Here is a 70067-nt window from a genome sequence, read left to right on the forward strand (position 1 = left end):
CTTCCAGAGCAGGGTCACCCAGAGCAGGTTGCACAGGAACGTGTCCAGGGGGGGTTTGAATGTCTCCAGAGAAGGAGACTCCACCACCTCTCTGGGCAGCCTCTTCCAGGGCTCTGCCACCCTCAAAGAGAAGTTTTCCTTATTTTCTGCATCCCAGTTTGTGCCCGTTGCCTCTTGTCCTGTCCCCGGCCACCACTGAGAAGAGTCTGGCCCCATCCTCTTGCCCCCCACCCTTTAGCTCTTGCTCAGCATCCATGAGGTCCCCTCTCAGTCTGCTCTTCTCCAGCTGAACGGCCCCAGGTCCCTCAGCCTTTCCTCAGCAGAGAGATGCTCCAGTCCCTCAGCATCCTCGCAGCCTCCGCTGGACTCTCTCCAGCAGTTCCCTGTCCTTCTGGAGCCGAGGAGCACACTCAACCAAACTGTTGCTTCTCAAGTATCGCAGAGAGTTTTTGGGGCTGGGTGTGAGTGGGGAACGTGCTGTTCGTGTATCCCCGTGTAAAGAGGAGCAGCTCCCAGGGGACCCCACTGTCCAGAGTCTCCTCGTTTCTGCGGTTTGCTCTTGCTGCCGCCTCTCCTGGAGACACTCCTGAACTCAAGGGCTGTTGAAATCGGCGCTGCTGCCGGAGGTGGTCCCTGGGGGGAGAGTGAAGAGGGTTTGTGCTTCCTTCCAGACAGAGAGGAGGTGGTTAGAGCGGCTGGAGAGGAGGATGAGGGTCGCGCTGAATGCTGATGCTCCTTCAGGGGCCACCATCTCTCTCCCATCAGCAATTCATCCTTAACCGCTGCTTGCCTGGCCTTTGGGCTGCCTCCGTGTGCTGACAAACACTGTTATTTCCTTAAAGACCGACCAGATTTTCCTGTTGCTGTTCCCTTAAACTACTCTCCCTCACCAGGGAAACGCTCTGTCGTTGCTTGAGGGGGGGGGAAGGTGTGCCCCATTCCTTTTCTGACCCAAGTTTCTGTCGCCTCTGCTGTGGCCGGGCTAAAGCCACGCTAAACAGTTTCCCTCTCGAACATCTCCCCACTTGACAGCAAGGTGCTGCTGCTCTCCAGGAAATAGCTCTCAGCTACGGAGAGGGAAAAGAAAAAGCAGGAGGGAGAGAAGCAGGAGGAGAGAAAAAGCATGTTATAGACCCAGACTGGTGGTGACTTACAGAATCACAGAATCATAGAATGGTTTGGGTTGGAAGGGACCTTAAAGACCACTGAGTCCTGCCCCCTGCCCTGGGCAGGGACACCTCCCACCAGAGCAGGTTGCTCCAAGACCCCTCCAACCTGGCCTTGAACCCCTCCAGGGATGGGGCAGCCACAGCTTCTCTGGGCAACCTGGGCCATGCTCTCACCACCCTAAGGGTGAAGAATTTCCTCCTGATATCTCACCTAAATCTCCCCTTTTTCAGCTTAAAACCCTTCCCCCTCATCCCATCACTCCCCTCCCTGATCAAGAGTCCCCCCCATCTTTCCTGGAGCCCCTTTAGGGACTGGAAGGGGTTCCAAGGTCTCCCCGGAGCCTTCTCTTCTCCAGGCTGAACCCCCCCAACTCTCTCAGCCCCCCCTCACAGCAGAGGGGCTCCAGCCCTCCCAGCATCTCCGTGGCTTCCTCTGGCCCCGTTTCAACAGGCCCATGACTTTCCTGAGAGTGTCCTCTGGAGCAGGGGGAATGGAGGAAGTGACAGGCTTCATTGTGGTACTGTGCTGAGCATGGGCTGCCTGGTGGGGTCTGAGTGACATCCTGAGCAAAGTGACATCCTGAGACCCTTCCGTTTGGCCTCGTGAGCTCCATAGCCAGGGTCTTCTCCATCTACTCAGCGCTCGCTGCCCTTTTGTCAAAAGCTGAAGTGGAGGTGGTGAGACCCGCTGCACGTCTCCCTGGTGCCATGAGGCAAAATTCACCAGCTGCCTTGGCCCAAAGCCCTCCTGTGGAACCACTGTCCCTGTCTGCAGTCCACTCTGAGTGATGCCTGCAAGGTTGGGATGACTTTCTGCTCCCTCCTGAGAGAGGGGAAGGGAAGAAATTACTTTTGTGGTAGTTTTAGTGCAGCAAAAGTTTGTCAGGAGGGAGGAGATTGGAGGTGAGGAAGCAGAGTGGGGGCAGAGAAGCAGTCTATGCATGGGAGAATTGCTGGTTATTTGGAGACTCTTGGACTTGAAGAGCTGAGAGCGGAGAAGCGCGGCGTTGAAATTAAAAAATAATATAAAAAAGATTGCTCTCTCCAACTCCCTGAAAGGAGGGTGTAGTCGGGGGGGGTCGGTCTCTTCTCCCAGGGAACAGGGCACAGGACAAGAGGAAATGGCCTCAAGTTGCACCAGGGAAGGTTTAGGATGGAGATTGGGAACAATTTCTTCCTGGAAAGGGTTGTGAAGCCTTGGCAGAGGCTGCCCAGGGCAGTGGTGGAGTCCCCATCCCTGGAGGGATTTCAAAGCTGGGCAGAGGTGGTGCTGAGGGACATGGGTCAGTGGTGGGTTTGTCAGTGGTGGGGTGATGGTTGGACTCCACAATCTGGAAGGTCCCTTCCAACCTCTACCGTTCTATGATTGTCCCACAGCTCTTTGACTCCCGTCCCTGGGTGGGATTCTGCGCTGTGGGGTGTCAGCAGAGGAGCCACTCGGGCTGCCGGGTGATGGCCATCGCTTGCCCGTGGCCAGCAGTGTGTGCCGAGCCGTGGCAGGGCCCGTCCTCGCTGTTGAGGGCTGCAGGAATGTGTGCTCAGAGCCAGGACCCAGGTGGTTTGAGAGCAGCTCATTTAACCTGCTCCTCAGAGCCTTTTGGTGAGGAACGCTCCGTGGCTTCTGTGCTTCCAGCGTTTCATTTCTGTCACTCAGAGCTCCCCTAATTCCCGGCTGAATTAACGATGCTGCACACGAAGCTTCTCATCCTCCCTTTGGCAGGCGCGGAGAGAAACAAATCCCCGCCCTTTAGAACAGGGGTTTTTTACCTCCCGACAACAGCCGTGTGTTCACCCCTTCCTGCTCCCTGGTTAGTGGAGAAAGCAAACCCCGGCTCTCCTTTTCGCGCGTTATTATTTTCTCATTGATCCGGTTCCTATGGATTCTTCCCGTTTCCGTCTGCCCCAGACCATGGCGCTTGCCTGAGATCACCTCGGCATCACACAGAGCCAAATAACAACACCTGGGCCTGTGTGCGATGCTGCTGCCATCGAATTTCAGAATGAAATATTTTATTTCTCTGCTCCTGGGGGTGATGCTCTGCTCCCAGCCCGGCTCCCTCCTTCCCACCTTGCTGCTCGCCCGGGGAATTCTCGCTCTGGGAACCACGCTCGGGTTTTTCCCCGTGAAGTGTGGCGCTTCCCACGGGTTTTGGCTGTGTTTCACAGGGTGGACAAGAGGAAACGGGCACAAACTTGAATATAAGAAGTTCCACCTAAACATGAGGAGGCACTTCTTCACTTTGAGGGTGGCAGAGCCCTGGAAGAGGCTGCCCAGAGAGATGGTGGAGTCTCCTTCTCTGGAGACATTCAAACCCCCCCGGACACGTTCCTGTCCAACCTGCTCTGGGTGGACCTGCTCTGGCAGAGGGTTGGACTAGATGATCTCCAGAGGTCCCTTCCAACCCCATAGCATTCTGTGGTTCTGTGATTTGGGGCTCTGGCCTCTGGTCGAGGTCACTCCATGTCCCCTCCTGTCCCTGGGGCGAGTGGCACCCCTTCTTGGCCAGTTCTTTTCTCCATGGCTGGGGTTGGTTTGGGCTGGGGGAGGCTGTGAGAGCCCTGACCCTGACCCGCTGTGAGGGCTCCGACTTTTGCTTCCTTTTCTTTTCTCCCCTGTGTGTGTTTGAGCCGATGCCGCTTAATTTATGGCAGCAAAGCGGAACTGAGATCCTTAACTCTGCAGCCGCAATGCAGCAGGAAAACAAGGAGCTTGTCTCCCCCCGCCCCCTCCTCCCAAGGCTCTTTCCGATCTGTTTTCCTATTTAAAAAAAAAAAATTACAATTTTTAATATATTGTTTTCTTGCTGTAGAAAGTGTCCTCCCAACTTTCTATAGACGCTGTTGAGAAATAATCAGCTGGCAAATACCGGGGGTGCCCACAGCCTCCCCCTGGCTCTGCCCATGGCTCATTTGTGTTCCGTAAGAAAATAAGGCATTTTTGCTGGGGGGAAGGTGCTGATTCCCTGGAGTTCTTGCATTGCCTGGATAGTTTTTTTTCCGCTGGCATTGGAAGTCAAACTCGGCAATGAACATAAAATATTGCCGTGTGGCTATTTCTGTTTAATATTCATTTCGCAGCTCAGTCAGCTCCTGTTGCTTCCCGTCCAAGCCCTGGCCCCGCGGTGTAGCAAGGCCATGCAGGTGTGTAAACACCTGATTTCTCCTGAATTTCAGCCCCAATTTGGATGCCTGAGCAGGAATAAAATAGTTGAGGGTTGGTAATAGCTTTTCTGAGACTGGGATAGCTGGGGGAGAGAGGGGGAGACGCAGCAGCCGTGGGCACCATGGCCTTTCTTGGGGCTGTTCCTGGGCTTTTTGTGAATATAGAATCATAGAATTGTCTAGGTTGGAAGGGTTGGAAATAGGTTGGAAATATCTTGACAAACCTGGCTGCCGTGGAAATGAAATAATAGACATAAAAGGTGAATTGCTTTAACATCTGAGAGAGACGTTAAAGGTTTCACCCAAGCCTCTGGTGCATCCCAAATCTGGAGTCCAGTGGTGGAAGGGAGAGCACCTTGCTGGGGGTCACCCAAAGCTGTGCTGTGGTGGAAGGACACCATTGGGTGGGACTTGCCAGTTCTGAACCTGGGACTTGCAGAAAATAGGACAGGATGGAACCTGGAGGGACCAACTGGTCCATCCTCTCCCCAAGGCAGGATCGTCTCGCCACGAGCAGTGTCAGACGGGTGGTCATCTGACCTGATCTGAAACCCTCTGGTGATGTAGGTTCCCCCAGCACAGGACTCTGAGGCTCCTACTGCTGGAAAGCTTCTCCTAAAGCCTAAGCTAAACCTCCCTTGGCGGAGCCTGGTCTTCAAGGATCACAGAATCATAGAATGGTTTGGGTTGGAAGAGACCTTAAAACCCATCAAGTTGCAAGCCCCTGCCCTGGGCAGGGACACCTCCCACCAGAGCAGGTTGCTCCAAGCCCCCTCCAACCTGGCCTTGAACCCCTCCAGGGATGGGGCAGCCACAGCTTCTCTGGGCAACCGGGGCCAGGCTCTCACCACCCTCACAGCAAAGAATTTCTTCCCCACATCTCATCTCAATCTCCCATTTTTTTTTCCCCAAGATGGTTGTCCACACTGGACAGATGCCCTGTGGCCCTGGGGGTGTTTGGGGCCGTGTATTACCTAGTGACAGTTTAAAGGCAAACTTTATGTAACATTGAATTTTAATTTCTTTAGATTAAAATACCAAAGCTTTTTTTTTTTTTCTTTCCCACAAATAAAAACAGCGCACACCAGGAATTCAAAGGTGTTCAGATAGAAAGCTGTGTGTATCCATGGCTAGATCCCATGGCTGACTGAAAGGGAGGTTTAGGATGGAGATTGGGAACAACAACTTCCCGGAAAGGGTTGTGAAGCCTTGGCAGAGGCTGCCCAGGGCAGTGGTGGAGTCGCCATCCCTGGAGGGATTTCAAAGCCGGGCAGAGGTGGTGCTGAGGGACATGGGTCAGTGGTGGGTTTGTCAGTGGTTGGTTGATGGTTGGACTCCATGGTCTGGAAGGTCCCTTCCAACCTCCACCATTCCATGGGTCTATCCCTTGCCCTCGAGGCTGAGGTTGCTGGAGTGAGGTGGGACCCAGCCCCGGTAACTGCCGACTGTGATCCCACAGCAGTGTCCTGTCCGAGACTGTATCTTGGTGCCCCGTTATGTGTCACCCACGAGACCCATTGGGTCTGTCTGACCTCCCATGTGCTGCCGCCAATTATCTAATTGGGAAAAGGCGGGTTATTTTAATTGCAGTGCAGACTATTAACTAGTCCTGAGCATCGGGACGGAGAAAGGCTACAAGACGCAGCATCCGAAGCCCGTGGTTCCCTGGGGCTGTCATGTCTGTCAGGCTGATTCCAGGGGGCTTATTCCAGACCGTGTCCTCTTCTCCCTATGGTCTGGGAAGGGAACCACTGGTTTTCCACCCTTAAATCCAGCATCTTAAACTGGTCTGCTACGGGTAGTGATGACTCTTGGCTGCTCGTCGGAGGCAGTTTGGGTGTGGAAGGGAAATTCTGAGGCTTGACAGAGCGTGGCTGGTCCAGAGAAGCTGGAAATTGCTGCTTTGGGCACATACAGCCTCTTCTTAATGCTTTCCTGTTCCTTCAGCTTGCCCTGGTGATTAACTCCTGTCGCCTGTCGTCAAACTCTCTTCTCCTGCCTGACAGAGGGTGTTCAGGGCTGCATTTCCATGGTGATGCGCAGGATGTTGTGTGTCTGCACAGGGAGGTGTTGTCTCCACTGTCTGCCTTAAAGGGGATTGACATCAAACCTCTTTTATTCAGGAGTTTTAGGAGGTGCTCCCCGGTCCCTGGGCACCACTGAGGAGAGTCTGGCCCCATCCTCTTGCCCCCCACCCTTTAGCTCTTGCTCAGCATCCATGAGATCCCCTCTCAGTCTGCTCTTCTCCAGCTGAACGGCCCCAGGTCCCTCAGCCTTTCCTCAGCAGAGAGATGCTCCAGTCCCTCATCATCCTCACAGCCTCCTCTGGACTCTCTCCAGCAGTTCCCTGTCCTTCTGGAACTGGGGAGCCCAGAACTGGTCCCAGTGCTCCAGCTGTGGCCTCCCCAGGGCAGAGCAGAGGGGGAGGATGATCTCCCTCCACCTGCTGGCCATGCTCTTCTTGGTGCCCCCCCAATGCACCTTTGCCTTCAGATGCCGTGACTCGGGCATGTGTTTAGTTGAGGGTCAGGACACCAGCCCACAGCTACAGCAGTGCAAAATGAAATATTCCCAGCATGGTTTTTTTTGGCCTCACCCGAGCAAGGATGCTTTGGGAATCTTGATCAGTTTATGGAGGGGATTATCTGCTCAGGATGAGAGCTGAGACCCTGGCCCGGCCAGTCCTCTGTGTCCTGCCGCTCTCGGGAGTTACCGGTATGAAACACACACAGGTGTATTGTCCAGGGAGCGCACAGCGGGGAGCACTCACCCGTCTCCCTCCATCTTGATGAGGGAGGGGAGCCATAGGAGGAGGGGGAAGGGTTTGACACTGAAAGAGGGGAGATGGAGATGAGATGTGGGGAAGAAGTTCTTTGCTGTGAGGGTGGTGAGAGCCTGGCCCAGGTTGCCCAGAGAAGCTGTGGCTGCCCCATCCCTGGAGGGGTTCAAGGCTCCTCCGCCTGGCCCCTCCCCAGGTCCCTCCATGCACTGGCATCATCCCCATCCAGCAGCCCTGATGGAGGGGTGTTCGCAGGGATAGAGCTCTGCTACAGGGAGAGATCATAGAATCGTAGAATCACAGAATGGTTCGGGTTGGAAGGGACCTTAAAGCCCCCCCAGTGCCACCCCCTGCCCTGGGGCTGGGACACCTCCCATCAGACCAGGTTTCTCCAAGCCCCATCCAGGACAAGGGGCAACGGGCACAAACTGGGATGCAGAAAATAAGGAAAATTTTTCTGTGAGGGTGGCAGAGCCCTGGAAGAGGCTGCCCAGAGAGGTGGTGGAGTCTCCTTCTCTGGAGACATTCAAACCCCCCCTGGACACGTTCCTGTGCAACCTGCTGTGGGTGACCCTGCTCTGGAAGGGGGTTGGACTGGGTGGTCTCCAGAGGTCCCTGCCCACCCCTGCCAGGCTGGGACTCTGTGATCAGCCCCTGCGGTCTGTGAGGAGCTCTGTAGTGACAGCATCAGATGAGCCCCAGGATGCCACTCCTGAGCTCCCTGCGGCTGGTGTGTCTCTTGATGGTGCTGCCTGATGCCATTTCTCCTCATCCTTGCTCCTCTGCCAAGTCCTTGTTGTCACCATCTCCTTCTCCTGAGCTATCCTGGGGGCATCCACTGCTCTACCAGGGTCCTGGCCTGCTCCCATGGCCAGGAGGTCTCAGAGTCAAAGACTCCAATACCTCCTTCCCCTTTGGGAGGACCCTCGATGTGTTTTACCCCATTTCCGCTCAAATTCTTCTCTTCAAGCCAGCAGTCATTTACTGGGTGAGTCACAGAGGAGCACGACCTGGGCAAACATGAAATCCTGGGTTGGCAGGGGGTTTATAAGCCACCCCCTTCAGCCCTCTTCCCGTCTATTCCAGAACAGAGTGTAGTGCAGGAGTAATCAGTATAAATGCTAATTATGACACTAATAAACTTAGAAAAAGGCAAAGTCTTTAGGAAAGATTCCTGACTGCAGGGAGGAGGCTGAGGGAAAAAAAACAACCAAACAACAACCCAAACCAGATACACTGCGAAAATGCTGTAAAATGAAGATAAAGCAAAGCAAAAACCCTCACTAAGTGACGGACGCGGTGGAATCGCTGCTTGTGCCGCAGAGAGAAGGGAGGTGCTCAGTTGAGCGCTGTGTTGGAAGAGGAGCCAGCCGTTGCCCCAGCATCACAGCAGAGTGAGAATCATAGAGGCACGGAATGGTTTGGGTTGGGTGGGACCTTCAAGACCATCCAGTTCCATCCAGGGACACCTCCCACCACACCAGGTTGCTCCAAGCCCCCTCCAACCTGGCCTTGAACCCCTCCAGGGATGGGGCAGCCACAGCTTCTCTGGGCAACCTGGGCCAGGCTCTCACCACCCTCACAGCAAAGAAGTTCTTCCCCACATCTCATCTCCATCTCCCCTCTTTCAGTGTCAAACCCTTCCCCCTCCTCCTATGGCTCCCCTCCCTGATGGAGTAAGGATAAAGCTACTTCAGATTCTTTGGGGACAAGGTGTCTCATCACCCAATGCAGGTAACGGTTTTGAACCGACCGTCCAACTTTTTGCATTGGATGAGAGGGATCTGGCCCAAAAATCTGGACACTGGGACACGCTGGTGTTTTGCCAGTCCTGGGTGACTGGGTGTTCCTCCCTGGCAAGTGAATGCCACCAGGGCAAAGACCAGAAGGCCATCGATGCCAGTCGGTGTGGCTACCTGGTGACTGCCTTGTGTTAAACAAGCTCCAAAGTCAGGTAATTTGGGAAAGGCGCCTGTTGGGACATTGCTCAGCGCGGGGACGTGTCCTCACCCAGCTCCACATCCCATGGGCTGGGTCTGCAGCAGCAGCAGAAGGAGCATCCAGGTGGGATCTCAGGAGAAGACCAGCATCACGGGATCCCCACGGAGCGGTGCGAGCCAGGAGAGGGACAAAAATCATCAGGAGTGTAGAAAGGGTGGCCAGAAGGAAAGGCTGAGGGATCTGGTGGCATTTGGTAGAGAGCAGACCGAGGGAAGGCACATCCTCTGTGCACTGGCAGCACCCTCCAAAACCGCACCTTCTTGTGGGACTTTGACAGCGTCTCCCAATTTGGGTGCCTTCTATCCCCTGTTACCTCCACAATCCTCCTTTGTGGACTTTCCTCCACAATCTTCATCTCTTCCCCCTTTTGTGGGGACACCCCGCTCCCACCAGCTCCTCTGAGCAGGACTGGGCGATACCGTGTGGGTTTCTTTGCTCCCCCCACCTGATGTGGGTCCCTCTGTCACCTTCCGGGAATGGCTCTTGAAATCTCAGTCCCGGGAGCTGGCTCTGGGTTTCGGTGGAAGCCGGGGCTGTTCCTGCAGCCCCTTGGGCCGTTTGCCTGTAACAGCGGGTGCCACAGGGTCATCCCGGCAGTAGGGCAGGTGGGAGAAGCACAACATGAAGCACCTCAATCAGGTTTGTCCCTGGTGATGGGGTCCATTGTGATGCAATTGTCACTGGATGGTGGGAACATCTAACGCCCCAGTCAAAGGCAGGACCTCCTTTGTGGGCCAGACCCATAAAGACCTGGAGCTACCAAACAGCACCTGCCCTACAGGTCATTGGCTACTTGAATGCAATGAGCATCCCCCAAGGAGCTCCCAGCCGTGGGACCAGGGGTTGTTGCCACGGGCAGGTTAGACACCAGAGAAGTTGACCAGAGAAGCTGTGGCTGCCCCATCCCTGGAGGGGTTCAAGGCCAGGTTGGAGGGGGCTTGGAGCAACCTGCTCTGGTGGGAAGTGTCCCTGCCCAGGGCAGGGGGTGGCACTTGGTGGGGGGGGGGGGATTTAAGGTCCTTTCCCACCCAAACCCTTCCATGATTCTGTAATTCTATGACAGGTTGGTGCTGTCCTCTGCCACTGCCTGCCCTGTTTGTCCTTGGCCATGTCACCCAGCCTTCATGTCCCGCTGCTGTCCCAGCCCCTGCACCCAGACCAGGGCTGGAGGGACCAAGCCAAAGTGGCCACTGGAGTGTTTAAAAACTGCTGGTCAAACAGGACCCCAGTTCTCAGCTGCTCTCCCAAACCGGAGTGGGGGCCACATGTGCCCGGGGAGGGTGATACAGCCATCCTGCCTGCCCGGGCGGAGAGGGACGGGGTTGGCACTGGACATGCACAGCGTGGGCAGCCCCGGCACTGGGGAGGTGGCAGGGACTATGGATGGCAGGGGGGTGGCAAGGAGGTGACAGAGCTGGGAGGTGGCAGAGAGCTGGTGGCAGTGTAGGGAGCTGGCAGGGAGGAGGTGACAGTGCAGGGGGTGGCAGTGCAAGGGGTGGCAGTTCAGGAGGTGGCAGTGCAGGGGGTGGCAGTGCAGGGAGGTGACAGTGCAGGGAGGTGGCAGTGCAAGGGGTGGCAGTTCAGGAGGTGGCAGTGCAGGAAGGTGGCAGGGGGTGGCAGTGCAAGGAGGTGGTGGTACAGGGAGGTGGCAATGCAGGGGGTGGCAGTGCAGGAAGGTGGCAGTTCAGGAGGTGGCAGTGCAGGGGGTGGCAGTGCAGGGGGTGGCAGTGCAGGGAGGTGGCAGGAGGTGGCAGTGCAAGGGGCGGTAATGCAGGGAGGTGACAGTGCAGGGAGGTGGCAGTGCAAGGGGTGGCAGTGCAGGAGATGGGGCAATGCGGGGGGTGGCAGTGCGGGGAGCTGGCAGTGCAGGGGGGTGGCAGGAGGTGACAGTGCAAGGGGTAGCAGTGCAGGGGTTGGCAGTGCAGGGAAGTGGCAGGGGGTGGCAGTGCAAGGGGTGGCAGTTCAGAAGGTGGCAATGCAGGGATTGGCAGTGCAGGGAGGTGGCAGTGCAGGGAGGAGGTGGCAATGCAGGAGGTGACAGTGCAAGGGGTAGCAGTGCAGGGAGGTGGCAGTGCAGGGAGGTAGCAGTGCAGGGAGGAGGTGACAATGCAGGAGGTGACAGTGCAGGGGGTGGCAGTGCTTCCGTCTGGCCAGGAGGTGCCTCCCGCGCTCCACGCTGGCAGCCGTGCCCGGTGCCACTGCGATGTCCCCAGGGCCGCTGTTTGCTGCTCGCCCGGAGCCGAGGGAAGAGCTTTGCAGACGCATTCATTTATTTTGGTCGCCTCCCAGACCTCCTGGCAGAGCAGCAGCAGCAGCAGCAGCGGGGAAGGGCTGCCCTTCCTGGGCTTGTGGTCCCTGGCCAGCAGAGCCATTGCAGACGGGCCGGCAGCTTGGAAGGGCCACGTCTCACCAGGGAGGTGCTGGAGATGCGTGGGGGCATCATCCAGACGCACACACTGCCTCCAGCTCTGGGGGTCCCAACATCAGAAGGACACGGAGCTGTTGGAGCGGGGCCAGAGGAGGCCACGGAGATGCTGGGAGGGCTGGAGCCCCTCTGCTGGGAGGGGGGGCTGAGAGAGTTGGGGGGGTTCAGCCTGGAGAAGAGAAGGCTCCGGGGAGACCTTGGAGCCCCTTCCAGTCCCTCAAGGAAGGGGCTCCAGGAAAGCTGGGGAGGGACTCTTGATGAGGGAGGGGAGCCCTAGGAGGAGGGGGAAGGGTTTGACACTGAAAGAGGGGAGATGGAGCTGAGATGTGGGGAAGAAGTTCTTTGCTGTGAGGGTGGTGAGAGCCTGGGCCATCACATCAGCTCTTACACTGCCCATTGCCAAATGGGTCACCAGCAAATCCCCCGTTCCTGGCCGAGCATCACCTCCTGGGCTTGCACAGCTCTGGTGGGCTCAGCCAGGCGCAGAACGATGGGGCGGTTTGGGGAAGGTCACCTCAAAGTGCCCTGTGTGTGCTGGGCCGGGGTCTCAGCCCAGCAGCTCCCCACAGCCCCAACGTGGCCTCAGACCATACTCCAGGGGGCTCAGACCATACTCCAGTCTTGCCCCTCTGTTCCTCCCGGGGTGAAATGCTCTGGGGGTACCCAGGACACCCCATTCCCAGGGTATCTGACTCTGGGATTGTGCCCACACAGAGGGATGCAGAAGGTAGATGTTTTGCAATCCAGACTGTCCCTGACCGCTGCCACACCAGTCCTGTCCCCTTGGCTGCCTCTCAGCTGCCCGGACCTGTTGGGGCTTGTCCCGGTCCACCAGCTGGGATGGGAGCAGGAGGGAGTAGTGGCCAAGGGACCTGTCACCAACGTGCTCAACTCCTTCTGCTGCCTCCATGGCCCTGAAGAAGCCCACCCTGCCCTGCTCCACAGCTTGCTTTCTGCTGGGACCTCACCTTGAACCAGCTCAGCAAAGACCTGATGACGCTGGAGGCCATGCAAGGGCAGCCATGCACAGCCAGTTTGGGGACAGGGTGGCTGGGATGGGGACTGTGAGACCTCCCCATCCCATCCAGGATGATGGGAGAACCCCAGGCACCAATATAGGTTAGGGATGGATCTTCTGGAAAGCACTACTGAGGAGAAGGATCTGGGAGTCCTGGTGGATAGCAAACTTTCCAGGAGCCAGCAATGTGCCCTTGTGGCCAAGAGGGCCAATGGGTTCCTGGGCTGCGTAGGGAAGAGTGTGGCCAGGAGGTCGAGGGAGGTCATTCTCCCCCTCTACTCTGCCCTGGTGAGGCCACAACTGGAATACTGCGTCCAGTTCTGAGCTCCCCAGTTCAACAGAGACAGGGAACTACTGGAGAGAGTCCAACGTAGGGCAACGAAGATGATTGAGGGATTGGAGCATCTCCCTTATGAGGAAAGGTTCAATGAGCTGGGACTCTTCAGCCTGGAGAAGAGAAGGCTGAGGGGAGACCTTATCTATGTTTACAGGTACCTAAAGGGTGGGTTGAAGGAGGATGGAGCTGGACTCTTTTTAGTGGTTCCCAGTGACAGGACGAGGGGCAATGGGCACAAGCTGGAACATGGGAAGTTCCATTCAAATATGAGGAAAAACTTCTTTCCTGTGAGGGTGGCAGAGCCCTGGAACAGGCTGCCCAGGGAGGTTGTGGGGTCCCCTTCTCTGGAGATTTTCAAGACCCTCCTGGATGCCGTCCTGAGTGATGTGCTCTGGGCAACCCTGCTTTAGCAGGGGAGTTGGACTGGATGATCTCTAGAGGTGCCTTCCAACTCCGAAAATTCCATGATTCCGTGATCCCATCCCATCCCAGTTTGGCAGGTTGTCTTCTGACACAGGAGAGCAGCTCTGCAGAGAGGGACCTGGGAGTTCTGGTGGGCAACAAGTTGCCCATAAGCCAGCAATGTGGTGGCCAAGAAGGCCAATGGTCTCCTGGGGGGGCATCAAGAAGAACATGGCCAGCAGGTGGAGGGAGGTCATCCTCCCCCTCTGCTCTGCCCTGGGGAGGCCACAGCTGGAGCACTGGGACCGGTTCTGGGCTCCCCAGTTCCAGAAGGACAGGGACCTGCTGGAGAGGGTACAGCAGAGGGCTACAAAGATGATGAGGGACTGGAGCATCTCTCTGCTGAGGAAAGGTTGAGGGACCTGGTGCTGTTCAGCTGGAGAAGAGCAGACTGAGAGGGGATCTCATGGATGCTGAGCAAGAACTAAAGGGCGGGGGCAAGAGGATGGGGCCAGACTCTCCTCAGTGGTGGCCGGGGACAGGACAAGAGGCAACTGGCACAAACTGGGATGCAGAAAATAAGGAAAACTTCTCTTTGAGAGTGGCAGAGCCCTGGAAGAGGCTGCCCAGAGAGGTGGTGGAGTCTCCTTCTCTGGAGACATTCAAACCCTGTCTGGCCACGTTCCTGTGCAACCTGCTCTGGGTGATCCTGCTCTGGCAGGGGGCTGGACTCAGGGGTCTCCAGATGTCCCTGCCAGGCTGGGATTCTGTGTGACCCCAACACCCCCCCGCAGCAGGGCCGGGCAGGGGGTTGTGATGGATCATGGCTTTGGTGGCATCGAGCTGAGCACTCCCTAGGGACTGGGCCCGATCCTGCAGAAGGCCACATGCCATCGTGCACCATCCCCTTGCCACGGGCAGAGGTGTCAGGCTCTGTGGCCCTCGACACGAGACAGGAGCATCCCTCCAAGGTCTCTCAGACTCTCTGACTTATTTTCTTTCCTGGGCTTTCAAACAAGTCAAAGTTAAAAGCAATTGAACTTTAGGTTTGGTTTTTTTTTTTTTTCTTTTCTTTTCCATCAGGCTCCCTTCCTGGGAGTAGTCCAATTAGTGCTAACGAGCTGGATGGTATTTACAGCACGGGCTCACAGGAGGATTGATCGCTGGTGGCCGGGCTGGCACAGCCCCCAGCCCCCTCCATCTTGCTGCCACGGGGCCAATTAGCAGGTTTGTGACTGATGACACTTTTACATCGTTTTTTTTTTTTTCACCACTTTCTTTGCTGGGGCCAGGGCTGGTGGCACTCGGGGGGGAGTGACCATCCCTGTGTCCCCTTGGTCATCGCACTGCGGGTGCCACAGGACCCCAGTCCCTCTTTCCAGACCCTCCTCCCCGCAATTAACTCCTTTCCAAAGCCACCCCTGGCTCAGGGGCAGTGGTGGCACTGGGACCCCTCTGTCCCCTTGGGGGGGGTCTGTCCCCTCTGCAGAGGGCGGTGGGTTTGGGGAGCTTGTGCCTCGCTGTCCCCTGCTGACCACTATGGCCAGGAAGGGACTCATGGGGGGCTCCATGGGGACCCCCAAACCCCCTCCCAGTGCCGGGGGGGTGGTTTGCTCCAGTCCCCACACTCAGGGTAGCTTCGTGCAGCTCCCCTGGGACTGTGGGGCAGCCGCCTGCTACAAAAACCAGCAGCCAAATCCAAACTTTTCAGAGATCTGTAAAAATCAGAGCACACACACACACACCCACCCACCCCCCTCATGTCCCTAAACCCAATCCCAGGGCTGGGACATTTTTTAGGCGCTGAAAATTTCCCAGTCAAATGAGACAAATCTGTTCCAGGGGCACCTCCAGCACCCACTGCCGGGAGTTTGGGGGGGTGTTTCCAAAAGGGACCTTTTGTGCTGCCAACCCCGAGAAGGATCGCGCATGACAGCCGTGTGAGGAAATGCTGCTGAAGAGTGTTAATTTAAAACTAAAACCTGCATTAATTTTGAGAGCAGCCTGGGGCATGGGCTGCGGTGGGATGGGACAGTGCAGGCAGGAGGTGAAAGGTGGGAGCTGGGGGGGCGGTCTGTGCTCAACCTGGGGCCCCACAAGCCAGTGCTGGACTTGCGAAGGGCAGGATGTCCCACCAACAAAAAGGAAATTAAAAAACAATATTAAATTATAAAATAGATCACGCTAATCAAACCAGATTTTTGCAAGAGAACTAAGACCTGGTTAAAGGAAAGTCCTGCCTCTCTAGTGAATAATATGCCTTTTTAAAAAATTTTACCCACGTATCACCTCTTCAAACAAGTATATAATTATATTTATAATTATTATGATGAAGACAAAACAAAAAGAAGCCCGAAGTGAAAAAGAATCCAAATGAAAGACCCAAAGCACGTTGCTCTGGGGCTGCTGTGGCAGATGTTACTGGACGCACAAAAGCTTTTCCTCCTGATGGGCTGGTGATGCTGGAGGGGGGAGGCGCGGGGTGGGCTTTGAAGTTCCATCAGGAGGCATCTTGGCCACGTCCAGGCTCATCCAGCCCTTTCATGAGCTCCTGCCAACACCGCCACAGCAGGGCCAGGGCTGGGCATCACTGCCCAAACCCAATGGCTTCTGCAGGGTCCCGGGGGGCAGCACAGGGCTCCGTCCCCCCTCCTCTGCCTTCCTCCGAGCATCCCTGCCCCTGGACACCTACAGCCCGGCACTCACAGGGTTAAACCATTGTTTGCTTTGGATTCTTCACCCGAAGGAGAGATTAAAAATTAGCAAGTGAGCTATGGCTAATAGCTGGAAGTGTCCTGAGGCTAATTACTGAGCTGCATCAATCAGCGGCTACTTTGCAGGTAAACAAGGGAAAGTGCCTCTTTCCTCAGGGCTCCTGTCACCAGTGATGGACCACCCTGGGGCCAGTGGAGATGCTCCGTGGACAGGAACAAGACAGAAGTCATGTGGCAGTGGCAGCTCAGTGTCACGGGCAGAGCTCTGGTGACACGGACACCCCGAGCTCCCCACCATCGTAGCCATGATGGGGGGCTGTTTGCAGAGGGGACCCTGTGGGGACCACCATGCTGGTTCCTGGGGTCTGCCCACCAGTCCCTAAAGGGGCTCCAGGAAAGCTGGGGAGGGACTCTTGATGAGGGAGGGGAGCCATAGGAGGAGGGGGAAGGGTTTGACACTGAAAGAGGGGAGATGGAGATGAGATCTGGGGAAGAACTTCTTTGCTGTGAGGGTGGTGAGAGCCTGGCCCAGGTTGCCCCGAGAAGCTGTGGCTGCCCCATCCCTGGAGGGGTTCAAGGCCAGGTTGGAGGGGGCTTGGAGCAACCTGGTCTGTCCCAGGGCAGAGGGTGACACTGGATGGTCTTTAAGTTCCCTTCCCACCCAAACCATTCCATGATTCTATGATTTAATGAAATGCTCTCCCCCAAACTCACCAACTGCCAGGACCCCACGACTGGTTGGGCCTTGCACCACCAGCACTGTTTCATCACTGGTTTTACTGCTGCAGTAGGCAGAAAGCAGATCCCTCACCCCACAAAGCCCGGTCCTGCCCACAGCCAAGTCAGTGGGAATTTTCTCAGTGAAATCATGGGTTCTGGGGGGCACGTCCTCACCACTGCTGGAGGACACACACTCAGCCAGGACCAGCCTTTCCATGCTTCTACTTCCAAAGTACACAAAGGAGTGGCTGGTTCACCTGATGGGTGTGCTGGTATCCAGAGGGACCTTGGTGGGCTGGATAAATGGGCCAACAGAAACCTCATGAAGTTCAACAAGTGCCAAGTCCTCCCCCTGGGGAGGAACAAGCCCTGGCACCAGCACAGGCTGGGGCCACCCAGCTGGAAAGCATCCAGTCCTGGTGAACACCAAGTTGACCATGAGCAAAGGTGGCCACAGGCATCTTAGGCTGTATGGACCATTACAATAGGAGGACCATTGCCAGCAGGTTGAGGGACATGGTCCTTCCCCTCTGCTCAGCACTGGGGAGGCTGGGTCCAGTGCTGGGTTCTCGAGTATGACCGACATGGGCATGCTGGAGAGAGTCCAGCCAAGGGCCGTGAAGATGCTGCAGGGGCTGGAGCACCTCTGCTATGAGGAAAGGCTTGAGAGAGCTGGGACTGTTCAGCCTGGAGCAGACACGGCTCAGGAGGATCTTATTTGTGTATATGAGTATCCAAAGGGAGGGTGCAAAGAGGCTGGAGCCACGTTCTTTCCAGTAGTGTCCCATGCCAGTGACTCTGGACCAACCTCATAGTACAGTTAGGAAGAGAGGAAATGGCCTCAAGTTGAGCCAGGGGAGGTTTAGGATGGGTATTAGGAACAATTTCTTCCTGGAAAGGGTTGTGAAGCCTTGGCAGAGGCTGCCCAGGGCAGTGGTGGAGTCGCCATCCCTGGAGGGATTTCAAAGGCGGGCAGAGGTGGTGCTGAGGGACATGGGTCAGTGGTGGGTTTGTCAGTGGTGGGTTTACAGTTGAACTCAGTGATCTTAAAGGTCTTTTCCAATCTAAATGATTCTATGATTCTATCATTTTATCATGAGATATTTTCCTTTGAGATATTTTGGTGGCCCAGATGGGTGCAGGCAGTGGGACATGGCCAGGCACAGGGGTACAGTTTGCCGTCACTCACAGCCCTTGAGCCTTTCTGTGGGTGAGAGATGTTGGGCTGAGACCTCACCTGTGGCTTCTGTCGGAACTCAGGTTTTGAGGTTTTAAATTTTTTATTTGTGGAAAAACCATGCTGTAGACGTTCAGAGAACAGGAAGCTGAGACAGGAAAGATCACATTTAATTTTCATTCCTTTGCTTTTTCAGGGTCCCCCTGTCCAGAGCCATGCACTCTGCTCTGGCAGTGTTCAATGAAGGCAGAAGTATCTGTTAAGGTTTTGATGGTAGGGAGCACCTTGTACCACCTCATCACCGACAGCGGTGATGGTCCTGGGTGGTGAGAAACCCTCCGTTTGCCCTTCTGACCGAGGAAGCGATGAGAAACATCTATGGAGGCTTTTTCATACAAGCTGGGGGCACTCTGAGCTCAGCCCTTTTCTGTGCAGCAAAATACTCCCAGTTTCAGTCTCACACTTAAACTGTGGCTTTGTCTAACCCCTGTCAACACCCAGGGCCTGGGGAGGTCTCCTGGCCCTTTCTCCTGCCCTCAACAGGGTCAGCAAGATGTTTGTCTAAGGTTCTCCAGTGGTGGATTGGCTCCTTTCCACGCAACCTGTTCAAGTGCTAAACACCTAAACTTCTTGATAGAACTTTTTTTTTTAAAAAATGTTTGTCGCCAAGATAAATATGGAAGTTGGCCAGCTGGTGAGTATCAGTGGGACTCTGGTGGTTTATGTCAGCTTTGAGAGAGGTTTGGGTGATGGATAAAGGAAAGGAGGAAAGAAGGAACGAAGCAAAGATGGATGGATGCATCACATTTTACAGGAAAAGTTTTCTTCTTACTTCCTGAGTAGACCACCCTCTCTCCAAAGCAGGTGATAAATCGGCATCCACTCTATGCAGAATTATGAAGTAACTCTTCTTCCTGGAGCCATCTGTGATCATTCCGGGCACCTGTGACCACAGGTTATGTCAGGAACAGGAAAAAGCTTTCGCTTTAGATTTCTGAGTGATTTTCTGAGGTCAGGATGTGCAGCAGCAACAGCTTCTACACAGAGCACCATCCCCATCGTGGGCTTCCCCTTCCCAGCTGATTCCGGCAGTGCTGATGCACAACGAGGTGTGGGAGTGATGGCTGAGACTGCCACAGGGAATGGCTTACTCTGGCCTTTAATTAGATAGCCTTTGTAGATTTTGATGGAGATGGAGATGGAGATGGGCATGGGGATGAGGATGGGCATGGGGATGGGGATGGGCACGGGATCGGAGATGGGCATGGGGACAAGCATGGAGATGGGGATGGGCATGGAGATGGGGATGAGGTTGCCAGGTTGCCCAGAGAAGCTGTGGCTGCCCCATCCCTGGAGGGGTTCAAGACCAGGTTGGACTGGGCTTTGAGCAACCAAGTCTAGTGCAAAGTGTTCCTGCCCAGGGCAGGGGGGTTGGAACTAGATGACCTTCAAGGTCCCTTCCAACTCTAAGCATTCTATGATTTATCATTAAAGCAGACTCCTCTCCCTGGAGATCCTGGCAACCACAATGTTTCTCAGATATGCTGGTCTGACTCCTGATTAGAAGTGGAGAGCAGACAGCTCTCGCGTGGATGAGTGCAGGAGATGCAGGGGAAGCTGTTCCCATCCCTTGTGAGCAAGGAAGGGGTCAGGGCATCCTCTCCTCCCTTCTACAGAGGATCTGAAGCACTGAGCACCATGGTATCATCTCTCTGGTGCTCAGTGGGCTGATGCACTTCGGTCTCTGGGGCATCTCAGCCATGTGCCACAGGGGCTGAAATGCTGCTTGTGATATTGGAGAGCTACCATGATGTAGCACGTCCAAGTGATACCTCGGAAAAGAGTAGTGCACTGGCAAAAGGGACAGTTGCCCAGCACCCACCATGACTGGCCCATCCATTTTGTGTGAAAAAGCTATTGCCATCTCAATGTTAAGTATCTAGTCTAGGTTCCCTTTCAAGTCACTGGAGAGAGATGGACATTTATGGGGGATAATTCATCGCACTTAACTTCATGTCTATTCTAAGACAGGATAAATTCTTTTCTGGTGGTGCCTCCCTCTCTCAGCATCTGACCTGTCTTTATCGGCTTGTGAGATACCGAGTCCTGCCAACTGCTGCAGCAGTTTGAAGATCCCTTCCTGCATCTGCTTCATCTTTACACCGTAAATGATGGGGTTAAGCATGGGAGGGACTGTCAAATAGAAATCAGCCACCAGGACTTGGATGTGAGGTGCCAAGCCGAAAGAGAACATCTGCAGGTACATGGAGAGGAGGCCTCCTATGTAAAAGAGCAGGATGATGGAAACATGGCACCCGCAGGTCCTGAGGGCCTTGAGACGAGCCTCTTGGGATGGCAGCCTCATCACAGACCTGAGGATCATGACATAGGAGAAGGTGATGAAGACAGAGTCTGCCCCCACCAATAGTGTTGCCACGATGAGGCTGTAGAGATCGCTGACAGATGGGTCATCGCAGGCCAGCTCCACCACGGCCATGTGCTCGCAGTAGGAATGAGGGATGACTCTGGTTTTGCAGTAGGGTAAACTGGTGAGGAGGCACATTAAAGGCGTCATGACACCAGCTCCCCTGGCCAGAGACAGCAGTCCTATCTGGATAGTCCTTGAGCTTGTTAGGATGGTGTTGTATCTCAGGGGGTTGCAGATGGCTATATAACGGTCATAGGACATTGCCAGGAGCACCCCTGACTCCACAGCAGTGAATGTGTGGATGAAGAACATCTGGATGAAACAGGCCTCAAACCCAATCTCTCTTGAATCCAACCAGAACACACCCAGCATTTTGGGAACTACAGCAGTTGAGAAGGTGAGGTCAATGACAGCCAACATGCAAATGAAATAGTACATGGGCTCATGGAGGCTTTTGTCCAGCCTCACAGCGAGAAGGACCGTGCTGTTTCCCAGCAATATCATGATGTATGTAAAGCAGAATGGGATGGAAATCCACACATGGAGAGCTTCCAGGCCAGGGATGCCTGTCAGGAGAAAAGGCGAAGTGTTGGTGATGGATCGGTTGGCGGTTGACATGGCACAGGTGGGCCAAGCCACATCTTTGTTCTGAAATTTAGTTCTCTGTAACAGTGACAGAAAGGTTAGGATTTTGCTGCCATTAGTTTGGTCATAAAACTGTTCATACTGAAATTCTCAAACATCACACAATTTTGTTGTGTTTATTTAGGGAAAAACTTTCAGAACCTGTTATCTACAGTTGGGCTTTTAAACTGATGCTGCGGTCAGTGCTTTCCGGAGGACACACCACTGGACAGTCCTGGCTGCCCCATTGCTGGCGTGGGGCCCCCTTCCCTTCTGCTTCTCCTTCCAGTCCCTCTGATTTACCTCTAGCTTTTGCCATATGGGTGTCTGTCCAAAGGCTGGCGCCATGGTGTCCTGCCCTGCTGTGGCTTCCAGCCACTATTGGTGGGCAGAAGTAGGGCACAATGACCCCGGGCTCTTTGGCCCTTGGTCAGCCTTCATGAGCAGTGCAATGGTCAGGCTTAAGGACTTGCAAGCAAGTCCTCCCCCTCCATGCCCTGCTCAGAGAGAGAACTGGCTGCATGGGTCCAGGTCACACCAGTTCCATCCCTTGTAGCCCCTTGCAGTCCCTAAAGGCGGCCTCCAGGAAAGCTGGGGAGGGACTCTTGATGAGGGAGGGGAGCCATAGGAGGAGGGGGAAGGGTTTGACACTGAAAGAGGGGAGATGGAGATGAAATGTGGGGAAGTTCTTTGCTGTGAGGGTGGTGAGAGCCTGGCCCAGGTTGCCCAGAGAAGCTGTGGTCCTGTTGTCACTTTGGGTCATGCAGAAGCTGCACCAAGACATGCACATGGTGAAACTGGGCTGAGAGAAACTGCAACCAGAAAAATGATGTTCTGAACTGTCACCCAACACTAAGGGGACACAAGCATCAACAGCCTCTAGCTGCTAGCTGTGGTCAAGGAAGGTACAATTAACATGGTACTACCCTTCCTCCACACTCATCCATCCATGAGACTGAAGGCCAAACTAATGTAGAATGCTGTCTTGTCAAAAAACAGTGGAGTTGCACCCATTTTTTTCCTCTCTGGAGCCCAATAACACAGGATTTGCTACAAGATGATTTCACAGAAGAAATTGCACTAGTGCAGGCTTGTGGGCACCCAGAGATGGAGAACCTCCATCCCCTGATTTTTGCCTCAAGTGCTCATCATCCTCATGGTTATAACCATGTGCTTTTCTTCCTGTCTGATGTTGTCTACTCCTCCCGGCCACAATATCCCTCTTCTCCACCTTCCTGAGCTTGGCCAGAAGGCCCTTTATAGCAGAGGACCTTCATTGCATGAAGGTGTGTACTGCCCACGACCAAGGAGTTGCTCTTGATAAACTCAAGACCTAGAGCACTGCAAGTTTCTCATCTCCACTCACATTTTCCACTATCTGTCTTATGGAGAGGGTTTTTTTTTTTTTTGGACATTTCCAAGATTTCAACACCTTTTTTGAAAAAAATAGAACTTCTTCCATTTCCCTCTTATGCATCCTGGTGTTACCCTCTCAGTGTGGTGTCAGCTGCTCTCCAGAGCCTCTGTTCTCCAGGACCCAGTGCTCCACCCCGAAAACCTGCCTGACTCTCCTTCCCTGGTATTTAGTTTATTTCAGGCAGTTCCTTTGAACAACCAATCTCTCCAGACTGCTCTGCCTGACTTGCCTTTCCCCAGCATTATTTGAGAACCAATTTGTGCTGATTTTGGGACAACTGATGAAAAGTCGGGCAGAATAACTTCTAGCCTAGAGCCAGCTGCCGTGGCATCCCTGCGGAGACACAAGCTTTTTGTGATGGTGGTTCTGACAGCTTCATTTTGAGGTCTCCTAATCATCACCCACTTCTTCATTTTGCCGATGCTTCACGGATGCTGCACCGTGTCAGCTCCTCGCCTGAGAGCAGGGTGGCGGGGACACGTTTCTCTCAGATAACTCAGTGTGCTGCACTCAAACACACACACACACATTGATTAACTAAAGCTGCCATCTCATCAGAAAATGAAATCAGGTTTGTTTGACAAGAGCTGTTTCCTGCAAAGCCCCGTTGATTGCCATAATTTAATTTGATTCCAATCCTTTAATTCTCTGTTGACCAAATCTCCTGTTAACTTCTCGGGCGCTCTGCTGGGCATTGACGTCAGGCCAAGCAATCTGCAGCTAATCGCATCATTGTACTTTCTCACCAAAGTAATGGCCCGAGGAAGTGTCTGCAGTCACTACGGCATGCCAGGACTCATAAAAGTTTGGCAGAACAGGAGAAGGACCTCCTTGGCCAACTTGAACGTGCTTTTTCCCTCGTGCAAATTACCCAGACCTGCTGCAGTATTTGTTTTCTGTCCTTAGCAGAAGCTATTTAACATCTCAATGGCTGGAGAGCAGCCTTGAGGAGAAGGACTCGGGGGTGTTGGTGGATGGGAAGCTCAACATGAGCCAGCAAAGGGCGATGGCAGCCCAGAAAACCCCCCACATGACCCTGACCAGGTCCCCACTTCACTTTCTCCATGGGGCTTTATCTGCAGCTCTTGGTGCTTCATTCTTTTTCCTAACCACAGCTCTCCTTTTCTGGAGGCTTGGCCAATAGCTGACCTTGCTCAGAACTTCTCCTAACTTCCTCTGCAGTTTCCTTGTCTAAATTCCCTCTGCCTTTAAGTTCCCCCAGCTTTGGGAAAAAAAAATCAGTACTGCAGGTTGAAATTCACTTAGTTTCCCACCACCGGTTCCTAGGCACCACCAACATTTTTTCCCTGTAGTTTCATTCCTCCTCACTCCTCACAGTTAATTAGCGCTGGATGCAGAATCTGTTGATTGAAGGAATGGGCCCTGTGTTCTCCTGTCATATTTTATGCCCATTTGCCACATCTTCCAGACTGAGCTCTTCCCACCTCAGCCCTTGCACCCCTTTCCCTCTTGGCACAGACACCTCAGTGGCAGTGGGGCAAAATTACTTTCCTATGGAGATTATTGAATCATAGAATGGTTTGGGTGGGAAGGGACCTTAAAGCCCCCCCAGTGCCACCCCCTGCCCTGGGCAGGGACACCTCCCACCAGACCAGGTTGCTCCAAGCCCCCTCCAACCTGGCCTTGAACCCCTCCAGGGATGGGGCAGCCACAGCTTCTCTGGGCAACCTGGGCCAGGCTCTCACCACCCTCACAGCAAAGAAGTTCTTCCCCACATCTCATCTCCATCTCCCCTCTTTCAGTGTGAAACCCTTCCCCCTCCTCCTATGGCTCCCCTCCCTCATCAAGAGTCCCTCCCCAGCTCTCCTGAAACAAGGTTATTTCCGGGGGTCGTGGGGGGCACAGAGGCGAGTGCTGCCTGTCCTGGCTGCCAACACGGGGTTTCGGACACCCCTTCACATCACAGGCGAGGTTACACCGTATAATCCAGCCTATTTCACCAAATTCTTCCTGTTGGTGAGAAGCCCCCACCTGTGTGCCCATGGCTTTCTATTCAGACACCTGCTGTTGTCCGAAACAGACTAAGGACACCGTCCCTGGTTGAAAATTTAGGGTTTTTTTTACAGAAAAATGTGTGTTTAGCTAATTATTGATTGATATATACAAACAGAAACATATATATACAACAACAGATATATACAATTGCTTGCTTTTACGGCAAGCAATTTCTGGTTTTGGTTAAAAGCTTTGGCATTTATTTGTTTCCTTTTTTAATCTCAAGTCCTATTTTTAGTTTAAAAATACACACAAAAAAATCAGAATTCTGCACTTTCATTTCTTAAGAAACTTTAAAATTTTGAAAAAGTACTTCTAAAAAGTAGAATTTTGCAGCAATTACCTTTTTTTTCCCTAACTGACCGACATTGTGAACGCACACAGGTCAGATGCTGAGGTCCCACCAGCCTCCCATCCTCTGGCACCAGGGGCCGCCTGCTGTGCCCGGACTCATGCTGGTTCCCTCATAGAGCCACCCACCTTGGTCTCTGGTCGCAGGCAGATGCCACCCTCCGGGACACTCGCGATGAGGAAGAAACTTCTCCTGTGCACGAGGGCAGGGCTGTGCATAAATCACCCCCAGCAATGCTGATGGGAGTCTCCTGGACGGAGGTTCCCAAGAGCGCTAGTCCTCCCCAGGCGTCTTCTAACAACCCCAGCGAGGGGCTGCACAGCAACAGCCTTAGTCCCAGGTTAACTCACAGAATCACAGAATGATCTGAGGTTGGAAGGGACCTCTGGAGACCCCCCAGTCCAACCCCCTGCCAGAGCAGGGTCACCCAGAGCAAGTTGGACAGGAACGTGTCCAGGGGGGTTGGAATGTCTCCAGAGGAGGAGAGTTCACACCCTCTCTGGGCAGTCTCTTCCAGGGCTCTGCCACCCTCACAGGAAAGAAGTTCCTCCTCATGTTCAGATGGAATTTCCCGTGTCCCAGTTTGTGCCCGTTGCCCCTTGTCCTGTCCCTGGCCACCACTGAGAAGAGTCTGGCCCCATCCTCTTGCCCCCCACCCTTTACCTCTTGCTCAGCATCCATGAGATCCCATTTCAGCCTGCTCTTCTCCAGCTGAACAGCACCAGGTCCCTCAACCTTTCCTCAGCAGAGAGATGCTCCAGTCCCTCATCATCCTCGCAGTCTCCTCTGGATTCTCTCCAGCAGTTCCCTGTCCTTCTGGAACTGGGGGGCCCAGAACTGGTCCCAGTGCTCCAGCTGTGGCCTCCCCAGGGCAAAGCAGAGGGGGAGGATGACCTCCCTCCACCTGCTGGCCACGCTCTTCTTGATGCCCCCCAGGATGCCATTGACCTTCTTGGCCAACAGGGCACGTTGCCTTTGTGCAACAGGAACACCCTGGGCAAATGCTCACCGGCTGCTGCTTTTGTCCCAAAACATTGACTCGTTGTGGTTTAGGTGTTACTGAGTCTCAGAAGGCTCCAGCCTGGTCCCAGGATGAGCATCCCTGCAGAGAGGGTGCAGAGCACCCCTCTGTCACTGGACCATCCCCCGTTTCTGAGGAGCAGGAACTTTCGCGGGTGGATGAACCTCTGAATGTGCTGAACCTCTTAGCACTGAAGAAAGGCCAACTGTAGGGATATAAGCTGTTGGTGTTAGTACTTTGGATAGCTGCTGATGACATGTGTCATCATGTTGACATTAATTATACCTCTCCCAGCAAGCTTCCAGTACCAGTTCAACTTAATGCCTGCAGAGCCTCTCCTCATCCCAGGACAGAGCTGGATTTCTATCTGCTGATGCTAAGCTATAGACCCTCAGAATGCCTCCCTTGTGCCTGAAGCTTCCAGATAAAACCTGTCATTGCTGGGGGACCTGACCTGTCTGAGTCCTTCCCAGATCAATCCCAGATTCCAGAACATGGGTGCTCTTGCACCTGGGGAAGTCTCAGCACGGTCAGGTGCTGCAACCCCCAGACAGAGCCTGTGAATCTGTGGTTGACACACCAGAAGGCTGTGCTGCCATACAGTGAGACCTGGACAGGCTGGAGAGTTGGGCAGAGAGGAACCTGATGAACTTCAACAAGGGCAAGTGTAGGGTGCTGCACCTGGGGAGAAATAACCCCCTGCACCAGGACAGGTTGGGGGTGACCTGCTGGAGAGCAGCTCTGAGGAGAAAGACCTAGGAGTCCTGGTGGACAATAGGATGACCATGAGCCAACAATGTGCCCTTGTGGCCAAGAAGGCCAATGGCATCCTGGGGTGCATCAGGAAAAGTGTGACCAGCAGGTCGAGAGAGTTATCCTGCCTCTCTGCTCTGCCCTGGGGAGGCCCCATCTGGAGTCCTGTGTCCAGTTCTGGGGTCCCCAGTTCAAGAAGGACAGGCAACTGCTGGAGAGGGTACAGCAGAGGGCTACAAAGATTATGAGGGGCCTGGAGCATCTCTCCTACGAGGAGAGGTTGAGGGACTCTCAAAGAAGCGTGGCCAGCAGGTCGCGAGAGGTGATTCTACCCCTCTACTCTGCGCTTGTGAGACCCCACCTGGAGTACTGTGTCCAACTCTGGAGTCTTCAACATAGAAAGCACATGGACCTGTTGGAACGGGTCCAGCGGAGGGCCACAAAGATGATCAGAGGGCTGGAGCACCTCCCCTGTGAAGACAGGCTGAGAGAGCTGGGGTTGTTCAGCCTGGAGAAGAGAAGGCTCCGGGGAGACCTCACAGCAGCCTTCCAATATCTGAAGGGAGCCTCCAGGAGAGCCGGAGAGGGACTCTTTGTCAGGAGATGGAGTGACAGGACAAGGGGTAACGGTTTTAAATTGGAAGAGGGGAGATTTAGATGAGATATTAGGAGGAAATTCTTTCCTGTGAGGGTGGTGAGGCACTGGAACAGGTTGCCCAGGGAAGTTGTGGCTGCCCCATCCCTGGAAGTGTTCAAGGCCAGGCTGGATGGGGCTTTGAGCAACCTGCTCTAGTGGAGGTGTCCCTGCCCATGGGAGGGGGGTTGGAACTGGATGATCTTTAAAGTCCCTTCCAACTCTAACCATTCTATGATTCTGTGATTCTATTCTATGACTTGGGTCTTTTTAGTCTAGAGAAGACTGAAGGGGGATCTGATCAACACCTATAAATAATTAAAGGATGGGTGTCAAGAGGATGGGGCCAGTCTCTTTTCAGTGGTGCCCACTAACAGGACAAGAGGAAATGGGCACAAACTTGAATATAAGAAGTTCCACCTAAACATGAGGAGGAACTTCTTCACTTTGAGGGTGGCAGAGCCCTGGAACAGGCTGCCCAGAGAGGTGGTGGAGTCTCCTTTTCTGGAGACATTCAAAACCCACCTGGACACATTCCTGTGGGACCTGCTCTGGGTGGACCTGCTCTGGCAGGGCGTTGGACTAGATGATCTCTAGAGGTCCCTTCCAACCCCATATGATTCTGTAATCCTGGTTGGACGTGACTCAGAGAGGGCTCAGAAAAGTCAGGGGTGCAAATGGTTTGCTGGCAGCAAGAATTAGCTGGGCCTCAGGACACTCAGACCTATGGCATGCTGTCCTTCAGGCCTCCGAGACATGCTAGATTTACCCCTTCATGAACTTGTGGTCATGACAACAAGCAGACACGGGATTGGCAAGTATCCCTAAGCATATTCAGTGTTTATTTCCACCACTACAAGGTGTGGGCACCTAGACACAATGATAAACACCATCGTGCGTCTCCCCACTTCGGTTTCCTCACCCAGCTGGTGTGAACTCTCGGATGGACAGAAAGCTTTGAGGAGCCCAGTTTTTAAGACGCTTGGTTTCGATCACCACCCAGAAACCTGGAAAATCTGGTCTTCACTCAGTGCAGTCAGCCTTTTGTGCAGAGGAGAGGCCTGGAGAGGAGACCCTCTGTGGCTTGGGCACCTGCACGGTGTGACAATCTCCTATGGCCACCCATGATGGTCCAGCAGGGACTAAAGGAGACTTTCCCCATTTGGAAAAGAATCTGTGTTATTTGCACAAATATGCCCAGAGCCCTGAAATGCTGCTTTAAGTTATCACGGGGATGTTCACAGCATCGGGAGCATCTCAAAACTCAAAGGTGGTTGCTTACTTCTCTGTGGCAGCTGGAAAGAAGGAGGGGAAATAGGACTCTGGTATTTGCTAATGATCCCAGTCCAAAATAACTCTGATCACAGAGTGGGATCTTGTGTGGTCATTTAAGCCAAGAAGTCCTCCCCACTCCTCTCATTGCTTCTGCTCACTGCGTGCATTCAATGGGAGTGAAATTCCTGCTGTCTTTGCGCAGATGAATGCACCTGGAAAACCATTGACTACTCTGTCAGGCACAAACCTTCCTGGAAAATAGCAATTTGAGCACTGCCTGACGGATCTGCGTGGTCCTCATGCTGTAAACAATGGGGTTCAGCATGGTGGGGAGGGTCAGGTAGAGATCAGCCAGCAGAACTTGTGCGTGGACGGATACGCCATTGCCGAACTGCTGGGCATAGATGGAGACAATCCCAGGGACGTAATACAGCAGCAGCACGCAGAGGTGGCACCCGCAGGTGCTGAAGGCCTTCCAGCAGGATTTCTTCCCCAGGACAGTTTTGAGGATCATCCCGTAGGACACAGCAATGAAAGCCATGTCCATCCCTACTATGAGAGAGGACCCAGCCACACTGTAGAGCCCACTGGGCCTGGGGTCCGCGCAGGCCAGCTTCACCAGGGCCATGTGCTCACAGTAAGAATGGAGGACCACACGGGAATGGCAATAGGGGAGGCTGGTCACCATCACTGTCAAGGGGACCATGAAGAGAAGAGCTCTCACCACAATGGCCAGGCCAATATGGGCAATTGTTTGGCGGTTCAAGATGGCTTGGTACCTGAGGGGGTGGCAAATTGCAACGTAGCGGTCAACAGCCATGGCCAGGAGCACTCCTGACTCCGCTGATGTTGTGGAGTGAACAAGGAACATCTGAACAAAACAAGCCATGTAACCAATCTCCGCAGACTTCAGCCAGAATATGCTCAGCATCTTGGGGACGATGGATGTCACCATCACCAGGTCGATGATGGCCAGCATGGCCAGGAAGCAGTGGATGGGGTCCCGCAGGGAGTTGTTCAGCCCGATGACAAGCAGAACTACACCATTTCCTACCAAGGTGATGATGTAGCCTGAGCAGAAGAGGATGCCCAAGCCGGCAGGGAAAGCTCCTGGGCTGGGGACACCCACAAGGATGAAAGAGGAGGAGCTGCTGTTGGGGCGGTGGAAGGATTCAGAAGCCATGCAGGACAATCTTGCTTTTGTGCTTAAAGAAAGGAGCCCAGTTTTGAGCCCTGAGATGTCCAGAATGAAGGGGGATAAGGTGGGGACTCTGCATCAGGACAAGAGCCAAATCAGGAACCCACATCGTTATTACGATGTGTGAGATGGGAGTGCAATGGCGTAACATGACCAGGTAGGGGGAAAGGATCAGAATAATTGCGTAAATGAATAAATGGGGATGAGTTAATAAATGAATAAATGGGGAACTTTATGACCTGAAAGTTCCTAAAAGGACAAGAAGTTCATGTTTCAAGTCATGCCACCGGGGATAAGCAAAGGACTTTTACAGTCCATTGCTTGCAAAAGGCTTATTTCTTCATCGGTTGCTCACCACCTGTCAGCTGACATCTTGAAATGAGCTGCAAGAGAAGAGAAAAGTGTCAGCATCCAGCTTCCCTCAGACAGCACTTCTGCCTGAGCAGCCCGGGCTTCCCTGCAATGGGAAGTTCCTCCAGATTTGTGGGGCAAAAAGGGGCCTCAGAAAGTGCTCTTGGACATGAGGCATCATCAGGAAAATGCCTTTTGCTGCTCCATCTTCATTCCGTCACTCACCCGTGAGAAAAGGCAGCAAAACTAGGTGGTAGTCAAAGGAAAAGAATAATTTCTGAGGTTTTATTCTGATGGGAGAAGCTGGAAGGTAACACAGAAGCTCCAGAGAACAATCCTGGAGAGAGAAGGGGAAGAGTCTGAGTACGGTGGGTAGAATCTGCACATCCACTTGTGCCAAAACTGCTTCTGCTGCTTCTCCCCATGCAGTGGCAAAGACCAGGCAGGTGATGACCACACCAGATCCCTGCCTGGTAAAATAAATTGCCTGGGTGATCGTCCACCAGTAGCTCTTTGGTAAACAGAGAACTGTGGGGTGGCTAGTGACAACATGGAGCCAAATTCCCCTATCTACAGTCCCGCTACAGGACCATTTAGGCCAAAATTTAACATTAGACATGGTCAGTGGGGCAGCAGGGAGAAGCAGAAGCTGGACAAGTTCAGGACAGAAATAAAGAAGATATGAAGAGACACTAAGGAAACAGAGCACTTGAAGTTTTAAAGTGGAGAACTATGGCTTGGCCCCAAGTTTGAGGTTCCTGCAGGAGCTGCTGGCTGAAAAAAACTGGTCAGGACAGAAGAGCTTCCCATCTGGCCTAAATGTCTGCCAATCAGGACAATTTAGAGGCTGTAAGAGGATCAAATTTCCTTTTTTTTAATTAGTGCACTGCACTGCACTGCACTGACCCTCTGCACCCTGGTACCCAGCAGCTGCAGGAGTCGGGTGGGACTCCAGATTCGAGCAGTGAGGTTAACCCATGGCTGCTTCCACTGACACACACTCCTGAGTGGACCCACATACTGCCCATGACACGGACCAGCCTTTCAGACCATCCCCTGCTGCAAAACGGGGCTGTGCACCCTGGGATGGCACAAGCCCAGCAGATCTCAGGGTCTACGTGAGGGTCTCAGACTCAGGGCATGGTTCAGCTGCCTGAACACGGGTGCCAAGAACCGTCTGAGACTCCCAAGTGTGTTCCACTTGGCCTCTACTTCCCTTACACCCAGCAGGATGCAGGTCCCTGCAAACTCTGGGTGATGATCTAGTGGGAGGTGTCTCTGCCCAGGCTGGGGGGTTGGAACTTGATGATCTTCAAGGTCCCTTCCAACTCTAACCATTCTATGATTCTATGGTCCACCTCTCCCACATGGATGCCTTGGGTGCCTGGAGGCATCTCAAGTGGCTGTAGACATCCAAGAGGCAGTGGAATGACCCCCTGAGGGTCTGAGACCCTGTTGCAGTCAGCGAAGAGCTGGGGCATGGACCCCACAGTGTAACTGACTCCCTAAATATATGCCCTGGGTGAGCTGGGTTACTCTCCAGGATCTACTGGCCATAGGGGCTGGATCTCCATTGGCTGTACTCGGTGCTTAGACACCAAGCACTCAATCCCACAAGCATGTGTGGACAACTATCTCCAGGCACTTACGTGTGTCTGAATCCAGAGCCGTGTCCCCAGGTGCCTACATCCAAGGCAAGAGTCTATTTGCTTTCAGAAGCTCTCTCCTGCAGCCAGTGCCTGGCACAACATTATCATCAGTATCGCAGCAGCACTGAAGAACCCTGATCACTGGGGCTTCTTGGCCTGGGAGGTGGGAAAACATAGCACAGATGAGCTTTGCAGCCTAAGCAAAGGCTGCATCTGGTCTGCTGAGAAGGATGAGCACAGGCATCTGTCTCACCTGGAGGGCTGCAGCAGAACATCTCTGTGTATCTCTACAGGCAGCAACGCCGGGGTATTAATCCACCCCCTGGAAATCCCCTAAGGGACAGCGGATGGAGGAGGCAGAGATGGGGTTCTCTGTTCAGTGAGGAGATGGAAATTTTCAAGACTGCCCCAGCTTCTTTCATTAACTCTTCCTCACAGTGTGGTATACTGTTGGGGTCTCAGGGTTATGGCAGTCTCCAGAGCCTGCCGGGTGCCCACGAGACCAATGCACAAAACAAACTAAGAAGTCTGTCTGAAGTGGAGAAAAATCCCTCTGGTTTTGCCAGAGAGAGCAAGATGGTTTGGAAACTCTGAGTTCCCACTCTCCTCTCCACTCAGAACTGTCACAGCAAATTTTATGTCTCCCTGAAAGGAGTTTTGTGCAAGAATCCAGGCAGGGAGGAGGGATATTGCAGCAGGTCCTGAGCCTTGGCTTATCACGCAGGAGGCAGCTGAGGAACGATGCCTACTGGTCATGCATAAGGAAACCACACGTGATGGCAAGCTCCAGCTGATGTAAGCCCTGCCTTTAAGGATCATTAGCAGAATGCCAGCTCATTAGGGAATAAAACCCTAATTTTCCCTAATTTTTCATTTTATTTGTGATCAGCAGGTTGAGGGAGGTCATCCTCCCCCTCTACTCTGCCCTGGGGAGGCCACATCTGGAGTCCTGTGTCCAGTTGTGGGCTCCCCAGTTCCAGAAGGACAGGGAACTGCTGGAGAGAGTACACCAGAGGGCTACAAAGATGATGAGGGGACGAGAACATCTCTCTTATGAGGAGAGGCTGAGGGATTTGGGTCTCTTTAGTCTGGAGAAGAGAAGACTGAGGGGGGATCTGATCAACACCTATAAATATTTAAAGGGTGGGTGTCAGGAGGATGGGGCCAGTCTTTTTTTCAGCGGTGCCCAGTGACAGGACAAGAGGAAATGGGCACAAACTTGAACATAAAAAGTTCCATCTCAACATGAGGAGGAACTTCCTTGCTGTAAGGGTGGCAGAGCCTTGGAAGAGGCTGCCCAGAGAGGTGGCGGAGTCTCCTCTGGAGACATTCAAACCCCGCCTGGACGTGTTCCTGTGCAACCTGCTCTGGGTGGACTTGCTCTGGTAGAGGGGTTGGACTGGGGGATCTCCAGAGGTCCCTTCCAACCCCAGATCATTCTGTGATTCTGTGCTTTTCCAAAAAAAGATTCTGGGGCAAGGGCAGATGAGAAGCTCTGTGTAAGCAGAAGTGCAGTACAAGAGGAATGCTGTTTCAAAGTGGAGCTCATCCTTTATTACCCTGTCATCCATATAAAGTTGTCCTACCTGGTATAAGGCAAACGGGTACTTATTTTATTGCAATGACTGGGCTTTGTCAGGGACATACAAGCACAGCACTGAGGGGAGAGGTGGGACTGTCCCAGAGAGCTTCGATCCCAGCTCTGTCCTACTGAGACGTTCTTCTGACTTGTCCTGTCTCTTCTATCTCAATGTTTCCTACCCCTGCTAAAATCTTGGTGAACAGCACAGGGTTTGTTCAGCATAAGGGTCTGAAAGTAGAGTCATAGAATCATGGACTGGTTTGGGTTGGAAGGGACCTTAAAGATCATCTCATTCCCACCCCCTGCCCTGGGCAGGGACAACTCCCACCAGACCAGGTTGGTCTGCCACAGCTTCTCTGGGCAACCTGTTCTAACCTGTTCCAACCTGTTCCATCTCCAATGTGTGAGATGGGGGAGGACATGAAGACACGGTCATTTGTGATGTGCAGGGAATGTCATTCCTAGAGATGCCATCAGAAAGGGGAAGATTTCGATGATCTCAAAGGTCCCATCCAACTAAAAATATTCTGTGATTCTGTGATTTTGTGATTTCCTAAAGCAGGGATTTTGTTCTGCAGATGCATTCCCTGCCCTAAGAGCACTTTCTTCACAGCCCCTGTGTCCTGTCTCCAGCCCAGCACCTTCCCAGAGGAATATGAATATATGCTCAGGGCGGGAGATGGAGATGTGGCCTTGAACCCATCCTCTCTTCCCATGTGAGCTGTCTTGTCCCATGAACTCTAAGCCAACTGTCCAGCTGCCCTGGAGAGCATGGGAGCATGTCTGGAACTGCCTGACCTCATAATGGCCAAAATGGCCTTCTAGTTCCTAAAGGGGGCCTACAGGAAAGCTGGGGAGGGACTCTTGGTGAGGGAGGGGAGCCATAGGAGGAGGGGGAAGGGTTTGACACTGAAAGAGGGGAGATGGAGATGAGATTTGGGGAAGAACTTCTTTGCTGTGAGGGTGGTGAGAGCCTGGCCCAGGTTGCCCCGAGAAGCTGTGGCTGCCCCATCCCTGGAGGGGTTCAAGGCCAGGCTGGAGGGGGCTTGGAGCAACCTGGTCTGGTGGGAGGTATCCCTGCCCAGGACAGGGGGTGGGAATGAGATGATCTTTAAGGTCCCTTCCAACCCAAACCATTCTATGATTCTAAGAAGTTGTCAAGCAGATGGCAACTGAATGCTACCAAACTGATGCTCTGTAGAGGTCAGGAACAGAGGAAGCAGAGAATCAGAGATGTGTTCAGCTGATTAACTGTGGTGAAATACAGAAGAAGTGAGCACTGTGTTTGTGCACTCTGGATGGTGGTGACTGTGTGTGGGTACCTGCTCCCCAGGGCTGACGAATCTTCACCGAGAGGGAGAGGATGTTCTCAGCAACCTCACAGGTGACCGTGCTTTGAGCAGGAGGTTGGACTAGAGACCTCCTGAGGCCCCTTGTGGCCTGAGTTATCCCATGGTCCTGTGATCCCATGGCCCTTACATCTCTTGGCACAGATCTGCTGCACATAAAGTGATGTGTTAAGGAAACATCTATTTCCCGTGGTTCAGCTGCACTAGGTCATTTTGCCAGACCAAGGCCAGGTGGTGGCTGCAAACCTTATTTATTTTGGGAGACCTGAGAGAACTGGACCACCCAGAGGTGTTGTGCCAACTTCACAGCCTTCTGCCAGGGACAGGCAGGAGAGCAACCAGCTGAAGCCCTTGGTGCCCACCTGTGTTCAGGGTGTGCCAACATTTCCTAGGGCTCCTGTGGCTCTGAATGTACACTGAGAGCCACACCAAGGTCCAGCAGAGGTTTTGGCCATTCTAGGGAATGGGCTTGACCCCCATCCCTGTGCCCTGAGGGCTAGGCCCAACCCTTTCTGCTATGGGTCTCCTCCGGGAGATCACCTTGCGTGCTCCATCACGAATCTGCTTTGTCCTGATGCCGTAGATCAGGGGGTTGAAAGCTGGTGGGATGAGGAGGTAGATATTAGCCAACAGGACCTGGATGTGGGGTGGGAGCTCCTGGTGGTAGCTCTCCATGTACATGGAGAGCAGCCCAGGGATGTAGAAGAGGCCCATGATGCAGAGGTGCGAGCCGCAGGTGCTGAAGGTCTTTTTGCGGGCTTGTAGGGAGGAGAGGCTGAGCACAGCCCGGAGGATGAGGGTGTAGGAGAGGACGATGAGCAGCGAGTCGAAGCTGCCCACGTAGGTGGAGACGGAGAGGCTGTAGGTGTTGCTGAAGGCAGCGTCCCCGCAGGCCAGCTTGAGCACGGCCATGTGCTCACAGTACGAGTGGTCCACCACTGCTGGGCTGCAGAGGGGCAGGCGGCGGATCTGGAAGGTGAGGGGGCTCATGAAAACCACGGCCCTGAGCAAGGTAGCCAAGCCAATGGCAGCCACGACAGGGCTGGTGAGGATGGACAAGTACCGCAGTGGGTTGCAAATGGCCACGTAGCGGTCAAAGGCCATCGCCACCAGCAACCCTGACTCCATCACAGAGCAAGCGTGGACAAAGTACATCTGGGTAAGACAAGCATCCAGGCTGATGGCAGTGGAGCGAAACCAGAAGATGCTCAGCATTTTGGGGGTGATGGAGGTGGACATCACCAGGTCAATGACAGCCAGCATGGACAGGAAGAGGAACATGGGCAGATGCAGGCTGGGATCAGCCTTTATCACGCACAAGAGGGTGCTGTTCCCAGCCAGGGTGATGAGGTACATGATGCAGAAGGGGACGGAGATCCAGTGGTGCAGGTGCTGCAGCCCCGGGATGCCTGAAAGATGCAGCTCTGACAGCGAGGTGTTGGTGGGACGCGAGTGGGACATGGTGGTCACTGCCGGAGCCCAGGCACACAAGGACAGCCATACCCTGGTCCATCCAGCCCCTGATCCTATGTCCAGCATCAAAAGCAGACCCTTAGGGAAGAATAGGAGAAAGGAAACATTCTATGACGCTTCTCCTGCTGCTTTCCCAGCTTCCAACAATTTGAAGCTCAGGGGCCTCCTGGACTGGATATGATTTTTCTTGATTTTAATCAACCCCACCCCAGAAACCCATCTAATCTCTTCTGTGCAAAATCTTAGCACCCACACTGTCTTTTAGCAAGGAGTTTCACAAACTAACAGCACCTTTTGTGAAATAACCCCTTTTCTTCTCCTGAGCCTGACATTTGCTAGTGTCCTTTGAGGACCCATAGTTCCTGTATCAAAACAGGCAGAGAAGAGTCAGTAGAATCCTTGTTCTTCCTCCACATGCCACCAGGAGACATGGAAGTAAGTCAACCTCAGATGATGCAAGTTCTGCAGGAAAATTTTTAAACCCTCCATCAGCACCGACAATTTAAATTCCCATCTTCATCTCCCATTGGTCTTGCTCTGTATCTAGAAAGACGGAGCTGAAAAGGACTTTCTGGATGACAGAGCCAAGTGACAACTTATCTTACACAGGAAAACTGATAGTCACCATCCTAGGGTATTTTATCATAGATTCATGGAATGGTTTGGGTGGGAAGGGACCTTAAAGATCATCCAATTCCATCCAGGGACACCTCCCACCAGACCAGGTTTCTCTAAGCCCCCTCCAACCTGGCCTTGAACCCCTCCAGGGATGGGGCAGCCACAGCTTCTCGGGGCAACCTGGGCCAGGCTCTCACCACCCTCACAGCAAAGAACTTCTTCCCCACATCTCATCTCCATCTCCCCTCTTTCAGTGTCAAACCCTTCCCCCTCCTCCTATGGCTCCCCTCCCTCATCAAGAGTCCCTCCCCAGCTTTCCTGGAGCCCCCCCCCTTTAGGGACTATAAGGGGAATTTTGCTTTTATGCATCTGCTGGAAGACAGATCCATCCCTCCACCCTGCTCCATCAGCTGGGAAACTACCTCTGCTTTCCTCTCTCAGGGTGTTCCCGTCCAGTTTCTATCACCTCTGAAATTAAATCTGGTTACGCTTTCCCCTCCCTGGCATTTGTGTGTCTATAAAGCCACCCAACCCAGCCCGACCTTTGCTAAGCAAAAGAGTCTCTGCTCCTCTGTCCCCTTTCACCAGACCAGAGCTCTGCTCCTAGTCTGCAAGCAGTTTTCCTCTTTACACCTGCCTTTAAAGCATCTTTCTTGGCCATCTCTGGTTAGAGTCACACAGTTGAGGTTCCACAAAATTGAGGTCTTGGATGATGCACAACAGTTTGCCCAAGACCACTCTTCCAAGAGCTCCACTTTACGTGTGGTTTCAATACTCCCACGCTTTTGAGGTCCCGTTGCCCACGTCACCTTCACCTGGGGAAGGAGAAGCATTGGGGTTTCTGTTTCCCAAGGATGCAGCCCTTCTCTCAGCCAGATTCATCGCTGTTTCCCAGCAGAACCTTGCAGGCAGAGTGTGACATGCCCAGAAAGCAACACGTTATCAAGGGTAGGTCTTCCCAGGCAAATCTGTTTGTTTTCTTGTCATTTATAAAACATGTTACCAGAATAAAGTAAAGTTCCTCAGCATATCGTACTCTCACAACTACTTGTTCAGTGGAACACCCTCAGGTAGGATGACCATGAAGGTCAGGGGCGAAGGACAGCTGGAGGCCTGGAGACTGAAGTGAACTGTGGCAGGCACTTTATGGAAAATAATGGCAAACTAGAGGGAATTCAGAAATAAGGATGAAGCTTATCTGGAGAGCTGAGGGGACTGGCTCAGCTGCAGAATGATCTGGAGAAGAGCCTTGAAGCATGTCAAAGGCTACAGTGAAGTGGAAGGGAATAATTGTCCTACGTGTCCTCAGAAAGGCTAAGTCAGGGGTCTAAATTCCAGAAAGACTAGAGGAAATTCAGTCTAGGGCTAAAGAAAATTTCTCTGATGGTAAAGACAGCAATGCACTGATGAAGATGCTGGGAGGGCTGGAGCCCCTCTGCTGGGAGGACAGGCTGAGAGAGTTGGGGGGGTTCAGCCTGGAGAAGAGAAGGCTCCGGGGAGACCTTCCAGCCCCTTCCAGTCCCTAAAGGGGGGGGCTCCAGGAAAGCTGGGGAGGGACTCTTGATGAGGGAGGGGAGCCATAGGAAGAGGGGGAAGGGTTTGACACTGAAAGAGGGGAGATTGAGATGAGATATTGGGAAGGAATTTCTCATTATGAGGGTGGTGAGAGCCTGGCCCAGGTTGCCCCGAGAAGCTGTGGCTGCCCCATCCCTGGCGGGGTTCAAGGCCAGGTTGGAGGGTGCTTGGAGCAACCTGGTCTGGTGGGAGGTGTCCCTGCCCAGGGCAGGGGGTGGCACTGGATGGTTTTTAAGGTCCCTTCCAACCCAAACCATTCCATGATTCTATGATTCTATGAAAATAGAGCTGCAGTGCCCAAGGAGACTGACGCTCCATTTTTGCAGAAGACCAAGCAGGACAGCAATCCGTTAGAGATGACCCTGGTATATCCACCTTGTACTGACAAGGCTGCCAGATCGGCTCGGGTTTTGTTCATACCTGTTCTGTAAAGACTTCTGATGGTGGTCCATGGAGTGACTGCAGAAACACCTTCAAAAACTGAACACAACACATATTACCTCCCCACTCCCCCTGCCCACGCATCCCCATCCCTGAAAGCAAGCAAACAGAACGGAGGAGAACAAAAGCTATGTGCCTGGGGATAACGCCTACCTTTAAATTTATTCAGTTGTAAAGCAAACTCCCTGAGAGGACAACATGCAAGCTGGGCTGAGAATTTTCTGTTGTGAGAAGCCAAGGTTGCCTAAGATTTTTTTTCAAACCTCATAGTGCTTTTTTTGGGGGGGGGGGGGGTAGAGAATGTGGTCAAGAAGCGTGGGACCGGAGAGGGTCGTGGGGTCTTTTCCAGACTCTTTTTTTTTTCATTTTATTTTTTAATTCTCATTTTTAATAGATATATATTTTTTTTTTTAGTTTATAAAGAAAAGACTGCAGCAGCAAATCCTCTTGTGCTGCTTCTATTTCAAAATCCCTGCACCCATGGATGACCTACCTGGCTTGTTGCTGCAGGTTTGTCCAGAGAAACCAGCTGAGGTACCCAACTCACCCAGCCTTTGCTGGAGTGAAGCTTCTCAGCCCTGCTCCCACCAGGTATGTCCCCTCCTTCTCTGAGCCAGCACCTTCCAGCAGCAGAAGCCTTTATAACTTTGCTGAGAGGAATCCCTGGTGTGTCTGTCTCATGGCTCAAGGAATGAGTCGATAACACATGCCCATGTGCGGCTGACTTCCTCATTTACTGACAAACCTCCTAATTCAGTGTGTTTGATTGAGAAGATGCTGTTGCCAGTCAGGCATTGCAGCACGTGCAGGGGTACATGGTCTCCAAAGAAGAGACCAAGTTTGCCAAAGTGCCAGAACCCCAGGAGTAGGATCTCACAGGAGTTCGGAAGCAATCAAACACTTATGGAACACAAGAGCTTCTCAAAATCCCATTACCGGTGCCTCTATGCTTAGGGAAGAGACACAGCAACATAGGAAGTTAAGGAGTCTCATTAAAATACTGGGGAAAAAAATATTGTAGAACAAACAACATTTTATGGCTGGCGTTTCTAATAAGAAAGGAACAAAACCTTAGTTGACAGGGCAGGGTTTCAGTGTGACTTGTAGACCCTGTCCTCAAGTGAGCTGGGTTTTTGTGATTGCTGCAAGTGCTTCAGTAAGGTTTCAAGACAGGACTGGGAGGAAAACAAAATCTGTTTATGCCAGATGAGTGGGCATGCGTAAATGTGCATACAAACACCCCACACTCCCCCCCCCATAGCCGGGCACCAAGATCAGGCAGCTGCTAAAAACTAGTAAGTGAATAAATGGACAGTTACAGATTGGGTGGAAAAGGTACACGGGGAGGATGAATCTGTGAACAAAATTTCATTCTGAAAGTGGTAACAGTCTTTTATCAGGAGCTGAGATGAAGAGGAGAGTCGTGAAGGGACACATCTGGGGATGACCATGGACACAGATAAAATTAAACATGATATGTCTTTCCACTCTGAGCAGGAATGTAGAACTCGCTTTCTAAAAATAATGCTTCCCCAGTGAAATTTTCCGTGGTGCCTCCAGCTTTCAGGGTTTGGCCAAGATGATGAAGAGATCATCCCACTTTTCCAGTAGGCAGCTTTTTAAGCTTTTTCTTTGCTCCCCAAACATGCTGCCATTGTTTTCTGGTCCGAACCCTATTACTTCTCCCTGGCACCAGCGATGGAGCTGGGGTCGGGACCTGGGCTGGATCCTTTTTTGCCAGAACATGCTCAGCACCCGCTCCTGGATCGACTTGGTCCTCATCCCGTAGATGAGTGGGTTGAGCATGGGAGGCACCAGCAGGTAGAGGTGAGCCATCGGGATGTGGAGGTGTACAGGGATCCTCTGGCCCCAGCACTGAGTGTAGGAGGAGAAGAGGCTGGGCGTGTAGAAGAGCAGGATGACACACATGTGGGAGCCACAGGCGCTGTAGGACTGTTCATCTGGAGCACTGTGTCCAGTTCTGGGCCCCCCAGTTCCAGAAGGACGGGGAACTGCTGGAGAGGGTACAGCAAAGGGCTACAAAGATGATGAGGGGCCTGGAGCATCTCTCTTATGAGGAGAGGCTGAGGGACTTGGGTCTTTTCAGTGTGGAGAAGAGAAGGCTGAGGGGGGATCTGATCAACACCTGTAAATACTTAGAGGGTGGGTGTCAGGAGGATGGGGCCAGGCTTTTTTCAGCAGCGCCCAGTGACAGGACAAGAGGAAACGGGCACAAACTTGAACATAAGAAGTTCCATCTCAACATGAGGAGGAACTTCTTTGCTGTGAGGGTGGCAGAGCCCTGGAAGAGGCTGCCCAGAGAGGTGGTGGAGTCTCCTTCTCTGGAGATGTTCAAACACCTTCTGGACATGTTCCTGTCCAACCTGCTCTGGGTGGACCTGCTCTGGCAGAGGGTTGGACTGGGGGATCTCCAGAGGTGCCTTCCAACCCCAGATCATTCTGTGATTCAGTGTGATTTGGTGTGATTCTGTGCCTTCAGACGAGCTTCTCTGAAGGAGAGGCCTATGATCTCCCTCAGGATCAGCATGTAGGAGACAGCGATGAGGATGGAGTCTAAGCCCACCACGACGGTGGCAGCCGTGATCCCGCAGATGCTGTTGGGTTGGCTGTCCTCACAGGCCAGCTTCACCACCGATGTGTGCTTGCAGTAGGAGTGGTGAATGATGCAGGGGCTGCAGTAGGACAGCCTGGCCACCATGCACACCAGAGGAGTGATGATGGCGATGCCACACACTGCAGCAGCCAAACCCAGCTTGGCGATGGCGGGGCCAGTCAGAACGGCAGAGTAGCGCAGGGGCTTGCAAGGATCGGTCAAAGTCTGTGGTGAGCAGGACCCCCGACTCCACTGTGGAGAAGCTGTGGATGAAGAACATCTGGACCACACAAACCTCAAAGTTCATCTCGTGGGAGTGGAACCAGAAGATGATCTGGAGCTTGGGCGTGGTGGACGTGGTGAGCATGAGGTCAATGGCAGCCAGCATGGAAAGGAAAAGTTGCAGTTGTTCTGGCCTTTACGTTATTCAAGGTCCAGGCTTAGGTCCATCCTATTGACTAGGAGGAGTGTGATGTTCCCCAGTACTGCCATGAAGTACATGGTGCAGAATGGGAAGGGATCCAGAACTAAGCATCCTCCAGCCCAGGGAAGCCTGTCAGGATGAAGGATGAGGGACTGGAGTGATTTGGGTAGGACATGAGGCACTGCTGCAGAGCTGGAAGCGAAGCCATAGGGACAGCTGGCATAGACAGGGAGAAGAAAGAGCTGTAGCAATCACTGCTATGGACTCCAGCCACTTCTCAGGCACACAGGCCTGTGATCAGGTCCTCCTGCCTCTTCTCCAGGTACACTCAGTCCCACCATTGGCAAGACGCAAACACACGTGGTCTCAGCCAGAACATATGGGGGTTGTCTTACCTCTCCTCCCATCCCTGGCTGGCCTCTGGCTGTTGTCCCCACCCCTCCACTCCACAGTTTGGGAGTTACAGTCTCGAAGTTAAGTACATTTAGTTGCCATCAGTACAAAAAATCTAAGATGAGAGAAGGGGGAAGATCCAGAATACTTTGAAGATGCAGCTCAGCAGAACTCTGGTCACCCACACACCTCTGCAGGTGTAAAACACATCCTCTCCTGGGCTGGTGTGCCCCATCTGATTCCCACCTTGGGAAACTGCAGGAGATGTATATTTGAAACATGCTACCCAGAGCATTTTTGCTGTGAGAGCTGATGCCCGTGGAAGCAGCGCACTGTCCCCGTGCGTCCCCCAGCTTTGTGTCCTGCTCCACAGAATCACAGAATTGTAGGGGTTGCAAGGCACCTCTGGAGATCCCCCAATCCAACCCCCTGCCAGAGCAGGGTCACCCAGAACAGGTTGGACAGGAACGTGTCCAGGCAGGGTTTGAATGTCTCCAGAGAAGGAGACTCCACCACCTCTCTGGGCAGCCTCTTCCAGGGCTCTGCCACCCTCACAGGAAAGTTTTCCTTATTTTCTGCATCTCAGTTTGTGCCCTTTGCCCTTTGTCCTGTCCCCGGGCACCACTGAGGAGAGTCTGGCCCCATCCTCTTGCCCCCCGCCCTTTAGCTCTTGCTCAGCATCCATGAGATCCCATTTCAGCCTGCTCTTCTCCAGCTGAACAGCCCCAGGTCCCTCAGCCTTTCCTCAGCAGAGAGATGCTCCAGTCCCTCATCATCTTCGTAGCCTCCGCTGGACTCTCTCCAGCAGTTCCCTGTCCTTCTGGAACTGGGGGGCCCAGAACCGGACACATCTGTGGGGCTGTGCCTGCTGGACTCCAAATCCCAACCACCTTAATGGAGTCCCTCTCTGAGTGGGCATCCCACCTACAGTGTCACAGAATGACAGAACCACAGAATGATGTGGGGTTGGAAGGGACCTCTGGAGATCACCTAGTCCAACCCCCTGCCAGAACAGGTCCACCTAGAGTAGGTTTCACAGGAACATTTCCAGGCGGGTTTTGAATGTCTCCAGAGAAGGAGACTCCACCACCTCCCTGGGCAGGGTCCCCGACTCCTGCACTAGGAAGGAAATCCAGTGTCATGGCCAAAACCACCCTGAGGCTGCAGTGGTGGTCCCTTCCAGCCCTGACCCTCCCATGGTGGCTGTACCTCCTTACCCTCAAGTCCTTGCCAAAAGAGAGAAGTGTTGTAAATTGTCCCTGTTTTACTGGGGAAAAAAAAGTCACAGAGGGGTTAAATCATCCTGCTGGCAGTATGGGAATTAAAAGCCTGTTTCTCAGGCACTTGTACCCTCTGTTTTCCCCAACATACCAAAGGGCAAGACTTCATCTCCTTGGCTTTCCAGACATTTGACTTCCTTGACCTCTGAATAGTTTCATCTCTCCTCAAACCTCTCCGAGTCCTTCCACGTGACACGAACCCGCAGGCATTTCAATCTGTTTCTGCTCATTGCTATTTGTCATGTGAGGCCAAAGACTTCAAAGCCAATATTTTGAAAATGCTGCCAAGACGATGTTTATAATAATTTACTGCAAAGGGGACTCTGTTTGCAGAGTAGTCAGCCACCTCAGCTATAAATTCAGGGAGGCAGAGCCCCAGCTGGCACAAGCCAGTCCAGCAGGAAACCTGTCTCGTGCCAGAATTATTTATCTGGAAAGGGCAAACACGTCTGAGATCCTGCAATCCTGTGCCTGGGATTAAAAAAAAAAAGCAGGTACTCCCTCTCCTCCTCTCTGTCAGAGGTAATTGATCTACAAATCCCGTGTGGTGTTCTGGGCAGTATCACCCATACTTCACCTCATGTAATAAACCCATCCAGATTGTTAATGCTGCTCAACAAGCATCAGACTCGGGTTTTACTGGGTCCTTTTCATGTCTGTTCACAGGGCTCTGCCAGTTCTGTTCCCTGAGCAGGGTCTGGTTTCTTGGGTCCACACAAACGCATGAAATTCCAGGAGGAAGCCTCTTTAGCTCAGTCTCTCTGACCAGTCCATTTGGGCCATGCAAAGTGTTCCCAACTGCCCTTTGGTTTCATCCATGTTATGCCTGACGTCCTCTACACCTCACATGTCCTCCTCCTGATGTGCCCTGCAGCCAGGGTGCCGGTGTGCGAGCCACCAAAGGTGCCTCTGGACCCCAAACACACACATGGGGACCAGGCATCAAGAGCCCAGAGAAGCTGTGGCTGCCCCATCCCTGGAGGGGTTCAAGGCCAGGTTGGACGGGGCTTGGAGCAACCTGATCTAGTGGGAGGTATCCTTGCCCAGGGCACGGGGGTTGGAACTCAATGATCTTTAAGGTTCCTTCCAACCCAACTCCTTCTATGATTCTATGAAGATCCACATCCCAACCCTTCACTGAGCATCGCACCTGGAGGAGCTGCTCCTTCATCTCATCACCTCCAACCAAGCCCTACAAGGACCTCTCACTTCTACCATCAAACCCCAGGAACAACTGCAGCCGCAGCCTACATGTAAAAGATGCATTAGGAAGATGTTTCTGTGATTTTGGTCATTTTTGAGTTGTAGATGCGAGAACAGAGGTGGGAGCAGCATTTTCAGACTTGCTGCTGCTCAAGCGGAGTGGTGCTGTCAGGTCTGGTGACACAATTCTGAGCAATTTCTTTGTGCTTCCTTGGCAGGAAAAGCTGATAGAGTTTTATTTCATGCGAGTAAGTACTTCAGTAACTTGTAAAGTGAAAATTTTTACTCGTTGCAGTAAAATCCAGAATTTTTTCTAGAAATGGGGGGCATTACCAGGCACCTTGACCTACCCCATTAGATTTGTTACAAACTTCTTGTAATTTACTTTTAAACAGTGAATCAGATTGAAATACCCTCAGGAATGAGATGCTCGGTATTGAACAAAGTGCAAAAGGAGTTGATCTCTTCGATTGCAAACATGCTGGCAAAGCTTCCCTGACTTTGTGAGGGACGAATAGATCCTGGTACCTGAAGCTGAGATTTTAACTCTTTCCTCACTCGTTTTTGTCAGCTCTGCCCCTCTGCCGCTAAGCAATAATCGTTAAATTTACCAGGTTTGGTGCACTTAACATTTTACATCATTCCCAGACATGGTAAATCTGCCAGCCACGCAGTCTGGGTCTGTGAAAAACACTTAGTCAACTCCTTTTGCGCCCACGTGGTGATCTGACCATGCTAACAGCCGCCCAGCGCTCCCAATCAGCATACGGCCCGAAATAACAATCCCTTGAATTTGTTTTTTTTAAGAGAGCTAGAGGAGTGACCCAGTCCATACCCCCTCCCCAGCATAAGATCGAAAGCAATCTCTGATAGATACATGCACCACCTGATCTCCCGTTGCAGAAACTTTCCCCAAATGACCCATTTCAGAGCATCTTCCCAGCGCCAAGCTTATACCTCACTGGAGCTCGTGACTTTTGTCCTTTCCATCAGGGAGAAGAACAAATTATTACCTTCCTTGTGGTGTCTGCCATCCTCTTCAGGCTTGTGCAAGCAGAAAGGACAGGACTAGAGCTATGACCAGGCAATTTCAGGTCTTTACAGATGACTGCATTACCAGACATTACACCTACGAGTCTACAGCTGGTTTGATTTAACCAAGGAACAGCTCGCAGCCAAGTAATTAGCACTGTTGTAATTAGCCTAGGCAAGGAAACATGAGGTTGCAGGTCTATGACTGGTAGTTCTCTACCACAATATTCACTTAATGTGGGATATCTGGCAGTAATGAAGTGGCTCATTAACTCAACGAGAGACAAAGTCCACTTAGATGTATTGGCATATCTTCACAGAAGCTTTTCTGGAAAGATTGTTTTATATTTGCTTCAATTTGACTAAGATTTGAACTTGGCTCAGAGCTTGGCACTGTGCTTAAAAACACTGGCATGAAACCAGATTAAATAATAAAAAAAATTAATCTTCCCAGCTCACCTGGATGATTTGGATGCAGCCCTGCCTGTACCTACATCACCTTCAAATACTGTTTCTCCCTCACACAACCAAGCAACACCTCACCCTGCCAAAAGGGACCTGTGTGGAGATATTTATTAGCCTTGAGGAACCTGATCACCCTCATCATTTACTGCTGGAACTTCAGAGACACTAATCACCGCAGAGGAGAAACTGCTGCCTGGGAACAGCCAGGAATAGAAATGGTTTTTAAACAAATTCCCTCCTTTCTCCCGCTGCATCTCAGCATTAAGCAGCACCAAACAGATCTTTGGTCCACACAGTGGGAAGATTTTATCTCTGGGTGGGCAAATATCCCTCTGGGCATGACTAGATCTCCTCCTGGTGGTGTATGTGTCCTTCTGGCTTAATCCTATCTGTGTAAAACTGGCTCTGGATTTGGATCCAGTGTCACCGCACTTGTTCTGGGGCTCAAGAGAGCAGCCTGGATTCTTTGGGCTGAGAGGCAGAAGGTGGGGGAAGCCCACCCAGCCAGGACAAGACCTCTGGTAGAGCTAGAGAAGAAATCTTGGGGAATGCTGGGCACTTGGAGTGGTTGGATGGGCCTCCCAGAGACGGTGGCAGTGATTAATTGCTTGGATTTTGTAAAAGGAGACAGGGAAAGTCTGCTGGGACTCTGGCCAAGAGAAACAACTTGGTGAGAAGGTAAATCACTGCTCTGCCTCCCTTCTGCTGCAGCGAGGGTTTCTTCCAGCTCTGAGAGGCAAGAGTTAATCCTGGTCTTCTGGAGCTGAAGGTGAGAGAGGGAGAATGACACAAGATTGCCCGCTGGTTTCTGAAACATCCCAGGAGACTGTAGGGCAGCTCCTGAAGTCTGCTCGTAGATCCTTGGAGAAGAGGAGCTGTTGCTTACTAACAGCTTGGTCAGGAATCTGGTGTCATCCCTGGGAGTCTGGTGCTGGAGTTGTGTGAGGGGGAAGGAAAGACAAGGTCTGAACTGAGCCCTGATGTAGGTCCTGATCTGTTGAGGGATGGAAACCCAGCTTGAATTCTGATGATGCGTGGTCTTTTTCTTAGTTTAATCTGGGAACTCATAAGAGAGCCTGTCCTGGGTCAAACCAGGACTCCTCCTCACCTAGGATCCGCTCTCCAGCTGTGGTGGTGCCTCTCTGCACAGCTGGCAGAGGCCCCCAGAACAACCCTCAGGGAGTCCTGGAGAATCAGCTTCTGCCTCCTCCACCTGCTCCAGGGAAGGAGAGACATCTTCAATCAAATAAGCACTGAAGAATTTAATATCTGAACAATGGTGATCATGCTTTTGGCTTGATATCACTTCACACCTTTTTGATAAACTCCACAGACTGACCTTGCCAGGATTTAGTAACAAGCAGAATAAAATAATCAACTTTAGACTATACAAGGAGTTGCAGTGGAAGCGGCACAATCTGGGTATGTTTTGTGAAGTTTAATGATTCTTTCTATTATGTTTTATTGCAAAGAGATGCTTTTAGGTGTAGTTTGCAAAGGATGCCTCTCAACATCAAACTCTCTGCTTCCAACAACACGACCTCATCCATGGCTTTCTTGAGTGGGATCCCTGGGCTGGAAGATGTGACCCCTGGATTTCCATCCCATTCAGCACAGTGTTCACCAAAGCCCTCCTTGGGAACAACACCCTCTTGTACGTGATGAAGATGGATCCATCTCTCCACAAGCCCATGTTTTACTCCCTCTCCATGCCGGCTGTCGTTGACTTGTTGCTGTCCCTGACCACCATGGCTAAAATGCTGAGCATCTTCTGGAGATCACTCAGGAGATCACCTTCAGTGCCTGCCTTGTGCATATGTTTTTCTTGATACTTTCTCAATCATGGAGTTGGTGGAGCTGCTGACTATGACTTTCAACGAGTATGTTGCCATCTGCAACCTCCTGACCCACATGCTCCATCCACCCTGACCGTCTTCCTGGTAGTCAAGAATGGGCTTCTGGTTCTAACCAGGGAAAACTGGGCTCATGTTGCCTCTGCCTTTTCTCCTCCATCATGGTTCTCTTCATAGTGTGGTTGGATCTGTTCATCGGGCTCTCCTGCCTCAGGATCTTGAGGACCATGTTGAATCTGGCATTGAAGGAGGACAGTCTGAAGGTATTTGGGACCTGCTTCTCCCACATTTGCATCATCTTCATCTTCTACACTCCTGTGGTCCCCTCATCAGTCATCCACAGGTTTGGTTGCCACGTTGCCTCCCACATGCACATCTTGATGGCTAATTTTTACCTCCCTTCCCCTCCCACGGTCCATGGTATCAAAATCATGAAGATCCATGACGCGGATTTTTGCTGGATTTGGAGAGGTCATTGTATTTTTTTCTCAAGAGAATCTAAATTCTCACACATCCCATCTACAGGAGGTTGTACGGAGATTCATACAACTGCACATGCAAATTGCAGCCCATGATGGGCCACAGAAATTAACCCTGGACACATCACTCTGCAACAAGTGCGTGATCCACTATAAACAACTCCCACCTCTTCTCCCGAATCTTTCCAAGTTTTAAGACTTGGGAACTGAGAGGATTGTACGTATGTGCTGAAAATGGGAGCATTTTGGCTCATCACTGCCTGCAGGAAGCAGCAAAGCCCGCTTGGCAGGCTGAGGAGGGTGCTAAATCTAGAGGTCAGCCTGTGCAGAACTCCAAAATTTTCAGAGTATTCAGCTTTGATGTCACCGGGCTGAGAGTGGGGTGGAGGTAAATAACATTCTTGTTTGAACTCCGCAGGTTGCATTTCTTCTCTTTTTGTGCTCTAAGGAGATGAGCCTATGGCCTGTGGGTCATCTCCAAAGAGCTCTTGCTGCTGGACCATCTAACTAGGGTGGGTGGGAGAAAGAGGGTAAGGTTAGACCTGCTGCATCCACCTTATCCCCCCCCTACAGTAAAGGCAGAGCTCTGTCCCCTTCTTCCACCCCTGTTTGCACTGGGGGGGGCATTGGAGACCAGCTCCCAGGGCCATGGGGAGACACACAGACACCCCCAAACACTGATTTTTTTTTAGCTGTCTTTTCGGTTGTGGTTGTCCTCAAACGACTTAGACGCGATTTCTGTTGCCTGAGTTATTTATTGATGCGCCAGGCTGCTGTAAATCTGATTCATAGATCTGTGCTGCAAACAGAGCACACAAAAAAAGAATGAAATCCATAATATTTCTACCGAATTGATGTGTCTACTTCCTTTATTTTCTCCAAGTCTTAGAATAAGAAATGTGTTTTTCTGCATAACTGGCATATTTATAAATCTGGACTATCACCAAAGGAGACTCCTGCTCACAGTGTCTAATGAATTTATGTGCCACAAGAAAAAAATTCAGCCTGTTTTACCAGTATTTTTGTAGATGTTGCAAGCTCTGACCAAGCTTTGGCAGTTGCAGTCCAGCAGGTAACAACTCCCCAGGTCCAGCAAGCGCATGTTGTACGTGGTGACTCATCACCTGCACTGCCATGAGGGTCACCAGGTCTCGTGGGGTCTCTGTTTGCTTCCCCCAAGATCTCCTCAGCAGTTCCTCTTCCCCTGATCAGAGACCTGGGGAAAGACAGGCTGAGAGAGTTGGGGGGGTTCAGCCTGGAGAAGAGAAGGCTCCGGGGAGACCTTCGAGCCCCTTCCAGTCCCTCAAGGGGGGGGGCTCCAGGAAAGCTGGGGAGGGACTCTTGATGAGGGAGGGGAGCCATAGGAGGAGGGGGAAGGGTTTGACACTGAAAGAGGGGAGATGGAGATGAGATGTGGGGAAGAACTTCTTTGCTGTGAGGGTGGTGAGAGCCTGGCCCAGGTTGCCCCGAGAAGCTGTGGCTGCCCCATCCCTGGAGGGGTTCAAGGCCAGGTTGGAGGGGTCTTGGAGCAACCTGCTCTGGTGGGAGGTATCCCTGCCCGGGGAAGGGGGTGGCACTGGGGGGGCTTTAAGGTCCCTTCCCACCCTCTATGATTCTATGATGTGAAAATCCACCCTAAAAATTGATCTTGACCAAGAATTAAAAAATGTCCTCAGTCTCTCAAGTGCTACATGACCAGGACGTATAAGTTTATTTCTACACTGATTTTGCTCCCCACAGGAGCACAGTAGGGTCTTCAACTCCTTGGCTTTAGGTTCTTTAGGTTCTATATGCCCTCCATTACCTTTTTCACCATCCCAGTTCTCTTGTCCCACTGTCTTTCAGACCTGACCCTTTAGCCTTGTGAATACTTGATTTACTTATGTTTTTTTTTTCTGGTAACAGATGAGGTCTCAGAGTGTGTGTGTGTGTGTGTGTGTGAGCAGACAAACCCTGGGACCAATCTCAATCAATTCGCGCTCCTCAGTTATGCAGATTGCATTCATTTCCAGCTGAATAGAGACATGGACTTTTTCCCTGGTCATCCCTGGCAAGAGGCCGGCATGTGCTGCTGGGACCACTGGTGGTGCTTTTAAGAGGCGCTAAATTTAACTGCATTTTGTGGAGAAGCCCGCTGGGAATGTTTCTCTGGAAATCTCCCCCGCTTGCCCCAAACCTCCCGTTGCTGAGCATCGTGGCTGATGGCTTGGGCTCCTGGGCTAGTGAAGCTGGCAGCTTCCAGAGCGCTTAAATGGGGACCTGGTGTTTGCTATTGGGTTTTCTAATGGCCTCGGGCAGACGAAACACCACTTCAGGCTCTCGGCCTTATTTGAGCCTCTGAATTTCTTCCTTTCCATTTAACCTTTTTGGCAGCTGTAAAGCACAAATCCATTTTACTTCCATCAGGGTTAGTTTGGTTAATTGACCTGCAGGGTGAGCTGATATACATTTTGCCATACTTAAACAAAAAAAAAAAGGAAGAAATCAATACAGAGTCACGTATAATGGGGTTACTTCTCATCTCAGACTGAGATGTTATCTCACGTGGTCTGACCACATTTGGTTCAGCACAAACATTGACCTTTCTGTGCCTTCGTCTCTCTCCCCCTCCATCCCCGCTTCCCTCTCCTGTCCCAGTGCTTCAGCCTCGGTGGGACCAGCATGGCCAAGGGTGTTCCTCCTGCTGCTGTGAGGAGCAGCCAGCCCCATTCCCAGAGCTGGCCTCCAGGTCTCCATCCCACCACTCCTCCTTCCCCAGGCAGGAGCACCCTGGCCCCAGGCTCTTGTCCTGCCTCGTGCTGCTGAGAAGCTTTCAGGCACCTCCCAAAGGACTGAGCACCAAATGTCCTAAAGCCCTGGGTAATTAAATGTTGGGGACGACAGCTAGGGAGGGCTAAACGGTCACTGCTCTTTCCTCATTATCTACTGCTGTGCAAAGTGCAGACAGTGACCCCTGGGCTGGTCCACTGTGGCTTTTCATAGAATCATAGAATGGTTTGGGTTGGAAGGAACCTTAAAGGCCATCCAATGCCACCCCCTGCCCTGGGCAGGGACACCTCCCACCAGAGCAGGTTGCTCCAAGCACCCTCCAACCTGGCCTTGAACCCCTCCAGGGATGGGGCAGCCACAGCTTCTCTGGACAACCTGGGCCAGGCTCTCACCACCCTCACAGCAAAGAACTTCTTCCCCACATCTCATCTCCATATCCCCTCTTTCAGTGTCAGACCCTTCCCTCTCATCCTGTCATCGTCATTCCTTGGTCGAGGTGATGGACATGCATGAGGGCAGCTGCACGGGAGTTTCTTGGCTCTCAGGAGCTACCGTTGTATCTGGGGTGTGTGTGTGGTCTCATCGTAGGGCTTTTGTTCCAAGACACAATTATTTCCAGACCCTTGGACCATCAATGCGTGAGATGTCGTCTTCCGATAGGACTGGGTCCAGTCCCCTGACCTTCATCCTCACCGGCATTCCTGGTCTGCTGGCGAGCAGCTACTTGATGGCGTTGCCTCTCTGCTGCCTGTACCTCCTCATGCTCCTGGGGAACTGCACCTTGCTCTGGATAATAAAGACAGACGACAGCCTCCACACATCAATGTACTGTTTCCTCTCCATGCTGGCTGTGGCAGACCTGGGCTTATCTCTCTCTACCCCGCCCACCATGCTGGCCATTTTCTGGTTCGAGTCCACCTCCCTCTGTTTCGAGGCATGCATTGTCCAGGTGTACTTCATCTGTTCCTTCTCTGCCATCGAGTCTGGGGTCCTGGTGGCCATGACTTTTGACCGCTTCGTTGCTATTTACCACCCTTTGCGCTACACCTCTCTCCTGACAAGCTCCCTGATAATGAAGGCAGCGGGGGTGATCTTCATGCGGGACATCTGCATGGTGCTGCCCGTTGCTGTCCTTATTAAGAAGATGCCTTTTTGCAGGTCCCGTGTCCTGTCTCACTCCTTCTGCCTGCACCAGGACATGCTGAGGCTGGTTTGTGGGGATGTCAAGGTTAACAGCTTGTACGGGCTGACAGCGGTGATACTCACCAAAGGTCTGGACTCCGTGACCATCCTCCTGTCCTACACGATGATCCTCAGGACCATCGTGAGCATCGTCTCCCAGGAGACACAAGCCAAAACCTTCAGCACCTGCATCTCCCACCTCTGTGCTGTCCTGATCTTCTACATCCCCCTCATTGGCTTGTCCATCATCCACAGGTTTGGGAAGCACCTGCCCCCCTGACTCACACGTTCCCGGCTGATGCCTACCTCCTGGCACCCCCTGTCCTCAACCCGCTTGTCTACAGCTGGAAAAACCAAGCAGATCCGCAGGCAGATCCTCGTCCTGCTCTGCCGGAGAGGCCCCCAGCAGCAGGTCTAGTCCCAGAGTGGCAAAGCCCCAGAGCCAGTCTCCTCCTTCCTTCCTTCTCCAGGCTGGTTGCTCATGGACAGTACCATCCCCTGAAGAAAATCACTCACGGTCCTTCATTTCCCAGGAGAAACCTGTCACCTCTTCTGCAATACAGCCCTTTTCCTCGCCATGAAGGGATGGATTATGGCAATTCACATTATTCCCCATCCCTGGAGGGGTTAAAGACCAGGTTGGACAGGGCTTTGAGCAACCTGGTCTAGTGGGAGGTGTCCCTGCCCAGGGCAGGGGGGTTGGAACTTGATGATCTTTCAGGTCCCTTCCAACCCAAACCATTCTATGCTTCTATGGTTTTGGGATGCCCCACTTCTCAGAATGTCTGCAGGAGGACAGAGCTGGTTGTGGCCAAGTGAATAAGGTGTCCTCATTGCAGGTGGGGAGAGAGAAGACTGCTGAGAGCAGGCTTCTGTCAAGGCTTTCACTGCTAGCAGCAGCTTGGGTCTCTGATGAAATACAAACAGTGTTGGCAGACTTGTGCTTTTAATTACAACATCCACGTATGGGTTCCCTTATATGAAACTGTCAGTCCCCAGAGTTACGTGATCACATCAGACTCCTCCGCTTTCATTATGCAAATGATGTGACTCGCATCTTTACAGGCATGGAGACAGGAACTAATGGCCCGTGGACTGTAACCTCAGGACACAGACCCGGAAAGCTGAGTCCAGTCTCAGGGTCTGCAAGGGGGAGCGAGTGGTTTTTACTGTCCCATGATGTCATCTCCTCTGCCTATAACTTGATGGGAACATCATGAAAACCTCGTGATGTTCATGAAAGGGTAGGTCGTTCTGGCATGGAGGTATAGGGTGCAATGGGCACGCAATGCAATCCAAACACATCCTGTGACACGTGGGGCTATGTCTATATTGCCACCTTTCCTTAGAGACGCGTGGGATCTCTAAGTGATGTGCTGCACATCAGGGCTGGCTGAGCTGCCCCTTTCAGAGCATCAGAGGAGGACCTGAGCATCTGAGGAGGATTTCAGAGCATCTGAGGAGGATGTCAAAAGAGGAGCCTCCATCTTGTCCCAAGGCAATCTACCTCCCAATTAACCACTCTTGTCATTGCCGAAAATAACCCTCTCTGCAAGCCAAAGCCCTGTGACTATGTCATGTCTGCAGGGTTGTACCAAGCCGTTCGCTCCTTTCTGTCCCCAAATCAGTGCCCTCAGTCTTCCTCATGGGCTGGTCTCCTCCTCTGGGCCACCTCAGCCCAGCCTTCGCCTCATCACAGCAGCTGAGTGCACAAAGCGGAGGCAGCAGGGTGAAAAGGAGGAGAAAGAGAAGCCAGGACCGTGCAGGAGAGAACGTGCTGCGGCGATGCTGGGGGCAGCACTCGTGACGAAGGCAGAGGAACCCCTCTGATTCCAGTGCAGGCACTTGGCAGGGTCGGTGTCCAGCCGTGCAAGGAAGAGCTGCAAAGTCAGGATCAGGGCCGGAGCTTGGGATGCACTGACCATCTCTTAGCAGGTCCCAGCAAACTGGGAGATGGTGCGCACTGCAGGGATGTGCTGGAGAGCTGTGGTAGGGAGAAAAGGACAAAAGGAAATATCCTCAAGTTGCGCCAGGGGAGGCTTAGGATGGATATTAGGAACAACTTTTACACTGAAAGGGTTGTCAAGCCGGGCAGACGTGGCGCTGAGGGACATGGGTCAGTGGTGGGTTTGTCAGTGTTGGGGTGATGGTTGGACTCCATGGTCCGAAAGGTCCTTTCCAACCTCGACCATTCTATGTTTCTAAAAAAAATGGTGTTTCTCTTTAGTTTTTCATTTGTTTCCCACCCACCCCCCAGCTACAACTCCAAAAGCTGCTGGTAAATGGACTGAGAGCTTCCCCCATCTGTCCCAGGTACTGCTACGGAGAATCCAAACGGCAAGGATCAGTGTGTGGAAGGGAGTTGGGTGGGTTTTTTTTGGTAAGCATGAGAGTTATGGGAAAAAATTGTGCCTGGGTTTTTCTTTTTCCTCAGGGGAAGGAAATGCTCCGTCTCTTCCAGAGTCTCTCGGGTGCTGTCACTGGGAGGTGCCAAGCAGTAAAACCAGTAAAAACACACGGGTGCTGCAAAGCACCGTGTCAGTCAGATGCCGGGAAGGGATGGGGGTCTGCAGGAGGAAAGACCTTTTCCATACAAAACCAAAGGTGGATGCACGGCAAATGGTGAATGTTGAATGTGTGGACTCTGGGCCTCGTGGCTGGGGCGCTGCCAGAGGGTCTTTCCTGTGTTTTTCCAAAGGTATGTAAAGTAGATGCCTGAAGATAGCAAATTTGTTCATGTCCTGTTGAAACTGTCCAGCGGCTCCCGTCTGCCAACAAGAGGTCAGAAGCTGGAGGACCTGACCACGGGGACCTGGTCCCTCAGCAGTGTCACGCTGTGCAACAACCACAGGCACGTTGCTGTGTGAGCGCCTGAAGGAGCCATTTATCTCGTGCTTGAATGTTTTGCTAAATCAAATGCATCAGACTGGACAAGCCTTGGGGGACAGTGTAGGGCAATTGTAGAGTCATGCATCAGGGAAGGAATAACCCCATGGACCAGGACAGGTTGGGGGTGACCTGCTGGAGAGCAGCTCTGTAGAGAGAGACCTGGGAGTCCTGGTGGCAGCAAGCCACCCATGAGCCAGCAATGTGCTGGCCAAGAAGCAACGGTTCTCCCAGGGAGCATCAATAACAGCGTGGCCAGCGGGTGGAGGGAGGTCATCCTCCCCCTCTGCTCTGCCCTGGGGAGGCCACAGCTGGAGCACTAGGACCAGTTCTGGGCCCCCCAGTTCCAGAAGGACAGGGAACTGCTGGGGAGAGTCCAGCAGAGGCTGCAAGGATGATGAGGGACTGGAGCATCTCTCTGCTGAGGAAAGGCTGAGGGATCTGGGGCTGTTCAGCTGGAGAAGAGCAGACTGAAATGGGATCTCATGGATGCTGAGCAAGAGCTAAAGGGCGGGGGGCAAGAGGATGGGGCCTGACTCTTCTCAGTGGTGGCTGGAGATGGGACAAGGGGCAACAAGCACAAACTGGGATGCAGAAAATAAGGAAAACTTTCCTGTGAGGGTGGCAGAGCCCTGGGAAAGGCTGCCCAGAGAGGGTGTGGAGTCTCCTTCTCTGGAGACATCCCAAACCCACCTGGACACATTCCTGTGCAACCTGTTCTGGGTGACCCTGCTCTGGCAGGCGGTTGGACCTGGGGGGTCTCCAGAGGTCCCTGACAACCCCTACAATTCTGTCATTCTGTGAGGAGCCAAGGTTGCTGGAATCAGCTGGTGGGCAGCAGAGAGCAGCTCCCCAAGCAGGTCCCTCAGCAGTTAATGCAGCTGATGCTTGTCACCTGCTGACAAATTGGCTGTTTTGAACCTGTTCCCTCACAGGCGGAATCCACCACTGGGTTAAACTACAAGAACTTCCCTCATTTCAGCCAAGCAGTGCCGATTGGCATCATGGCTTGAAACCACCCAGCCCCAAACAACCCCTGCATCTCCATCCAGGGACAGGCGTGATGTGACAATTGGTCCATCTGGCACTGATGGGGCTTCCCAGCCCTCCTGGAGGTGGCCTTTCACTCAAGAATAGGGTGCATCTAATGCTTTGCAGTCCTGAAAGGTGAGATGCTGCATAATGAGATTCATAGTAATTTTAGTAGTAATAAATGTAGTGGTAATCTGGAGCCCCTCTGCTGTGAGGACAGGCTGAGAGAGTTGGGGGCGTTCAGTCTGGAGAAGAGAAGGCTCTGGGGAGACCTTCCAGCCCCTTCCAATCCCTAAAGGGGCTCCAGGAAAGCTGGGGGGGGACTCTTGATGAGGGAGGGGAGCCATAGGAGGAGGGGGAAAGGTTTGACACTGAAAGAGGGGAGATGGAGATGAGATCTGGGGAAGAAATGGATGGATGAGGAGATGGATGGATGGATGGATGGATGGATGGATGGATGGAGAGATGGATTGAGACCCTGGCCCAGGTTGCCCTGAGAAGCCGTGGCTGCCCCATCCCTGGAGGGGTTCAAGGCCAGGTTGGAGGAGGCTTGGAGGATCCTGCTCTGGTGGGAGGTGTCCCTGCCCAGGGCACGGGGTGGGAAAGGATGATCTTTAAGGTCCCTTCCCACACAAACCATTCTATGATTCAATGATTTAGTTTGCATTTAACCTAAAAACATCTCACCAGAGATGAGTTTTACAGAGTAACATGGCCAGGGGCTTTGCTGCCCGGTGATTTGGGTTTGTGATACGAGATGTGCTGCCTTGCGGCTCGCATGTGTTCCCCATACCTATGGCTCCCCCCAAACCCGGCCATTCTCCAGCTGTCTCTGAGTCACTGTGATTTGCTGGCTTCATTTAATAATTGACAGGACCACACGTCTTCCTAACATTGGCTGTTTGCTTTTCTATGTTTAACTTTCCGTTGACGGCGCCAAAAGCAATAATGTACACACCAATTTTTCTACAAGTGCTTTCCACCTGTCGATGCCTTTCTCTTACCCACATCTGCTCAGCCCGGTCCCTACATTTGCCGCCCCACAAAATTCCCTCCTTTTGCCAGGAAACAGTGTAAGTTGTCAACTTCTGCTTCACGCCAGCACCTTCACAGCCTGGTAAGTGCAGTGCCTCTGATGATGTTACACAGGGATGCGAAAATAAACCATGTCCAGACACTGCCCCACTTGCTTCTTCTTCTGGTCAACATCAGTGTTTTGTACCAATCTCGTATTTTAGTTGGGTGTGCAACTTTCCTACTGAAATAGCCAACCATGCAACGGATTCGGCTGGTTTTGTATTAACAGATTTCACGGGTTTTTCTTCCAAGGGCTCTCTGCAGCAGAACTGCTTTGCTACTGGTAAAATCCTCATCTGCTCTTCAAGACGTAAAAACCAGGCTCTAGCTATGAAGTTGGAGGAGTCTATAGAACTGGGTCAGATCTGGGATACCACTGCATACCAACAAGATATTTGAGGGGTTTTTATTTTTATTACTATTTTTGGTAGGAACCATCCAATCCCTCTGCTTTTGCATCTTGGGATTTCACCGTGATGAGGTCCCGTTAAGTTCCAGGGAACTCTGTAGTAAATCAACATGAATGGGCTGATCCTGAGGATTACATGGTCATTGGGAAAGTTTGTTTTATTGAAATTGTTGAAATTGGACACGGTCTGATGTTCTGACCTGGTTTAAGACCACAAAATCCTCTGTTTACGCCTCCATATCCATGTGTTTGCACGTGGCCAGACAGAGCAGCTCCATGTAAACAAATTTCATACATTAATCTCACCCTTGAGAATGAAGTAGATCATGGTTGAGGCCAAAATTAATTGGACGTTTTAAGTACACAAACTGGGCCACCATAAAAGGGCATACAGCTTTTCAAAGTCCTGAGGAATAACTCCAAAAATCCAGCTTCTGAGTTTCCCTAGGTTCAGCTCTGCATTCAGTGTCCCGAATACGGGAGTCCATAGCTCCCATGACAGTCAGGGATGGTGAGTCAATGCAGTCTGTGGAGCCATGGAGCGCATCTGCTTTAAGGTGAACTGAGATGCTCTGCAGGTTCAGACAAGGAAAATTCAAATTAAACCCCACCCCTGAAACCACATCCTAGGTAATGAACCCTCCATCTTAAATTTCACCTGGTAGGTGGGACCCACTGGAGGTGTTTATAGCTCTGTAGGTCATGCATGAATAAACCCTCAGCTTTTGCCCCACAAGTGTCCTTCAAGATGCTCAAGGTGGGTTTTGCTGGGTGGGTTTCAGGATTTGCAGAATAATCCTAGTGTCCAGCTGTGGATGAAAATGAGACATGGTGGCTGCTGAGGCTGACCTCGCTGGATCACACTGGAACCTGTCCAACCCATGCCTGGGAGCTGCTGCCCACTGTCACCAGGGGATGGCTCTTCCATGTCCTCCTCCTCTTCCTTGTCCTCCTCCTCTTGGTACTTCAGTTAAGCATGGTGAGTCTTGTGGCTCTTGGCCCCACCGTTGTGTCTCTTCCTGCGGAGAGGGGGAGTTTAATCCAGCCTCCTTTAGAAACCCATGAACCCACTTCAGTGCAAGGGATGGACCAGATGATCTCAAGTCCCTTTTGACCAAATTGGCAACGGTTTCTAGAATTAGCCCAGAATGGACAGCATAAAACCGTAGCACCATGGCTCTAATGGTCCTTAGGGCACTTGGTTAGGTATTCATCTCTGCTTCTATTGCAGGGTACTGCATTGCTGACTCTAGGCTCTGGCATCCAGAAACTATTGCCCAGTAACATCAGCATCTTTAATCATCATCCATCCATCCTGATGGGCAGCAGTGACATTTCTGTCCAGCCTCTGTGCTCTGATCTTGGACTCGCTGGAAACTCTGCAACCTCTGTACCGCAAAGGTGAAGGGAAGCTTCCGTGGACCCAGATATATTTTGTGTTTTGTTCAAGTCCTCACAGATCCAGTCCTCCTTTTTCTGATACTGTCAGCCACACTGAGCCTGATTTGGTCTAATTCCATGCAAATTTCCCACTGCACTCCCCACATCCTCCTCCTCAATGAGGGTAGGTTGGCTGTGTGTCCCTACCTCAGTGCTCTTCAGTGAATTAATCAGACTAATGACTTCGGAGGAATGCCTCATTCCTCCTAACCTTTTTAATGGGGAAAGTAGGAGTGATGACTTTATTCAGAGGTACCTCCATTGTCCTCTCAGACTCTGACTTTGTTAAATACTCTTTTAAATCCCCAAGGGTGGCAAAGGTGGCCTCTATGCATAAAGGACAGCAATCTGTGGGACCTGAGTATGGTACCCTGTGGCTGGCCCTGCAGTCTTTGTGGTATCTCATCTTCTGACCTTTTTGATGATGCTGGACATCCCAGGACAAGCATCTCAGAGCCCTGAACCCAGCACCTCTCCCACCAGTCCTACCTAATTCCCCCCTTTCCTGTCTCCTGCAGGGACCAGGGAAGTACTTCCCTGTGCAGGAACACCAGGCAGCTCTGCAGGACATCTTCAAACCAATCTGTTCAAAAAAAAGCAGAATTTTGCTCACAAAATTGCTTCCCAAGGGGAAGTTGTTCTCCAAGGAACTGGAAGATTTATGAGCGCAAATTCTGATGGAAGTTTTCCCTCCAGTCCTTTGAGTTGCATCTCTAGTTACACTGGTATTTCTGCTTTGGCTTTCTGCTCTGCTCCCACCCCGTCTCTCTGAGAAACCGTTCTACATACACAACCCATCTGCGAAACAAACAAACCAAACAATTGTATGTGCAGGAGCAGCAGTGAGATCCTGACCTCACCCAGCGCCAGAGTTACCCATCTGTCAAGGACCAAATCCCCCTCATTCTTCCCCCGCTCCCTTTTGAAAGCGGAGTCACCCGATCACATTTTCTCCATTGCCAGATTGGATTTCAACCAGTTCGATGACGTCATGACAATTCATTTTGAAGGAATCATTGCAGATTAGCAACGTAAGGTGGTTACTGTCTCTCCTCACAGCTCTGCTCTCATTTCCCTCTTCCTGAGATGCCCGTTGCGATATCGTCTTAAAATCAGGATGTAAATCCGAGAGCAGCTCTGCTGTTGGAGACGGTGTTAACCCGTCTCACCAGGCACAGCCTCACCATCAGTACAGGCATGGACAGACAGTAAGAAAGGCTGGAGATGGCTGGTTGTGATCATTTCGTTTCTAAAAATGTATAATTTAGCAGGGACCACACTGTGGTGCAGCCCAGCACTCTGCTCTGTAACACACAGATGTTAGAAAGGTGAATGGACACCTTTGCCCGTATCAGGATGGAACTGCTTCAACCTACAGAATGCAAAATATGTCAATGAGATCAAAAGCCAAAGTCTTTTTAACCTTTTCAAGATGATATTCTGAAATTTCGGTCTCTTCACACTTTGCAAAATGAGGTGAGGACAAACGCGAAATTCCTGCGACACCATCACACCACCACCCGGCCACCTCGGTCTGGATGGGGCCAGGCAACCTGGAAACCCTTTGGATTAATTAATTAATTGGCACCAGTCATCTTTTTCCTTCTAAGAAGGAAACCCTCCAGCAGAGCAGACCATGGCAAGCACCTGAATCCATTTGACTGCGTTTTAGGCACTTGGGGATGTGCCTAAAAGTGAAGTGTTCTTTTCATGTACACTTCTTTTGGGGGTTGTTTTTGGTAAAACAATGGTCTCTCTACAGCTAATGCCGTGCCCTCTCCTTCTACTGGCCATTCCTGGCAGAGCTCTGCTGTGGATGGCGAGCAGAGGAGGTGGAAACTGTGCTTGTAAGGAATCACAGAATCACAGAATTATATGGGGTTGGCAGGGATCTCTGGAGATCATCTAGTCCAACCCCCCAAGACAAAGCAGGTCCACCCAGAGCAGGTTGCGCAGAAATGTGTCCAGGCGGGTTTTGAATGTCTCCAGAGAAGGAGACTCCACCACCTCTCTGAGCAGCCTCTTCCAGGGCTCTGCCACCCTCAAAGTGAAGAAGTTCCTCCTCATGTTCAGAAGGAACTTCTTATGTTCAAGTTTGTGCCCGTTTCCTCTTGTCCTGTCACTGGGCACCACTGGAAAAAGACTGGCCCCATCCTCCTGACACCCACCCTTTAAGTATTTATAGGCGTTGATCAGATCCCACCTCAGTCTTCTCTTCTCCACACTAAAAAGACCCAATTCCCTCAGCCTTTCCTTCAAAGAGAGATGCTCCAGGCCCCTCATCATCTTTGTAGCCCTTTGCTGTACCCTCTCCAGCAGTTCCCTGTCCTTCTGGAACTGGAGAGCCCAGAACTGGACCCAGTGCTCCAAATGTAGCCTCCCCAGGGCAGAGCAGAGGGGGAGGATGACCTCCCTCCACCTGCTGACCACGCTCTTCTTGAGGCACCCCAGGATGCCATTGGCCTTCTTGGCCACAAGGAAGTCCCTAAGGAACAATGCTTGTCCAAGACCTGCGGCACATACTGCCAAGTTTTGGGGACAGGCACCGCTCTCGCTGAGGTCACGCTCCAGCAGCGAGTTTCACAGCCTTGCCCTGACATTCCTTCCCCATGAGGGTAAATTCATTGCATCCCAGCTGTTATTTACAGCCTTCAGCCAACGTTATCCTGCTGCTGGAGGTTTGGGACGTGCTGTACATGATGCTGCTTTGAGTTTGTATTTTAGCAATTTGTATGCAGGTCATGTTGACCCACGTTCACCTCTCGGTTGCCTCTGAATTGCTTCTATCTACCAGCTTTGCTTAATAGGGGAAAATGAAATACAGGGCTTTGCAGTGTTTGCCGATTTCTCTGGGACTGTTTGATTTTCCACCCAGCTCACTAAAAGCAGATAGTCTGCTGCCCTTGTGACAGCACTCCCTGTCCTTTCTGCATTTTCTGAGTGTCGTCGTCCCCCCTCCCCCCCCCCCCCCCGCCTTGTATTATTTACCCGATGTACCAAGTCAAGCATTAAATATGTCAATGTTTCCCCTTAGAAGAGCTCGCTCGCTCCTGCAGGATGGAGCGATGGGCACCAAGGATCTCCTGCCTGTCATTCATGGCAGCACAGGAAATTGGTTGACACCACTTCACTTTGCCCAGGGTTTTTTGTGATGGTTTCAATTAAAGACACTATTTTTTTCAGCTGAAACAGGCCAGTTGGCTTGGCCTCCGAACAAGTTGCAGTTGTACAGGCTTAAAAGAGCTCTGTAGAGGTTTAACTGCTCTGCTCCCTGTAGAAGACCATCCTGCAGAGTCATTACCTGCCTCTCTAATTTCTTCCAAGCTCCGTGTTGAGGTCACCCTGTTGTTCACAAGGTGGTGACGTTAAAGCTGTCCATCCAGCTTTAGGATGGACAGAAGAGCTGGAGGCTGCGGTGCTCTAGCAGAAGACTGACTTCTATTAGCAACCACTGACGGAGGGCTTTCGCCTCAGCAAGGGTGTACTACAGAACTTGGGGGAGTTTGGGAGGGTTTTACTCACAGCTACAGCACGGTGCTTTCCCGGCAGGGTCACAGAATCACAGAATCACAGAACGATACGGGGTTGGAAGGGACCTCTGGAGATCATCTAGTCCAACCCCCCAGCCAAAGCAGGTCCACCCAGAGCAGGTTGCACAGGAATGTGTCCAGGCGGGTTTTGAACATCTCCAGAGATGGAGACTCCACCACCTCTCTGGGCAGCCTCTTCCAGGGCCCTGCCACCCTCACAGGAAAGAATCATAGAATCATAGAATGGTTAGAGTTGGAAGGGACCTTAAAGATCATCCAGTTCCAACCCCCCTCCCATGGGCAGGGACACCTCCACTAGAGCAGGTTGCTCAAAGCCCCATCCAGCCTGCCCTTAAACACTTCCAGGGATGGGGCAGCCACAACTTCCCTGGGCAACCTGTTCCAGTGCCTCACCACCCTCACAGGAAAGAATTTCCTCCTAATATCTAATCTAAATCTCCCCTCTTCCAATTTTAAACCATTAACCCTTGTCCTGTCACTACACTTCCTGACAAAGAGTCCCTCTCCGGCTCTCCTGTAGGCTCCCTTCAGATATTGGTAGGCTGAAGTTCGTCCTCATGTTTACATGGAACTTCCTATGTTCAAGTTTGTGATCATTTCCTCTTCTTCTGTCACTGGCCACCACTGAAAAAAGACTGCCCCCATCCTCCTGACGCCCACCCTTTAAGTATTTAAAGTCCCTGTCCTCAGCACAGGACCAGAGCTAGCGGAGATTTCTGGAAGTTTTGGAAGTTGCCCAGAAACCCTGCACAGAAATACCTCAATGGAGCCACATCTGGGTTTCAACTTCACAGTTCAGACTACAAAACAGCTTGCAGCCAGCTTGGGTATCTCCAACACAGAGTGCAGGAGACCCACTGTTGACAACCAGGCACAGCAGCAAGGGCATGGCCCAAAGGGAGGGACCTCCTGTCCTTTTTCAACACCATTTAAACTTCCAGGGTTGAAGGGGTGACATTTGCAGCGGCATGTGCAGATGAGGTGTCTGCAGCAAACCCTTTCTCCAGGTCCAGACCCTGATCCAGGGGACTTGTCTGTCCTCCCCTGTTCCATGCACATGTACAGCTGCCCCAGACCTGAGTCCTGCCCCATGTAAGTCCCTCATGCACTTACTGCAACTCCAAACCAGACCCTGACCAAAGCCTCCCTTCTCCATTTTCCCTTCTCTGTCCTTCCCCGGGACTTAGGGACATGGTTTAGTGGTGGACTTGGTAGTGTTGAGTGAACAGTTGGACCCAACGATCTTAAGGGTCTTTTCCAACCTAGATGATTCTATGATTCATGTGGCCGTGCTTCTCCAACATCTACCCACACCTTTCAGGTCAGGATTGTAGTTCCAACCCCACCAGTTCCACCACCTTCAACCACAACCCTAAACACACAAGAGCAGGGACCAGCAATGACTGCTAGATGCAAGGGGTTGCTTCATCTTTGGTGTCTAACCCACCACATCTGCCCTGGGTGGTTACCTGGTGTTACAAGTTCATCTCTGGACCTGAGCAGGAGAGGGATTCCCCCTAATGCTAAGGGAGATCCCAAAGCAGGAGAGGTACCCAGGGGTTATACAGTCCTTTAGGGAATCTGTCATCAGCAGAGCATCTGGTCTGGGTCCAGGTCCTGCCGAGTTCTTTTCCTCAGTGCTATTTTTGAGCCTCAGTAGATGGCTGAGCTGGAAAAAGGTTGCATCACTGCTGGTGACGTTGGAGCTTCTGCTGCCAACGCGGTCAGCTGCTCCTTTGGTGGCAAGCAGGAGGGACAGCCTGCCAAGGAGAAGACATCCCTTCTGGGCTGCAGTCTCTCCTTCCAGGGAGCTGGGATATTTTTGTCAAGCTCAACACAGCCACGGCAGCCAAAGAAAACTGCGAATGATCAAACAGTCTTTGTATTTTTTTGAAACTTTCCAAAGCAGAGGAGGATGGGGGACAGGCATCCTTCCTCCCCTGCCTGGGACCTGCAAAGTCTGGAGCAACCTCGAGGGACAGTGCTGGGCTGCTGGGAAGTGACGCTTCTTCAGCAGCAGCCTTTGAGTCTCACCTTTCAATTCAGACCTTCGCGTGGTGGAATCCCTCATTAGGAGAAAAGAAAGAAGCCAAAATTGGTGCCAATGTGGTGGTTTCAGGGAGCAATGGTGTTCCTGTTCTCCTGGATCTTCCTAAACACGTTCCTACTCTTTATTTGCACATCTCCAATCAGCGTTACCTTCCTAATTGCTTTGAGCACACTCGTTTTGAGCAGGGTCTTGTAAAGGCTTTTACATGGGAGGACCAAGCCCCCACCTTGCCCTTCCCTCCTCGCCATCCCTTCTCACACTCCTATCAGCGCTCACACACTGAACTCTGCTCCGTACAGTAAATATGATTAGGACTGGCTTAGGCTGAAATTATAAACATTTCCAGCAAACAGACCGATGTGTGCCAAGTGGTGGCTGTGTTCCCCTTTAGCTGTCGTTCTGGGAAAACAAGGGTTTCGTTGTTTTTTTTTTTTTTAAGATGGGAAAATAGACGAACAGATCCTCACACCCCTCCTTGGATACATGCAATGCCCATGCTTCTGGGAAAAGGGGATTAGGCGGAAAACCAGCAAGAGTGACTTGGTGGGAGCACAGAATGCAAACATCGCTGCAGGAAGCCGGGTGCCCGTGGGCAAGCCCTGAGGCACAAATCAGGGGGAATTGTTAGATTTTGAGAATATCTGGTATGAGAAGAAATTATCTTGCGCTGCACAGTAGGTATGGGGGTGGTTCAAGCAAGATCAGTATTGGGCATTTTATAGGGGCTGCTGGAAGCCTGAGTCCTTTTTCTCATTCAGCCACAGGTCTGATGGATAACTCTGAGCAGATACTTCCATCTCCAAGCCATTCTCTTGTCCCAGCAGACCCTCTGCGACCCCTCTCCCTGTGCCACACAGACAACCAGGCTGCTTGGCACGCCGGTCTTGAGAAAAAAGAATTATTTCTTGAGAAATAGATTATCATTTCGGCTTATGCAAGATGGGCAACAAGGGGAAAATGTTCTCTCTGGCAGTTCCTGGGGGCGATGCTGAAGTTTGCAAGGCAGATCATTGCCTCCAGCCTCACAGACACTGGGCTGCTCCACACAGCTTGTCTGCAGCCTCCCCGTGCAGGAGGCTGAATGGGCAACACTGGAAACTGCCTGGTATGCGGAGTAAAATGGTGATATATAGAATAAAATGGTGATATGTAGAGTAAAATGGTGGCAGAGCATCCCAAGGGAAAGAAATTAAGCGTGCCAGGATGCGTGAAAGATGACTGTGTGCACGAAGCTGGGCTGTGAGTAGAGCAGGGAAAGAGAAACCGTGTCATTTCCACAGTCCAAAAAGATTCAAGTTTATTCCTTTTCTGGAGAAATGTGGAAAAAACAGACCTGGAAGGGGCCTGGGGAGGGTATCTCACGTGTGCCTTCGCCCTGAGACAGGGTCAGCTGAGTGGAAACCATTACTGAGAGACGTCCAGGAAAACCAGTGGTGGTGACCTCATGCCCACGCCAACCTGCTCCCTGGTTTCACTTCCACCCCTTCCCTAACCTCAGGTGTCCTTCCCTCCCGTTCAGCCCATGACACTTTGTCGTAGCCCCACAGCCTGGTTATTCCCACCTCTCTGCAGCATCTCTTCGCTTTGCTGCAGGACGTTTTCCTCTCCCTGCTGCTTCCGAGGTGATCTTCTGCTTTGGTTCTGCACTGGGGCATCTCAGCCTCTCCAAACCCATCACACCAGGTTTGATTTTATTCTCACTATGGCCAGTTGTGACACTAGTTTTAATTTCCAAAGTACAGCCGTTGTTCTCTGGCTAAAGCTTATTTGCTCTGAAGACTGTAAGAACTATTCTGCTAGATCAAACTAGAGGTCCCTTCATCCTGCCATCCTGCCTTGAAGAATGGCTATTAATGGCCATTTAGGAAGATAATTTACAGCTTATCCTTCCCTTGGCACATGTCCCAGCATCTAAGCAATCAATTCAGAGGCTTTCTGAACAGGAGGCAGCACCTCGGCCGTCATGTTTAATAGAAATCAATGAATCTCTCACCCACGTATTTGTCTAATACCTTTTTGAACCTCTGTATATACTTTGGGCTCCCACAACATCCAGCAGTGATAAGTCCCATAATTTCATTATAAGCTTTTAAAAAAAAAGAAAAAAAAGTAATTTTTAATTTATTTCATATCTTCTGCCAGGTATTTGCAGGGTGTGTTCTCCCCCTCCTAGTTCACATAGTGTGATAAAAGATGAATAATCACCCCATGTGTATCTTCTCCTCCCCATTTGTTATCTCATAGATCTTTCCCGTATTGCTTTATTGTCTCTTCTCAAGGTTGAAGAGTCCTCTTCCGATAATCTCCACTTCTACAGCAGCTTCCTCGAAGTGGTCAGGCTGTTGGACTAGATGATCATCATAAGGTCCCTTCCAACTGAACTATTCTATTCTATTCTATTCTATTCTATTCTATTCTATTCCATTCCAGGCTGCTCCAGGACGTTTTCTACCTTCAATAGTTCTTCTTCCTCTGTTTTATTTTTTCTACATCTGACACATCTGGAGATAACAAACCTATGCCAGGACTGTTCAAATGAGTGTCACCACAAAGGCCCAGTGAGGGACATAAGCTTGGCCATGAGGTTTAACGACCAGGTAGGAGCAGACAGCTGTCTTAATGCTTGTAAATTAACTGTTCTTTGGTGCTGAGGCCACCCAGCACAAGGCAGTCCAGGATCATGCCAAAAAAAAACCCCTTTAGCCTCTAAAATGAGGTGGCAACACCATGCAGAGTCCTGGGAGTTGCTGAAGTGCTGGTTGTCTCAGGTCAACAGCGTCCCAAGGACTGTGACAACAATTTACCAGTGTCCATCGTGGGCAGTGCCCCAGGAGAGTCTGGTTTACGACTACAGAAGTATCTTTTAGGTCCAGTGGCTGTATTTACTATAGCTACCTCACAGGAGAGTGGGCAAAGCCGTTGGCTCCCCTGTGTCTTGGTTTGGCAGCCACAGAAACAGGGGTTAATAGCAACTTCCACCTCGCAGCTGAGATATCTGAATACAACAGGCTTCTGGGCCACCTGAGAGGATACCCGCTAATGTGTCTGTGTTTGGCTTTGTAATATTTAGTTTGTTTTTACTGTGCAATAAATTAAGATTTTAATTAAGCATTTTGTGTCTCACTGGTCACGGGTTGGGGGGGGCAGCTAGAACTTCACCTCTGTTATTCCCTGGGGGAGATGCTGCAAGCACTCTTCTTGCAAGATTTATTCTTATTTGCATTACAGATCCATTCTTACAATAAAAATTAGGTGAATTGCCAGCACACTGCAGCATTGCCAGCCATAAATCACAGGGAGCTATAAACACGTCGCCCAATAAACTATCAGGAGAAAAATCATGCCTGCTGGGAGAGCATCATAAATGGGAAAGATCATTTACTTCACGCACTATTTTCACTGCTACGCCTCACGCTGTTTACGCACAGGGAGCTCGGGCTCCGTGTGGCTCCTGGTTGATTGGACGGGGTCAGTCCTTGGGGCACATTATAAGCCCTGCCCTCCCCGACTCCGGGACGTGGATGCGGGATCTTCCTCTGCATCGCAACGGGGTCGAGCTGCCTGTGCGGGTCATAGAGCCCCCACCGCCGCGCTCGGTGAGTACCCGGGGCAATTAGCAGCCTCTCCATCATATCAATCCTCATTTACTAGTGCGGCGGCTGCGGTTTGTGGGGTTGGGCACCACGGTGCGTGGGGTGGTTCATCTCCAAAGTGCTGCTCGGGAGGTCCGTGCTGCTCCACGGGACCTGCTGGGTTGGGGGTTCAGGGGAAAGGACTGCTAGGGAAAGTCTGGCCACCACGGTGCTGCTTACCAACCTGCCATGGGCTTTCTACAAGAGTCAAAGTGGTCTTCCACCGTTGGGTAGCCCAGCTCAGCTGGTGGAAATGGCACGTTCCTGTCCTTGCCTGTCAAGTCAACAGAAATTCGGCTCTATGGGTGCTGCGTCTCCAGAGTCTCTTCGCTAGTCCTCCTCCCTTCACTGAGCGGCTGAGCCCTCGCTTGGATGCTTGAGTTGGCAGCGATGCAGTTGTGAAAATAGCAAAGTCTCCTCTTGGGAAAAAAAAGCTGATCTCTTGGTCTCATCCTTCCCAAGCCCTTGCTCTTGCCTACGCTGAGAAGAAGCCCTTAAAGCCCCAGTACTTTGCTTAAGTTATTGGTGAAAATCAAAGTCAGGGACAGGCAAGAAATCAGGACGTGGCTTTTGAGGGCTGGAGAAGGAGGGATGGCACTGTGTCCTCCATGAGGCATCTGCATTAGATGTTCCCCCAGGTGGTCTGGAGTAGCTCCTGGGCAGCAGAAATGCCTGAGCGCTGAGCAAGCAGCCAGTTTTCCCTCTGTGGTAGGATGCCTTCCTGGGCTAGCAGCAAAAACCACCCAGGAGCTACCGTTCCTTTCTAAATTGGGATCCTCCACTACCTGGAGGTTTGTTTCCTCATCAGGACTTGGCTGCGGTGTGAAAGGCACAATTGCTGTCCCACCATAGTCAAGTGGGAGGTGTAACATATATATGTGTGCTATATGTTATATATACACATATAAGTGTACATAAACATAAATAAGCATGCATGCTTGCTTACATATTCTATATATTATAGTTATTTTATATATTTTTATATATATCATTTGTAGTCACACATATATATAGTTACACACACACATAGAACAAGGAGGGGACAAAAATGGCTTGCCAGGGGATCCATATCTGTAACGCGTAGGAGCTCATAACAAACCAGAGTAGCTCGGAGAGGGACAGAGCCAGTAAAGACCATTTCTAAATAACTTCCTACAGCGTGGCAGGAGTTGCCAGTGTCTAATAAAATCAAGTTTGTATACAGGTTTTCTTGCAGGGGGAACATCTCTTACAGACCCCAGTGAGTTCTCACCAGCCCTTCCTTTCCCACTGTGCTCTAACAGTCTCTCCTCTTTATCCACCTCTATATTCCTGGAAATCTCATGAATCACAATACCTTTGAGAGTTCTGGATATCTGCAAGATTCTGCTGTAAGGGAGAGAGTCATACAGACACAGAGGCATGCACAGATTTGCTTTTTCAAAGTTTTTTCAGTCCAGCCTCCAGACGGGACTGAGTGGTAGGAGCCTGCAGGTCAGTTCTCGCTGCTCCGAGGCTGTTGGACTGGCAGAAAGGGATGGCTCTTACCTTTGGGGAGCTCCAAGCTGCCACTCGGGTGATACCTCCGGACAGTTTCCTTTTGCCAATGTAGACCCACTGTTGGGAAAGCCCTGGCTGCCCTTTGGCAGGCAGCTCC

The 70067-nt window shown here is 52.0% G+C and overlaps 4 protein-coding genes and 2 pseudogenes across 4 annotated transcripts; 2 read left to right on the forward strand and 4 right to left on the reverse strand.

The window, feature by feature from the left end:
• Positions 1-19921: 19921 nt before the first annotated feature.
• LOC141466557 (olfactory receptor 52K2-like) lies at positions 19922-20950 on the reverse strand. Its single transcript, XM_074150561.1, has one exon. The coding sequence runs from the start codon at positions 20948-20950 to the stop codon at positions 19922-19924; it is 1029 nt and encodes a 342-aa protein (XP_074006662.1).
• A 7709-nt stretch (positions 20951-28659) lies between these two features.
• Positions 28660-29607, reverse strand: LOC141469572 (olfactory receptor 52I2-like). The gene has a single exon (XM_074155123.1). It carries the CDS (start codon positions 29605-29607, stop codon positions 28660-28662), a length of 948 nt encoding a protein of 315 aa, XP_074011224.1.
• Positions 29608-35009: 5402 nt separating this feature from the next.
• On the reverse strand, positions 35010-36014 carry LOC141479456 (olfactory receptor 52K2-like). The gene has a single exon (XM_074168644.1). It carries the CDS (start codon positions 36012-36014, stop codon positions 35010-35012), a length of 1005 nt encoding a protein of 334 aa, XP_074024745.1.
• A 4209-nt stretch (positions 36015-40223) lies between these two features.
• Positions 40224-41873, reverse strand: LOC141466566 (olfactory receptor 51E1-like; annotated as a pseudogene).
• Positions 41874-47571: 5698 nt separating this feature from the next.
• Positions 47572-49611, forward strand: LOC141466574 (olfactory receptor 52K1-like; annotated as a pseudogene).
• Positions 49612-51815: 2204 nt separating this feature from the next.
• On the forward strand, positions 51816-52772 carry LOC141467742 (olfactory receptor 51H1-like). Its single transcript, XM_074152408.1, is given in 3 exon segments — positions 51816-52629; positions 52632-52702; positions 52704-52772. Coding segments are annotated over 3 exon segments (954 nt in total).
• Positions 52773-70067: the final 17295 nt, after the last annotated feature.

Source organism: Numenius arquata, chromosome 1 (assembly GCF_964106895.1).
Source record: "Numenius arquata chromosome 1, bNumArq3.hap1.1, whole genome shotgun sequence".
NCBI lineage: Eukaryota > Metazoa > Chordata > Aves > Charadriiformes > Scolopacidae > Numenius > Numenius arquata.

Excerpts from the sequence above, each read along its gene's own strand:
- LOC141466557 (XM_074150561.1), bottom strand. The coding sequence starts at position 20,950 with ATGTCAACCGCCAACCGATCCATCACCAACACTTCGCCTTTTCTCCTG.
- LOC141469572 (XM_074155123.1), bottom strand. The coding sequence starts at position 29,607 with ATGGCTTCTGAATCCTTCCACCGCCCCAACAGCAGCTCCTCCTCTTTC.
- LOC141479456 (XM_074168644.1), bottom strand. The coding sequence starts at position 36,014 with ATGTCCCACTCGCGTCCCACCAACACCTCGCTGTCAGAGCTGCATCTT.